This window comes from Poecile atricapillus, chromosome 16 (genome assembly GCF_030490865.1).
Source record: "Poecile atricapillus isolate bPoeAtr1 chromosome 16, bPoeAtr1.hap1, whole genome shotgun sequence".
NCBI lineage: Eukaryota > Metazoa > Chordata > Aves > Passeriformes > Paridae > Poecile > Poecile atricapillus.
This window is the reverse complement of record NC_081264.1, coordinates 10,135,856-10,205,347: the sequence shown is the minus strand read 5'-3', so window position 1 is coordinate 10,205,347 and position 69,492 is coordinate 10,135,856. Positions and strand designations below refer to the sequence as shown.

The window sequence follows — 69,492 nt, the reverse complement described above, 5'->3', positions numbered from 1 at the left end:
CAGCCTCAGCAACAGGACAGTCCCAGGATGGAGGAGTCACTCTCTCCCACTGGGACACACTGGGAAGGAACAGACAGGCATTTGAGAATGGTAGAGATTTTGGTCTAAATCCAGAGGGTTTGCTTATTTTTGAAGATATTAGTGATTTTTCCCATGTGGCTCCTGCATGGCAAAGAAGGGTCCCATAAGAAAAGGTGGAGCTGACACTGAGCCAAACCCCTGCCGTAGACAAGCAAAGTTTTTTGTCATCAAAAACCCCCAGATTTTGGAGGGTCTGGTAGTTCACCTCGGGCATGGACTAAACTTGGGTTTGGTAAACCCAGGACCAGGTCTAAACCTGGCAAATCAAACCTGGATGGATCTAATCCATGATCCTGTCTCATCTGAGAGCAAGAAGCTCTGTCTTGAGCAATTTCTGCCATGCACAGCTCAGGAAATCAGGGACATTCCCCATGGAGAAATGGGTTGTCCCTGTGGGACCAAAAAGCCCACATCACATCACAAGAGCCTCAGTTTCCCCAACAACATCTTGAAACCAGGATGCATCTTTCAGGTTTGCCCCAGTGCCATCAGAAACCAGCTCTGGGGACTCAGGTGGATGCTGTTTCTGTGGTGTTCCTCCCAAATCTGCCTCCAGCAGGATGGAGCCCCTTGCAGCTTGCTGGAGGGAGTTGAAATGCCGAGCACGCCTTCCCAACGTTCACCCTGATTTTCAGAAATTGCATTAAATCACTATTGCTGCAAATTGCCCTCTTTTTTTGGCTCCAGCTTGATGTAAAAAGGAAAACAAATGGAGTTTTAAAATGCAGCTAATCAAGGAGTTAAAGAGAGGTTAATCCTAATGGATTAATCAACTCGCAGGAGGATGGGAAGGAGGCTCGGGTGAGAAGGAGCAGAGAAGCAGCCAAGCCTGGTTCCTCCTCCCAGGAAAGGTTCAGGGAGAATGTGGACACAGTGATGATATTCCTTCTTCCACCTGGCTGCACCCAACATGGCACCACAGAGGAATAACGTGTCCTGGATTTAGCACATGTCTTCCCCCAGAAAACAGAGCCCTCAGTGCATCTGAGGAAAAGGGTGAGGAGTGTTTGACATCACCTACAGAAACCAAGAGGACAAAACCCAGGATGTGGAGAGGCCCTGACTGGTGTTAACCCCCCTGCAGAGCTTTGGATGGGATTGGGAACGGGGTTTTGAGCAGAGCAGAGCTGTCCCAAGGCTTTCCACCACTGCCTGCACCCACCAGGGCTGCCCTGACCTCCTGCAGGGTCCAGCCCATGGCTCCTGCCACAAAATCCAAACATCCTCCTGCACAAACCATCAGCATCTGCCTCCCAGCACAGCCAGACATCCTCCATGGGACAAAGCCTCTTTCTTGGCAGATAATTGGGTTTATGCATAGGAAGGGCTCGAACATCATTAGTGACAGTGAAAGCAAGGAGGTTTAAAGAAGGTTATTAATGATATACACGCTGTATACAACAGCATAATCGCCAAAAAAATATTAGACCCATTAAGTATCATTATCAAGGCCTGGAGCTAATCATTTAAGCTTAATGAAACCAATACATTTCTCCAGCACTGGCAGCAGTGCTCATCCCTTGGAGGGAGGTGGCAGCCAGGGAAGGCTCGAGCTGTGCTGTCCCTGCAGCCTCACTGCTGCACCAGTGCCCTGCTGGCTCGGGGCTCTGTGTTCCCCAGAGCTGAAACCCCTTTCAGCAGCACTTCACTCTCTCCAGCATCTTTGGCAGCTCCAAGACCTTCTGGTCAATGACCACAGAATGGTTTGGATGGGAAAGGGCCTTGAAGAGCGTCTCATTCCATGGGCAGAACACCTTCCAGCAGGCTTCAGAGCCATCCAGCCCGACCCTGGCAGGGCACTCATCCCACTGCCTCCACCCACAGCTCCCTCCTCTCCCTTGTTTTCAGCAGCTCTTTGGAGACCGAGGAGAAACGATTCGGAGCCAAGGCGGCTGCGATGATCTCACTGCTAATTATGCAGAGAAGTCATTTTGCTGTGGCTGCGGTGATGAAGTGATATGAGAGGAGCAAAACCCCACAGCCACTTTGTGCATCTCAAATGAAACAGAAATAAAACCCCGAGTGAGCAAACCCAACGCCTTGACCTCTGTGAGCTGCTGTGGCTGCTGTGCTACCCCCAAACCCACTGCAATTAGGGACAGGCAGCTCAGGCTGGCACACAATTCAAAATGCCATCAGCTCCTCTTTCCTCTTTGTCCATGTCTGTTTTCCACCCTGGCCCCAGCAGTGGATCATTGCTGCAGCAGGACTCACCATCATTTTAAAGGGGAGCTGGGGATTAGCACCATCCTTATTAAAACCACTCACTCACACCTCATTTTACCTTCCCACTGGAGATGATTTAGCTTGATTTATTCTAATTAGTTGTAATTTATTGTTTTAATGAGCTCTTCTGCAGGCTTTTTGTGCTTCATAACCACCCTCCTTGGCTGCTACAATGCATTTCAAGGAGGTCTTTTAATAAGGAGAGGTTTCCAAGGTTGCCTCGGATAGGGAGGTTTTTGTTGGAGTATGAAAGAATCAAAATTAGGCAGAAATTTTCCTTTCCTCCAGGATGGGTTTGCTGGGAAGCATCTGGCTGGGAGCAGGAGGCTGCACTTCAGCACTTCACCCAAACGGCAGGAGAGCCCTTAATTATCAACAGCGTTTGCAACTGGGTTTAAAGACTGACAAAAGAAAACAAATAGGAGAAAACTCTCCTTCATCCAGCTGCAGCTTTTGAGCAGGGAATTTGGGCCTGGAAGGTGCTGCTGCCCAGGGACAGCTGCAGTTCCACGGATAGGTCAGGGATGCTGCACACCAGGGTCACCCACACTGCCCACCCAGGAGGGTTTGTGCTGCTGTGGGGGGATCACAGGGCCTCAGAGCCCACCCAGTCCCCTCCTGGTGGGGGACACAAGCAGAAGCACCCAGAACACGATGCCATCATCTGCTTTACCCACAGAGATCTCCTCCCCACCCTCTGCTGGGATGGCTGAAGCTGCAGGAACTTCTTGGTCTGCTCCCAGGGGTGGCTGGGTCATTTCATGGCTTTCCAGTCTTTAATTTGGAAGGGAGAGGAAAGCCCTCTGGCCAGCCAGGTGGGTTATTTCTGTGACATTGGGTTCTTCCATTAGAAAAAGAGGGAAGCTTTTGCTTCTCTGTCCCCACGGCCATCAGGTGGGAAAGTGTTCCCTTTGGAGACATCAAAATAAAGCAGATGATATTCACTTTGCAAGAAGAGACAAAGACTTAATGAAAGCAAAACCTCCAAAGGAAGAGAAACTCCCAAAGAGAAACGTGAAAACCCCCAAATGGCTTCAGCTACAGCAGAGAAACACCTGGGTGGTTACAGGATATTTTCTGAGGGAAAAGGGACTGGCTTGTACTGAAGCAGCTGAGATTTGTGTGAGAAATAGTGAGAAACCCCTGGGGAGCCAGGGATGCTCTGGAGGGCTCTGGGAAGGAAAACCACCTAGAAATGTTACACCAAATCCCCTGTGCAAACCCAGCTGGAGTCACTGCAGGAACGGGAACAGCTGCCAAGAGAGAGCCTGGAGAGCTGCACGTTTCCTGGGGGGGGCAGGGGAGCTCTGCAGCCCCAGGGACTGAGGAGGAGGATGCTGGAGGAAGTCAGGCTGAGCTCCTGCACGTGCAGGAGGCTCTCAGGGAAAGCACAAACAACCCCATGAAACAACAAAGGGGCCTCTGTGGGCACCTCAGGCATGATCCAATAGTGGGATCCAACAGGGAGCAACCAGAGACATCAAGGGCATCCCTGCAGGGTGAGAAAGGGTGTCCCAGTCCATGAGTGGTGCTCCCCAGAGCAGGGATGGACACAGCTCTGGGAGCTGCTGCCAGCCACCACCTGCTCTGCCACAGGGGCTGGGCACTTGGAAAATGAGAAGAACCTCGTTCTTCTAGGAGAAGAGACCGGGTCCCTGGAGGTGCCTGGTGGATCTGGACAGCTCTGGAGCTTCTTGTGGATTATTTACCCAGCTCCACATGCTGCCAACCAAAATAAATCAATTCAGCTTTTGCTTCCATTTTAGGAAAATAAATCCTCTGGGACAGGCTGGGAGCTGGTGCCCTGCTGGGATCTGCATGCTCCCCATCCCAGCCCCGGTGGGATGTGAACGGGACTCGGAACCCCTTGGTCCCACTCCCCCATGTCCCTGCCTTGCAGGGAGCAGGAGGTGCTCCACAGCTTCCTGGGCAGCTTGGGACAGACAGCAGGACACAGCCAGGAGCTTTACTGAGCCTCCTGCCACTGAGCTGCCTGGAGAGCTGTCCCACAGCTTGGGTGACCTTATCCTTATCTCCCCACGTCCTTCAGCCCCTCACAGCAGCCAGCTGGAGCAGCAGGTCCTCCAAGGCCAGTTTCCCATGATGCAGCCCCTTATCTCATCCTGCCCATCAGCCCATTCCTGCTCTGTGTTGGCTGCACAGGGAATCATCCTCTTGTGCTGCAGGAGGGATCACCAGTTGTTTTTTTCCCAAAACAAAAATGCTGCATGGATCACCCACACTTCTCTCCAGCTGCCCAGGAGAGCTTTGCTGGGACTCAGAGGTGAGCTTGCAATTTCATGGTCCTGAGATGCATCAGGAACTGCTGGATTTCCACCTTAGCCCCAGAATCCCTCTCCTGGAACAGGCACACTCCCTTCTCTTGCTCCATCAGTGCCAATTACAAATTGACCAGCATCCAGCTACTTAATCCCACCAGCTCTCTCAGATGTGGTTGTGTATTTGATCAGAACTGGCTTCTTAGAGAGAGAGAGGAAAAAACTCTTCCAAGCACCTGAGTCCTCCCCATTCAGGATGTTGTGTTGGCAGCATCAGTGTTGCTGCAAGAGCAGCATGTGAAAGGCCAGATTAGGATGGTTCCTCTGCCTCTTTCAGCAGTGAAAATCATTTGGTCTTGCATGATGTGGATATTGGCAAGTCTAATGCTGCTCCAGGAGAAGAAAAGGGAGCACAGTCCTCCTGGAATGATCGGGACAGGGCTGGCAGAGGGGTGCTGCAGTGGCTGGGGTGCCCTGTGCAGTGTGAATTGCTGATAAAACACAATCCTGCCCTTTTTCCCTTGTGTGACAGAGGTCCCAAAATGCACAGCCAGGATCTCAGTCCCTCCTGGGCTCCCTCAGGCAGCCCCAGGGTCAGACCCACAGGGTGCCCACTGCTCCCCACCAGAGGATGCTGCCCTCAGTCCCAGCCTGCAGCAGCTCTGTCCCTTAGAGCTGGTATTAACCATAACATGTTCTGACAGCACCTGGCTGTGACTGCTCCAAACCCTGTGCTGTTACTGCAGGGTGCCCACTGCTCTGTGTTCTGGGGCTGGAGGCTCCAAAGCACCACCTCACACACGAGGGAGGGTGAGCAAACTGCTCCCAGTCCCCACCAGCCCCAGCTCTGCTCACCCTGCAACCCCAGAAATGCACAGACCCCAGCCCCTCTCCTCACACATGGGGGGAGACGCTGGTGCAGAAGTGCCCCAGTGTTTCCAAACTGATTTTTGTGCTTGCAGAAACACCAGTTGGGATTACTTGTTTAAAACCTCCTTTGCAGGGATAATCAGATCATACTTGAAAAGAGCCTCCGGATCTCCAGTTACAATTATTTCATTAGGATGTGATACTCCAGACCATCCAAGAGCTTGGGAAGCTGCTGTCTGCACAGGTCCAAGCACGCTGCCCATGGAAGAGGTCCTTAGTGCTAATTGCCAATGCCAACCCCAGCCATTAGAAAATTATTGCTAATGCACCTTACAACAGCTTTTATAAGACACTATTAAGGAATTCATCAGAAAGCAGAACCAAATAAAGCAAAAAGCTATTAAAGAAAAACAAAACTCACCCCAAACTGCAGGATCAGCAGGAACAAGAGCTGCAGCTGCTGTGCCAGCACAGCAGCCCCACAGCTCAGCCTGGAGCTCCCTTTGTCCCAGCCCTGGTGTTGCACCAGCCTGGGGCCCTCCCCAAATACCCTGGGATGGGAGAGTGGCTCAGCAGTGGCTCATTCCCCCCTGGCATCTCCCTTTGGAGTCACAGCTGGTCCCCTGCACCTGCAGCCCTGCTTGGGGAACCATCCTGTGCCAGACGTGGGTGCAAGGCCAGGGGTCCACTGGGGGACATCCAGCCGGGGTGCTGGCCTGAGTGTGTCCCCAGGAGCCCCTGGGCTCCTCCTGCAAAAGGGGAAAAAATTGAGGTTGGGCCTGGGGATATTTTTTCCAAAAGTCTGATCAAAATAACTCTGAAGGGGTGAGGAAGAGGAAGGACAATTTGTGCTGGAGAGGTGTCACCCACAGGGCCTGACGGCTCCAAGTGGCACAAGGACACAGGGCTGGAGCTGTGACTCATGACTTTTTGGCGTTCCACGCCGGTGCCGGTATCACATTTCGAGGATTATATTTTATTCATAAAAATCGCTGTGCTCACAGCCGTGCCTGGCAGAGCCAGAGTGGCTGAGCTTGGGGCTGCACCATCGGGGGGGTCCCAGCTCTGGGACAACTGCTGGAAGTTAAATATGATCCACAAAACTGGGTGAGGGTGCCCAGGTTCCCCTCCATGACCTGGAATGTGGGTGCCTTCGTGGCAGGCGGGTGCTGGGCCAGGGTTTACAGCACGTGGTGGGTGTTGTTGGTAACCACATCCCAAATGAGCCAGAGTGGGACACGTGGAGCTGTATTTTTAACTCTGAGGTGCTGGTGACATGGAAAACTGGGTGCCTGGCCCAGGTGCTGCACAGATCGATGGAAAATTTCCTACCAGCCCATGGAGAGCTCGGCTTTACTAACCCCAGGCACTGCAGTGGGATACAAACAGTGCTTTGCCCCTGGGAATGCCTTTAAGGCTGTGCCCAGAACCCAGCCAAAACCTTTTGCCATTCCACTGGGAAGTGCTTCCCTGTGGAGCTGGCATCAGGAGATGGAAATGGGAATGGGACAAACCAAACTTTCCCAGCTCACAGCCTGGTTTAGCATCCCCAAGCAGGAATTCCAAGCCCCTGAGGGGCTAAGGATGGGATGAGCCCACAGTCCTTGCCAGGCTCGATGCCTCCCCAGCACAGTGGCAGCTGGGACTTGGAATTCCCCCATCGGTGCAGGCATCCCCACACATCCCTCTTGTCCTTCCTTCATGGGGATGACCTGTGCCAAGCTGGGAGGTGACACACGGTGACATTCCCCTCCTCCCCACCACCCTCCCGCAGCCTTCCGCCCACCCCACCGGCTGAGCCGAGACAAGCGGAGGCTAAGAACATCAACTGGGTTTTATTCCTCAGGTCTGACAAGTAAAAGCACAAATTCTCTTTGGAAATAAGGAAAAAAAAAACAACAAACAAAAAAGAACACCAAAACCCCAAACCAACGTTCAAAGCACGCAGACCATTTCTCAGGATGGAGGCCACGCCATCAAGCTCCGCCGCCGGACGTGTGTCCTTCGCAGAGATGTAGTTTAAAAAAAAAAACCAAAAACAACTCATGGAGGAGGAAAAGACACAGATCTACGGGTTTCCGTGTCAATTTTCAAGAAACAAAACAGGCCCCTTTTTGCTACTGTTATAAATATCCCATCCGAGCGACTCGGAACAAACAATAACCATAAGGAGGAACATCCTTTCTGCTTGGCCCCGTGGGCACAAAATCTCTACGGGCAGCTCAGGCCGCTGGGAGCCCTCAGGACGGTGGCCTGGCACCCGGTGAGTGCCCCGGCTCCCGCTGGGGTGGCGGGTGCTGCCATCCCTGCGAGCGGCACCCGTCACCCGTGCCGGAGGCTGTCAGGACACCGCGCCGCAGGGACCGGGGAGCGGGGGAAGGGGACAAGGGACGGGGGTGCCGGGGCGCGGGAGGGCCGCGGTGGCTGCTCAGGTGCAGGTGGCCTCCTGGCTCTCCACGGGGATCTCGCTGCTGCCGCCGCTGCCCTCGCCGTACTGCTGGTAGGGGGGGATCTGGGGCGCCTCGATGATCAGCAGCCCCTCCGGGGACAAGGAGGCGAACACCGTGATGGGATCCACCTCGTAGGGCAGCCTGCAGGGGGGCAGGAGAGATGGGTTAGGATGCCGCATCCCCGGTGGATCCTGAGCCTCGGACCCCCAGCACGTGGGGAAGCAGCGCTGCCGATTTAGCAGCCCCGGCAAAGGCTCTGTTATTACTGGAGCGCCTGGGAATGTGCGGGGGATATTTAGAGCGGGCTCCTGGCCGGCCTGGCCCCGTGGGAGCTCTGTTTAATCTCCGGGGCAGATGTGTTTGACGGGATGTCAGCGCCGCTGGTGCGGAGCGCGAGTGAATCCCGGCCGTGCCGCAGCCCAGGGCAGCCGCCAGCCTTGCCCGTAAAAGGAGCCCGAGCGCGGTGCTCGCCCCAGCTTTCCCGTGGGAGTTCGGGATGCACAGGGCTCCTTCGGGGCGGAGAAGCGAAGCTGAGCCGCTGCCAGCCGAGGAAACCCTTCCCATGCCCTGGGCTTTGATGCTTTTCCCTGTTAACCGTGCGAGCCCCGCGGGTGGGATCTGCCCCCCACATCGGTCGGGGCTCGCCGGCCTCTGGGCTCGGCTTTGCGGTTGTTGTTGCCAAAGCGAGGCACGGGTGAGTCAGGGCGATAGCGATCTCACTGACATCACCGAGATGCGGGGACACGCAGGGATGTGCTCCGGGGCCGGTGCCAGCAGTGCCCGGCTGCTCCCCGGGGCCGCCTCCTCCCCGCGCCCCTCCTGCCCCCCGCACCCCCAGACACAGCCCCGGGCGGGCAGGAGACTGACGGAGCACCTCAAAAAAGGCCTCCTCCTCCTTTCCTTCCCTTGAGAAATCACTCTGCGGCCCGGCCCAGCCAGGCACGTGCTGCAGAAGGGCAGAATTTGGGGTGGAAAACAATCCCTGCGTGTGAGAGCTGGGGCACGGGGACTGGCAAAGCTCGGCCGGGCCGACCGGCACCTACTGGATTTTCTTGGTGAAGTTCTTGGAGACGATCCCTCCTTCCACCTGCTGCTCCTCGTGTTTGCCTGCAGGGAAAGCAAACACCCCACATCAGCACTTTACCAGGAGATTATTTTTTCTCCAACAAACAACAACTAAACCCAACAGGAAAGTTTTCCGAGCAGCTGTTTGCCTGCCCCACTGCAAACTCTTCCTCTGGGGTGGGCTCAGGAAGCCTTTCCATGTAGGGAAGGAGATGCTATACACAGCACAGCCACATTTCCAGTGGAAAACTGGGGTCTCACAGGCTGTCAAGAGCTGCGGCTTAAGAAAATAAACAAATAATAAAACCTTTGTAGGTGGCAGCATCTCCCTTGGCCCCACTCCCCAGGATGGGCTCCTTTCCACCACTCTGTGAGGCTGCGGGTCCCTGTACCTGGAGCATCAGCCAGAGGCTGCCTGGAGCTCCGTGACCTGTGGCTTTCCCCCTGTGCTGCAGGGAGCTCCAGATAAACACCCAGAGCTGTGCTGGCTGGAAGCCCAGAGGACCCAGGGAAAAGGGGGAATGTCAGTGCCAGGCTGATGGGACACTGAGGGCAGTCGCGGGCACCCCAAAAGTGCTGGACCCTGTTCCCTCCATTAATTGACTTTTCGGGGACCTGTTTCGAGCCGACTCAGAGCCGGGCTGGGCTGGGGGCTGTGAGCAGCTGCTCCCTTCTTCCCAGCCTCTCCCTCGGCCCCTTTAAAGGGAATCTCCCTCCGTGCCGACCTCACCCTGGCTATAATTAACCGAGCAGAGCTGGGGCCCCTCTTGGCCGCTCGCTGCCGGGTGCCGCCAGCCAGGGCAGAAAGCAGGGAGATTTACCCCAAAGGACACGTGTCCTTTCTCCTTTTGGCAGCAAACCACCGCGGCTTGCGAGCCAGATCCCCCCGCGACACCCGAATTGCCTCTGGAGATGCCCCAAAGTCCTGCTGCAGCCCTCCCTCGCTCCCAAGCACGGGGCTGCTGCCGCCGCTTTAAAATAAAGGCGATTTTGGCATTTTGCAGCAACTCCTTGAGCTGGCAGCGCCGCCTCCGCGGTGCCTTGGCTCTCACCTGACACCTCGACGTAGCCATCCTTGGTTTTGACCGTCAGCTCCTCGGGTTTGAAGCTGTGCACGTTGACACACACCTTCCAGGGTTCGCGGGGGAAGGGCGCGGGGCTGCGGCTCTCGGGGTACCCCCCGAAGTGGGCGCCGTAGGCGGGGGCCATGGGCGGGGTGCGGCCGAGGCCGGCGCGCAGGGGGCCCGGCCAGGTGGTGGTGAGCCGGGGCCGAGCCCAGTCGGGCCAGTCCGCCGTCAGGTCCCCGGGGAAGGGCGACAAGCCGAAGTCATCGTCCAGCAGGCGCGAGGTCAGGCCGGGCTCCCGGAAAGGGTCGCGGAGGCTGCGCCGGCCGGGATAATGGCAGGAGAAGGGCATCTGGCTATCGGCCATGGCTGCCTGCCGAGGGGTCTGAGCGTGTCCCCGGGGCTCTCCGACGGAGCCTCAGCCTCTGTGTGGTTGCTCCTGGCTGCAAACTTCCCCCGGGAGCCTGTCCCGGAGGAGAAGCATCCACCCCGGGTGGGACGTGGGTGCGCGGGGACGGCCCCTCCTTCCCGGCACCAGGTGAAGGACGATGAGAAAATCAATTCTGGCTGAATCACCGGGAGCTGGAGCAGCGCAGGAAGGACGGAGGGAGCTCTCTGGCCGCGAGAAAACGCTTCCTGTCTGGCTGTGATCCCAGGACTGGGGAGAGGAAAATAAAACTTCTTGTCAGGAGAGAGAAAAAAAAATAATAAAACCCAAATATCCTGAGATTAAAAAGCTTCTCTCTCACTTCTCACTCCCCAGCACTTTATGAGCAACTTTCCCTGCTGCTCCTGGGTGAGAGCTGCAATAAATGCCTGAGCCTGGAGCCCAGAAACTTCTCTAACCTTCCAGCCGCTGGGCGAGTACTATTTATATGGATTTCGGAGGAGGGGGGTGTGTGTTTTGCAAGTCCTGCCCTGTCAGCCGAGTATTTTGGAGAGGATGAAACAGCCGTGGAGAATTTGGGCAGTGGCAGCTGACCTCTCCCGCTGGCCCGAGGATCCCGGCTGCCACGTTGCCACGGCGCTTCGGCAGCTGCCCCAGCCCCTGCCGCCCCCTCCTGCTGCTCTGCCCGCCCAAAATAGCCCCCAAGCTCACTCAGGGCTGGCTGCTTTCACCCCGGTGTCACCTGTTAAAAATACCGCGGTGGGGCTGAGCGAGCTGCTCCCATCACTGTAAAGCCACGTGTCCCCTCTCCAGCGGGTCCCACTGTACCGGGAAATGGTCACTGCGGGACCCCCAGCGCACTGGGACCCCGGGGGGGTGTTTGGGGTGGGGGGGCAGGATGAGCCTCTCCGGCACTGCTTCTCTGGCCATCCTCACCAGCTGGGCCCGGAGAAACATCCCCTAACTCTGCAGGAGGGACCCCGGGCAGCCGGCAGGGCGCTCACGGCGCTGCTCAGCACCTGCCTCCTCCTCCTCCTCCTCCTCGCCCCACCGCATGCCCCGGCCCTGCCGCAATCGCGGTGCGGGCAGGGCGAGGCGTTAATCACAGCCGCGGCCGGGCGAGTAATTACAGGGAGCGGGCTGCGCGCTGGGGAAGGGGCGCGGCAGCAGCAGCACTGACCGGAGGGGGAGCTCCCAGCCAGCATCCAGCCGGGACACACGGCCCCCAGCCGGGACACACGGTCCCCAGCGGGGACACACGGCTCACAGCCGGGACACACGGTCCCCAGCCCGGACACACGGTCCCCAGCCCGGACACACGGTCCCCAGCCCGGACACGGGCGGGGGTACGGCTGGCAGCGACCGGGTCCCCGTGGAGGTGATCCAGGCACGGCTCCGGTGGGCTGGAGGATGGGATGTGATCAGTGAGGGTCACGTTGGCTGCGGAACCACTTCCTCATGCCGCATCCTGGCTCTGCATCATGCTCCTTCTCTCCAGCATCTTCAATTTTTCTAATGGACTCTATGGAAGTAATTGCAGCAGGAATGCTTTAATGCAGCACGGGCCGCGCAGGGATGCAGCCGCTGGTCACTCCATGGCATTAATCACCGCAGCATCGCTGGGGGCAGGGAGCTGCCTGCCGTGCATGGAGACGCCTGGGCACCACAGGGCTCTCCCTGGGGTCCCAAGGGATACCTGGAGGTGCCTGGGGAGGTCCCAGGTGCCAGCTGAGTACTCCTGGTGCAGGGAGGCAGCTGCTGGTGGAGGGACTGAGCATCCCCCTCCAGTCCCTTGTCCTGCCCGGCTGCCTCTGCCTGGCTGGGAGCTCCTGGTGCCCGTGGGCGACAGTGCGGGGACAGTCCTGGGGGTCACTGCTACACACAGCCTAGGCTGGGCACACGTCAGCTTGGCTGGGGAGCAGGATCTGCACCCCCCTGGGCAAACACCAGCGCACGGGGTGAGAGGGACAAGCCCCGAGGTGGTTTCAGGCAGTCCCACGATCCTGCCGTGTTTCCAGGAGGCTCATAACATCCCCCATCCCACATTTCCCACATAGCTCCAGGCCATCCTCCCTCCCCGGCCAGGAATTCTTTCTGTCGCCTTCTTCATCCCGATTAGTCACGCGTCCCCTCCTCCCGCCTGCTCTCACCCTCTCTGGGCCATCCCAATTTAGCTCCTGTTGTCATTCCAATCCTCCCGGCTGCCTCCCACCGCCGAGCCACCCCACGACATCAGCTCTGGGAAACAAAAAGTGCCCTTGCAGCCCCCTTTCTCCCCCGAGTGACCTGGGGATGCTGCCCCGTGTCCCCACGATCCATCTGTGCCACGTCCAGACCTTCCCTGGGCTCCCATCTGAGCCCTGTTGAGGAGCTTGGGGACATGGCCCAGTGCTGCTGCTCACCTGGGGGCTGGAGAGTCCCCAGTGCCCCTGGCTCCTGCTGAGGAGGTGACCATGGCAGGGCCCTGTGGCATGGGAGCTCTGTGCAGGGCTTGGAGCAAGGGCAGTGCAGGAAGTGAAGGGCACAGCCCCGAGGGGAGCCCTGGGGAGCCCAGTGTGACCTCCAGGGAGAGATGGATGCATTTCTGGCTTGGACTCCCAGTGTCTGAACGGGGTGGGGGGATCCAAAGGGCCTGGCAAAGGGCAGCAGGAGCCTGGCCCAGCAGGGAATGGAGAACTGCCAGAAATACTAGCCCACAACTTTTTTGCCTCAGTCAGTGCCCTGAGGAGCCAATCCTGGGCAGCTGGGAGTGGAGGCACATGCCCTTCCCTGCAGAGCAGCTGAAACAACCCGAAATATCCCACCGCACGCACTTGTATCCAAAAGGAACATGATGCAAAGGAAATACTGTCCAAACCTTTATTGGAACCTTTTTCTAACCAGGCTAACAACTCAAACACCCAGGAAGACAAAAGGATACAGAACGCATGTGGATGGAGAGCAAGGGGAGCTTTACAATGAACTCAAACGAACAGATGCGCCGGTGTCGTTGGGGGTGGAATCAACCAACAGGCAGAGAACAGAGACACCGTTTCCTCGCGGCTTTTCCTCACATCTTGGCTTTTGTTCTAAATCTTGTCCTCATTGCCCGAGTTTCAAAGGTGGAGAGCTGCCCTGGGCTGCTGAGGGTGTTGTTCTCTAGGCAATAGGCCAAAAGCTGGGGTGCTTGACCATGACACTCTTGCTTTGGAGACCCTCCCAGTCACGTGCAAACTGCCAGATAGCAGCAAAGCCATGAGAATTATGTGTTCTCTGGTGAAGAGGTAATAAAACCCCACTGGACACTAAAGGGTAAAGCCTTCCCTTAGGCACCTGAACCTTCTCCTTTCTCAAAGCAATACCCTGAGAGCCTGAGGCTGAGCACACAGCAGCTCCCGGTGAGCTCTGTGGGAACAGCCCAGCGCTGGGCACTCTCCTGCTGCCGAGCACAAACACCTCCCGCCCGAGGGAGCAGAGCAGCGGCTGCGGCGTTGGTGGAGCGACACTGGGACAGGGTGGGATTTTTAGCACATCTCACGCTCTTCTCAAAGCTGGGGGAGGATGCCTGGTGCAAGCTCTGCTCGTGTTGGAGACAACAGGGGAGGCCTCCCCAGTCCTGCCCTGGCTACTGAGCTCACATCAGGGCAAAGCACAAAGCTTGGGGAAGGGGGCAAAGCAGGACATGGCACGAGGGTCTCAGGATGGGGCAGGGTGGACATCCTTGCTTCCTGGTGGAGACCACGGCCAGTCACTTCCATCCTGTCCCCTTCCTCATCACTGATGCAAAGGGTGACCAGTGTTCCTGTCCCCTAAAGGGAAGAGGAGACCAGCAGTGGGAGATCAGAGAACTCCAGGGATTTTTGGTGATGGCAGCCCTATGTCATGTGGCAGAGGAAGAGGAGCAGGGTTATTCCTCCACCAGAGCTGGCTTGTTACCTCTGAATTCCCCACACCTTTCCAGGGGGGTGTGATTTGTCAACAGAAGCTGGTTCAAGGAGATGGAGAGGTTTCTCCTGCCTTGCCCATCTCCATCACAATGAGGTTTCTCTCCAAGTACTGGTGGTGAGGTCCAAATGAGCCAAATTTGCCTTCTTCTCTCCAACATATCTGGCAACACTTCAAAGGCTCTTGCCTTCATGGACCCAACAGCATGACCCAAATAGCTTTTTTAAAGTAATGCTCAATAAATAGAAGAAATAAATATTAAATAGAGGCCAAGTCCTCTCAGCCTGTTCAATATATGTACAATGCATAGCAAAATAATGATGATTGGCTGTTGCAGAGAAGTTTGGTACAAAATCAGTCCCCAAAACAGCAAAAACATTGAGAAAATTGCAGTCAACATAAAGCAAAGCTCAGCTGAGTGCTGCAACTAATGGAGAAAGAACAGAATAGTGCTTTGAAACATCCCTCATCTCGCTTCCCAGCAAACCTGCAGAAATGGTGTTGGATTTTCTGGAGCTTGGGGTTGGGAGAGGTGGGACAAGTGTCCCTTGAGGGGACAAACCCATAGCCAAGGCAGGCCCAGTGAATGGGGAGAGTCAACGTCTCCAGGGTCTGGGAGACATTGGGAGCTGCCAGGGAAAGGCAGCAGGGATGCTTGTGGGGTGATTCAAAATCATGGGAGGGAAAGAGCCTTTGAGTGAGAGACAGGCCTTCCAAAAAACAGCCAAGATATTATTATTATATTATCCTGATGTTGTGGCCAGCCCTGAACACCCCTTGTGTGTCTGACCACAGCAGAGAGCCACCAACACCAAAATGACCAAGCTGCCTTTCCACCAGGTGAACCTGCTCTTTGCAGAGAGCACCTGCAGCAATCTGAGATGTTGGATGCAGAGCAAAAATTCATAAAAGCAGTGAATAAGAGAAATAACATTAAAAAAATAAATAAAAAAAAGCACTGGCAAAAGGCACAGAGACAGAAAAACCCACAGCTTCACAGAAACCCCGTCTGTACACTAACAGGGAGGGTGTACTAAAGCTTGTACTAAAAATATTAAATAAGTTAAAAAATAAATAACACCGAGGGAAACTCACATGTACATCCACATGTGCACATACACACATACACACACAGACTTGGTCAGGTCCGTCACCAGAGGCTGGATTTTGCAAGGACTTTCCGCAGGGTTCACTCTCTCACAGTCTCATCTCTTTTGTTTTCCCATGGGTGGGTCAGCGCGCAGGGATAAACACGGCAGGGGAGTCCTGGCGACGGCATCCTCCCAGGGAAAGCGGCGGTGGCTGCGGAGAGCCGGGTTTCGGGTTGAGCTCTGGCGGCGGAGCCAAGGCAAACAGCGCGGGGCCAGCTGGCACCGGGCCAGCGCGCAGGCGACACTTCCCCGGTGGCACTGCCAGCACCCCGCGCCTGGCCGGCCAGCAGACCCCCGCCGGCACCTCCTGCACGTCCTAGACCCGTTTCTGTGTCACACCCATCACATTCCTGCGCAAATCTAGTGAGAAACCCGAGATTCCGACACGAAAACACGCAGCTCTGCCCTGCGTTCCTTTGTCCGTGCCGTGCTCTCCGCCCTGCTCCGGAGAGCGCAGAGGGACACGGTGGCAGCAGGAGTGACTGTCACTCCTCCGGCCACCTCACCGTGAGGGGCCAGAGCTGTAAACCTTTACACGAGACCGGCGGCATGGATACATTTGAACAAACAAACAGATCCAAAAATAACTTAATGTTAGGGGACGGGGGGGCGAAATTAGAATAAATAAATACTGGTCCATTCTGACATACAATTAAAAATAAAATAATAATAATAATAATATTAATAATAATTAGTTAAATAAATAAATAATTTAAAGAGATTTACTCCAATGCAAGTCTGCTTGGGAAACCCCAGGAGCGTTCAGCTGCCACAGACTGTGCAGGCAGAGGCAGTCCTTGATGTAGGGATCAGCTGGACGAGTGCAGGAGCTGCCATCAGCCCCACACAACCCTCGGGGTCATCTCCTGACCCACAGGGAGTGGATGCTGCTAACCCTCGTGTGGTGCTTCCATCATCTGTCCCCAGCCACGAGGACTCCAGAGAGTGTTTGGTATTTACATCAGTTGCACAAAGCCCCTCTTCTTTTCTTTCCTGGTTTTGGATCTTCGGGCTCGCTGTTTCCTTGCTACAGCTCCACGTGTGCGTTACGGGGTGCCAAGGGGCAGCAGACTGCTCCTGAAGCACTGGTAGAGCTGGGGAGGTCTGGGTTCCCATCACTGCCTTTGGATCTTCCCAGGGAGCAGAAGGATGGGGCATTTCAGCATCAAACTGGGGAGACTCTTTGGGAAAGAAGCATGAGGTTTTCAGCCCTTTTGAGAGGGAGTTTGCTGCAGAAGGTGGGCAAGGGGCTGCTGTTGGGGCCAGCACAGGAGGGAAGGCAGCTCCATCCTGTCTTTGATCCCTCAACCACAGCCCTGGAGTATCTGCCCAGCCCTACCAGGAGCGCTTCTCTTTGTCCCCTAGAAAGGGCCCTTCCAGAAGATGGACACATCCCCAGTAAGCCACCAACCATACCAGTGCCCAGCTCTCCACTTCAGCTCCCTCATCCTCACACTGCCTGCAGCAAGCAAGGTGGGAGATGAGGGTCTGGGAAAGAGTTTTGGCCATTGAAGGCACAGGACAAGAGGGACCAGCACCAGGAAAGACACAGGGAAAGAGATCCCTGACATAAAACTTCCTCTTGTACCACCCAGATGGAATCCCTGCCTGCGCTGCTGTACCTTTCCAACAGATAACAGATTTATGGGCTTGCTGAGGTGATCATCCACCACAGCAGCTCATGGCCTCCTCCCCTTGCTGCTTTGTCCCTTCTCTGGCTGTCAGGGGCCTGTAGGTAATTCTGTAGATGGGGGGTGGGTTCTATTCCTTTCTACCCCCTCTCCTCCTGCAGATGGTGGCTCCACTCAGCCCTTTGCTGTAACACTTAAACAACACACACCTCCTTGACTCATTAAGCCCAAACTCGTTAATAATCGTGCAGGATGGAAGGGGAGGGGATGGAAAAAGGGAGGGAGGGAAGTCTTAAGCCCAAATTAGCGTCTCTAAGCACCCAGGTGTTGTAAGAGAAATAAACTCCTCAGCACCAGCTCAGCCTGTGCTGGGAGAAGCCTTTGTTACCCGGCAAAACACAGTAATTGCGCAGGCAGCTGGGCTGGCAGGGAGACAAAACCCCAGGGCCCAGGGCAGCCTGTGGCTCCCTGGAAAAACAGGCAATTAGTGGGGGGCCCTTCCTGTCCCCCTGCACTGCTCTGGCCTCCCAGTAACAAACTGGGGCACCAGTGCATCCTGCTGCAGCCTGTGTTGCTGATCCTGCCCTGGGGCAGCCAGCGGGGCTCAAGGAGGAACGATTGCCTGGAATCCTCCCTGAAATTGCTGCGTGTTTTGAGGAAGGGGAATTGGGGTCCCCTGGCTCTTGCAATGCCCTTTTAACCCTGTGTGTTCTGACTGCACCCCACAGCTGCTATCTCTACACCTCCCTCTGGTCCCACCAGCAATGCACTCTGAGGGCAATGGTCCCTGAAGAACTGAAACCCAAACTGTCCGAGGCTTGCCCCGAGAAGGGAAGCCCATGGCCGCTGTCTCCTACACGTGGCCTGGCCCTCGGAGCACAGCACAGCACCACCTCCCCTGTGCCTTGTACCTCACCAGCCCCAGGTCTGCTTCAGACCTCAGCAGGTGGTTTGCAAGCTATTCAGTACTGGGGGGATAAAACACTGCAAAAGGTGCTGCTACCTTGTAGGAAAGGGCAGGAGAAAGAGCAAACAGCCTTTTTTCCCCCCAGCAAGTACATCAGGAGGGATTTCTAGCCTTCTAATTATAGCAGGGACTGGCTGACTGGCAAAAAATAAGTATTTTCTCTGCAGAGTGGGCAGCAGCTCTGGAGGAGAGACCCAAAGGATGTGATATTTGCCTTGGTGGGGACAGCCATCCCCCCCATCACCGAAGCAAACTCCTCCCCAGCTGGGTCTGTCTCTCCAACAGAAGTTAATTCATTGCTTCCTGGTTTGTCAGAAGAGCAAGGAGCAGAATTCTTTCCTTTGGACCCGCTGGTAGTGCTTTGGAGAGCAGTAGCAATGGGGAGATGGGAGCATCGGGGAGGATGGAGCAGGTCTGTCGTGACAGACCCTCTGTAAAGCACCGACCCTTCTTCAGCCTGGCCTGGGGAGCTGGGACTGATCCAGGACTCTTACTCCGAACCGGGGAAGGGGGACCCGGCAATGCCACCACGTCAGTATCGGGGATGATTGCTATCGATGGCCAGGTAGGTGGGAAGGAAGCGGAGAATGCCAGGAATGTGGCGGTGACGCCGGCACCCGCTGTCAGCCAGCAGTGGCACTCCCTAACGACGCAGGCTGTCGGAGCTGGCTCCTGAGTCATAGCTCCTGCTCCTGCTGCGGCTGCTCCTGGGGCCCGAGCTCCGGCTGCTGCTCCAGCTTCGGCTCCGGCTCGTCCGGTAGCTGGAGTAGCTCCGGCTGCGGCTCGGGGAGCGGCTGAAGCTGCTGGACCAGGAGGAATAGCTGCCGGCGCTGCTGGAGGAGGAGGGGCTGGGACGGTAGTAGGGGATGGGGCGTTTGCGGGCACTGTGGGGACAGAGAGATGTGGGTTACCAGCAACGCAAGGACAGACTGGCTGACAAAATGTCCAAAAAGCACTGTTTACTCTGCACAACACTCCCAAAAATGTGTTTGCGTTTGTTTAAAAGGAAAAAGAGATCAGGTAGAGCCTTGGGATTCAAACCACCCGCCCCCACAGCCCTGGGGAATGTCTCAGCTGTTCAGTCTGCTGGGCACTACTTGATGTTGTCCCCAAGAGCCCTCTGCATGTAGATTAGAGTCAATAGTTGACTCTCTTCAGTGTGGGACATCTACCACAGGGCAGGGTGAAATAAAAAGCCTGTGAGGGAATCCACCTGAGTCCCTGCTCTGACTTCATCTTCTTTTTTCCTTCAGCTATTGTAAATTGAGACCCTCTCCATCCTCCCTCTGCCTCCAGCTGGAAATCCCCAAGCTCTAGGGGAGGGGTGGAAGGGCCTGCTGATCAGGCTCAGGGAAACCGGTCTCCCAGAGAAACCTCCTCTGGCAAGGGCTGGGACCCAAGGTCAGCCCTCATCCCCCCGGGAAGTGCCAGCTGAGCCTGTCTCCAAAGGATGGGACAGCATCCCCTTGCCTTGTGATGCGCCGAGCTTCCAGGTGGCTGGGAGAGTCTCTCCGGCGTTTCCTCAGGGGGGAATAGGAGCGACGGCGCCGCTGCCGCTCCCGGTGCGACTCCTTCTCGCTGGAGCTGTACTTGTGCTCCCGCTCGCGGTCCCTGCGGGGGCACAGCACGGGCACCGTCACTGCGGGGGCTTTGGGGGTGGCACAGGGATGGGGAGGCACAGGTGAGCAGAGGATGCTCAGCTCCAAAAGGGACACTCTAAGCGCTCTGGTGGCGTCACCCCTGAGCATTCACATATCTGGACAAAGAGACTGGACACCACTACTTGCACCCAGGGCTTCCAGCAGCGTCTTCCAGTGGCTTTGCACCGCCAAGCTAAGATGGCTCCCAGGGACCTGTGCCTGTGGGTGCAGTCTGTATTGAGCTCTTGCTGGCTGTGCTGATGGAGCTGGCAGGAGCAGCCCTGCCAGCAAGGCCCCACGTGAGCCAAGGGCCTGGTAGCCCTGCAGGGCTCCGCAAGCCTCGCCAGAAGGAGTGCCGGTGTTGCTATGGTTTTCTCTTTTGTTAAATTCCCATACACGTCAGCACAGGCCCTTCTGTGCAGCGTGGCTGATTTCATACACCCTGCTCAGTGCCATCTGCAAAGCAACACGTTACAGGTCAAGGACCTGCCTGATCCCTGCATGCAGGAAATGTTCTCCTCACCAGCACAGGGACTGTCAAAGCCTGCAAGAATCGACCCTGAGAATGTAAGATTTTGAGGTTGCAAAATGTTCACAGCAGCGCAGGTGCTATCAGGAAAACCTGCCAAAGGCTTCTCTAGCGTTGAACTGTGAGACTGTTTCCTATGGAGTATGGTGTGAGTAGAGGTGCCTGGACTGCATTTCCCTCTTCACGGCTGTGAGTGCCAGCCTGAGGGTACCTGGCATCTGCCCTCACAACAGGGGCACCTCCCTGGGCCTGACAACTCTTTGTCAGAGCTGTGACTCTAAAAAGTGGAGTGTCTTTCTTTGATGCAATCACGTCCCTCTCTGACAGGGGCTGCTGGCTGTGTGGGCAGGCCCAGCTGGAGCCTCAGGCTCTGCCCACCACTCCCAGCAGCATGACAGGGATGGAGGCATGGGGAGAGCGAGAGGCAGCAGGTTCCACACGTGAGTGGACAGTGAATACACCATGAGTAGACAGCTGTACCTGCTACGGCTGTAGCGGGAGTAACTGGGGCTCCGGCGAGGCCTTGAACTTCTACTCCCAGGACTTTTTTTGCAGGATTTGGAGGAATAGCTGGGGGAACGTGTGGAGGACCTGGAGATAGGAAAAAAACAAAAAAAGAGTTAAAGATGCTGGAGGGTGAGGGTGTACCAGACTACTCCAAATCACGAGGGGGAAGAGATGTCCCGTTCTCCAGGGTCTCAGATCAGCTCTGCGTGGCCAGTTCACCCCAAACCTTGTCGATTTTAGGCATCCCCCAAGCTCTTACACCTCCCCCTGCACGGAGCCTGCCCAGGGTGACAAAGACAGTCGTTCCAGGTGGCCTTACCTCTTTCCCGAGGAGCAGGACCTGCTTCGGGAGTACCTGGGAGAGGCCTTGTGGTGCGAGGAGCGGGAGCGGCTGGAGCCGGGGGAGGACCTGCCCGTGCTGGTGTAGGAGTCGCTGCGGGAGCCAGGCCTGAGCGGGGAGCTGTGGGCTGGTGAGGGGAGGAAGTTTCGCTTCTTCTCCTCTGAGGAACCGAGACATGAGGATAGGCACGCTCTGTGAACATATATTTGGATGCTTTTTGAAGCTGTGGCTCAAGTGGAACTGGTCCCTGGCTGAGGGGAGCACCATGCTCCAGCAAATAAATATTCCCATCCTTCCATTCCCTAACTGGAGGTAAAAAAGACCTCTCAGCTCCCCAGGCTGCTGTGGCAGAAGAGCCCACATGTGTGGACCAGAGTCCAAGAGCTCACCCTCCAGGCTCTGCCAGGGAGAAGAGGTGTGGAAGAGCTCTTGGATGGCACAAGCAGCAGCTCACCTGCCCCGTGCCCAACACACCAGAGGTGTCTGGCTGGCAGAGTGTGGTCAGGCCAGTGAGCAGTGCTAGTCCTGGGCAGGGAGTGAAGGAAAAAGTGCTGGAGCAGGGGAAAGGCAGAGCATGGCAGGGCAAGGGCTGTGCTCCAGCCTGGCTGTGGAGCAGCATGAGTGGGCACTGAGCAGGCATGAACTGTTGCCTTTGGACAGTGCTGTGTGAATTTCTCCTCTTCCAGATATGCTCTGGGAATGAACTGGGGTCAGAGCCCAGCAGCCAGGCAGCCTCCCAGCAGCCAGGGCCAGCTGCAATCCCAACTCCACCCATGTGAAGGCAGAGTTATCCCACTGGAGTCTCCATGTGAAAAGTACAGACAGACCTAAAATTTTACCCTCTGACTGAAAAATGAGGCTTCTTCTTACTAAAAGCCATTACCCTGGCTCCCTCCTGTCACATTCAGTGCTCCAAACCATGTCCTGGCTCTAACTTTCAGCCTTTAGGACCCAAGGGCCTGAGCTGGAAGAGCTCCCTACAACCACTGCCTGAGCACAGCCCTGGGTACCAGCCACCATGCTTCAGCACCCTCATTCCCAACATCCCCTGGCAAACCCAGGAATGGGAGGCAGTGATGGAGGCTGGCAGCTACTCCCCTCTCCTGAAGATGGCTTGTGGCACTGGGTGGTGGTTGGATGCCCTGTGGCCCCAGTGCAGAGCTGCTGCTGTGTCATCCTGCAGCCAGCCAAGTACTTGCCCTTCCTTGTGCTCCCCACTGGCAGGAGATGCTGTCTTGGCATCCTGAGCTGTGCTGGATGAGCTGGGAAGGGGAAGGGGGATGGATTTGGCTCTCTGGACAGGTGAAAGAACAGCCCATAATGATCTTAGTGGAAACAAACCCCACTCCCCTTCCCCACAGTAGGCAGAGAGGGAGAATTAGCATGGCAACCCCCAGATGCTCTTTCAGATTGTGCCCAGAAGGGCCAGAGACTTTTTTGACATGGCCGTGCCCAGGTGAGCAGGGATGTGCTGTGAACAGAGCCTGACCCAGGCCCAAACCCTGCATGAGCCACAGCAATGCCAAAGCACTGACACAAGCAATGTCCAGGGATGTGATGGCTGGGCTTTATTTTCCTCTTCAGGCTACAGTAACTGGTCCTTGCTGGGTTCTGGACTCCAGACTGGCAAGACCGTGGGTCTGGTTGGTACCTGCCTGCCTCCAGAGCACAGAAAGCTCCCTGCCAGCTCACCACGGCAACTGGCCAGCGGGCAGGAGACACAGAGCAACAACGTACCAGGTATTGGGCTGCCTGCAGCAGCTACTGGTAATCACTGACCTTCGGTCTTGTCCCTGGGCATCTGGAGACAGATTTTCCAAAGCTGTTCCCTTGGTCTGGGAAAAGCAACTGGTGAAGGAATTTCCTGAATCAGAGCTGTTATCGCTGTTGGCCAGTTTGGGCTTCCCGGACGAGAAGGCATGGCCAAAGCCATCATGGACTAGACTTCTTTTCTCCTGGCTGTCCTTTGACCTGGATGAGCTCGTTTGAGTGGAGGGAGGGGAGGAAGTATCGTTTCCTGAGTCATATTCATGATACTCTCCATTCTGGCTGGCTAGGTTGCCAGGCGGGCTGTCTGTTTTGGTAAAGAGGTCAGCAGAAGACCCTGACTGAGAGATCTGAAAGCAAAAAAGCCATTTGGCATTGTTTGAATGGTTTTTGGGGGGTTGTTTTCGGTTTTACTTTGCTTTTTTTTTTTTTTTTTCAAATAAACCCAGAAATTTTACCATCATGATGCACTGAAACAAAAGGAAAGGAAAGGAAAGAAACAAAGTAAGAAAGAAAGAAAAAAAGAAGGAGAATAAAACAAAAGCACATATCCCTAAAAGAAATCCACAGTAAGAAGAAACTTATTTTCCCCCTGCTATAATAACGGGAAGATTTAGAGAACATGCAAAGAGTATCAGCATGCGGTTCATGTTAAACAAAAGAGTTCAACAAAGTAAGTGGGCAACCAAAGAATTAAAATAAATAACTAACTAAACAAAAAAAAAAAAATGTAACAGAGGACAAAGCCCTTATTTAACCTTAAAGAGGGAAGGAAAAAAAAAAAGGGGTACATACATATAAAAAACCTAAAAAATCCTTGCAAAGAAAACAAAAATGAAAAAAAAACTTGGATGAGTGAATTTTTTTAAGCTTCCTTAATAAAGTGGCTGAACCAATGTCACTAAAATAAGCAATAAAAACCCAAATCAAATAAAATTAAAGGCTTTTGTACAAAGCAAAAACTGGCAAATAAATAAGCTTATCACTTTGAAATAATAATAATAAAAAAAAAAGAACAAAGGAAAAAAATAAAATTAAAAAAGAGGGTGAGGGGGGAAAAGAAAAATCCCTTTGGAAATAAAAGGTATACAGATACTTCTTTGTGTGCTTTTTACCCCCTGAAGAAGATACAGCTAATGCGCTCAAGTGACCTCTAATAAATTCCCTGGTGTCTTGCGGATAGCATCCACTTACCCATCAAGAACTCCTCCTTTAGTAGGTAAGGTGTAAGAAAAAAGGAAGAGCGGGCAACATAAGTCCATCATTAGAGTCTCAAATTACATGAAAAAAACATAAACCCTCTCTTCAATCCACACTGCCAACTGTTTGCTGCCTCCTCTATGCAAATCTCATGACTGCTTTTTGTCTGCTCGCTTGTCTCCCTTATTATTCATTTTTGTTTCCTTCTGCTTTAAATTAGCCTGTCCAGCCCGTTCCTGGAGGCTGATGGCTTGTGCTGAAAGCTGCAGCTTGCACTGAATCCCCCTGGGTTGGATGGAGATGACAAAGGGAACTCGAGTGAGCTTAGAAGCAAAAGAATAGAGGAGAAATATCCCCAAGCTGTGTATCAGAGACCTGTGGGGAAGGGGACGGCAGCCCTGCTCCTGCCAGCCTCTGCAAGGGGGGCAGCCACATCCTGGCTGGGTTGCTGAACACAACAGGGCAAGCAAGGACCTCAAACTCACATAGACTGACCTGGGCAGGGCTATTCTCTGGGACCCTGAGCACCACCGAGGGGATTTACAGCATTTCAGTATTTTATAGTTCACTTTTAACTGCACTGGCGTTTACCTGAGCCAGCTCAGGAACGTGGCAGCACTGGGAGTGAGGCTGTGTTAGTGCTAACATCTGCCCTTGTGATGGGGTGAGGGCCCAATGCACATATCTGCACCCTCATGTGGCCTCCTCCTCTTTCACTCAGAGCCTCCACTCTCCTCAAACCCACCCATGAGGTTTGGTGCAGGGTTCTTAGGGTGTGGACACACAGGTCTGGCTCCCCCCACTCAGGACAGTCCTCCAGACGTGTTCCCAGCAAGCCATACTCCCTCAAACACGTGCACATGGCCTCACGCCATGCTCTGGGGCACACAATGCCCCCATCTACGCTATGCTCTCCACAATGGGGATCTGGGCCATGCCCTCACCAATCTGGGGCCTTCTGAGACAAAAAAAAACACATTGCAATGTTGGTGCTATCTCAGGCAGCAGAGGAGACCTGGATCAGCTGTCACACAGCAGGCACAGGGCCAGTCCCTTTGGAAAGTTTAGCTCTGGACTGGATGGCTTTTTCATGCTCAGAGGGGCTGCAGACTCAGCCTGTGTCATGTTTCACATGGATCTCCTTCATCCTATCAGATGGTGCCTCCATGTCCACGCTCCTGCCTGTGGCATTCAATCTGTGTCCCCAGGGAGAGCTGCTCCCAACCCAGTTCAAGGTGCTAACTGGGACAGGGACAGCTGACTCGGACACAGGTGCTGAACCAGCAGCAACTGAAACCAGAGCAGAGCTACCAACACCCACAGCAGCTCTCAGCACAGTCTGCAGAGGGATGACCACAATACTCTGGTGCTCTGAAAACACCTGGAGCTGGAGGATCTCCAAGTACTTTCTGTGTTGCCAGGGAGAGAAGCACTAATGCTTCTGGGATAAGGGATTGGTTCATCCCAGAAAATCCATAATGGAGCTCCCATCTCCACCCCATACTAACTTCTAATTGATGCTCAGTCCCAGCTCAGAGGAATCAGAAGCCCCAGGAGCAAACAAGGGAAATGAAGTGATCCTTCTTCATTAGCCAACTTGCACCTTCAATGCAGAAGCTCAGGAGAGAGAAGAAACGTCTCTCAGATGTTCCCAACTAGGAATGAGGGGAGACTCACATTGCAAGTCCTCATTTCAGTGTCTGGAACTGCTCCTTGCTTCTCAGCTCTAGCAATTCTTTACCAGTCCTTGCTTACTCCAGCAGAAACTGGAATTTCCCAGGAGCCTAAAGGAGCCAAATAGCCAGCTCTGCTTTTCACCAGTTCTTTCTCAAACCCTGCTGCCACATCCAGAGCCCCAAGAGATCTGACCTCTGTGCTATGGACCACTGCACTCTCCCTAGCCACATTCCAGAAAATACAGTATTGCACTTTCAAATACGTTACCAGATAATTTTCTTAAAAGATGGGGTTTGGTTTGCATTCAAGCTGAATCCTAACACAGAAACAACCAGCTTTTCACCATGTTTCACTTACAGGCATGAAACCAGCATGTGAGGTACTCCCTGGCTGCAGGGGTTGGATGAGCTTGGAGTGGGCACAGGGCTGCTCCAGGGGACACTGACACCAGCATCACACACAGAAATACCTTCCTTCTGTTCCTTCCCAGTTTAAACAGAAAGGCCGTTATTTCTGCCAAGAAATACAGCAGTTTCTTGGCATTTCTAAACCAGCTTTTCAGACTCACTCTGGGACCTGGCATCCTTGCTTCTGCTCTGCCTTGGCTGACATCTACCTTCAAAGCAGCAACTGTTGTCAGCACATCACAAAGTCTGTCAAATGACCGGGAGGATCAACAAGCTCCTTTGTAGTTCAACATCTGTGGCAGCAACGCTCTGGGAAGAGGCGGTGTGGATATCAATGAAATATGGAGCTGACAGTCTGGGTGAGGGCTGGAGGGTCTGGATGGGGCAAAGGAGGTGCCAGGGGAACACAGCAGCTTCTCAGCCCCACCACCCTGGGGCACCAGGCTGTAGCCAGTGGCTGCCTGCAGGCTCTGGGGGAGGTTGTGCCCGGCAGCAAGAGCCAGGACAAGGCTCAGGGTGATCAGCTTGCCTGTCTGCTCAGACCAATTCCCCATATCCCCCCACTGGATGACCTTGGCTTTGCTTGTGGTCCCATTTTGCTGTTTCTGAAAGTCATGCCAGCCACCCAGAAACAGAGTACCACATCTAAAAACACTGCACAGAGCTCAATTGAATCACACCATTCTGTGTGATTCTGAATTCTAATGGCTTTTTACTTTTCTAGGGTGGCTTAAAAGAGCCTGCTCTTTCACAAATCTAATTCTCTCTATGTGAACATTTGGATTTCCCCCCACACACAACCCCTAATAAGTAATTAAATAATCTCACTGAACTTTGCTTCATCCAGCTTTCAGCAGGGAACATACTGCTGCCCTCAAGGGAACCCAGGATATGTATTTATTGGATTTTTTGTTTCAAATCATTATTTAATCAAGACGAGGGGGGAGCAGAAATGGGGCCCTCACTCATATTCCAGACTCTAATTCCAAGTGCAATCCCAGGCCAAGAGGCAGTGCAGTCTAATAGGTTACAAAAATACAATCACTGCTCATCTTCCAATTAAACTGAACAGTTCCCTTTACTGTGCCACCAACAGCCCTGGGGCCAGAGATGACAATGCCTTGTCTCAGCCATACGGGGCCAGCAGCGTGGCACAGCCTCACTCAGAGCTGCAGGATTTCTTCCCTGGGTCTTTTTTCTCTTGTTTTGCAACTCACTTCAAAGCGGAGTTAATTTCTCTTTCAGAGGGGCATAACGTCTGCCTTTCTCTCTCTTTTTAGGCACTGTGCTAATGAAAGGAGTGAAACACTTGTGTTGGTGACCCTGGTGAGCCCCGCTCTCGGCGAGGGCCTGGCCAACATCTGCCAGAGCTGCCGGCACAGGGACAGCACCTGCTGGGGCTCCTCCACCTGCCAGAGCCCGGGGGAAATGGCCTCACCTCTGCTGAGAGCCCACCCCAGCTGAAAAGGCAACTTCTGATTGAGTACAAAAAACAGAAGTTTTGTAGCAATTCAGTAGAAGCCCTTTTTGCAGAGTTAAGAGTCCCTGACTGGAGGAACACTGAGTGGGAAAATCCCCCTTTTTTTGGCTGGGTGGGGAGTTCAGGGTGAGGCTTTCTGTACCACAAGGGCTGAGTCATAGAGCAGGGAGGCAATGTCACAGCTGTCCCTGCAAGCCCTGAGCTTGGTTTATTTGGGGCTGGATGGTGACACTGCTGAGCAGCCTGGCTCACCAATACACTGTGGGGTAAACTCCAGAGAATGACAATCCTTCTTTTCAAGGATCTTTTTAGCCTGCTGCAGCGTGGGCATTGTATCCCCACCTCAGCTTGAGCCAGGCTGGCACTGCTTTGGAGCAAGGGCTTGTCTTCCACCACCTCTTTTCGGTAGCTGGTGCACAGCCCAGCCCTTCAGTGGATACAGACACCCATCCTTTCCCCACAGCTGCTGCTCCCAGCACTGAGCTGTGGATTTGTTAGACAATAACCAGGGGTAACCTCAGTCCCCCGGCTTGGAGGGGAAAATGAGAAAAGAAAAAAAGAGAACTTCCATATTTATAGAAGGTTTTGCCTTTCTGCTCTTGAAGGGCCCTGTTTGCTGTCAAAAAAATGCTGCCTAACACTCAGAAGAATAGTTTTTCCTATGTAAGCCAAAACCCAGGCTAGAAAACAGCAGCAGCAAGCCAATATGCAGGTCTGCCATAAGGTTTCCTCAGCCTTCCAGCACACTTTGTCTGAGTCCCTGCACAGCATTTTCCCATTCTACCTTCCTGCAGACACAAGCACAAAGACAAACAGCATCATTTGGACCAGCTGTACCCCACTGAGCTTCACTGGAAATCTGGCTCAAGCCTGTGATAATTTGTGGCATCACAAATGAGTTACAGTGAAAGCAAAGGAGCTGGCAAGGATGCACAGTATGCACGGTGCAGTTATCTTCATCAGCAACAACAAAGGCAATTAGATCTGTGCCCTGCAGGTATTTATATTGCACTGCTAAAGGAAAGCACAGTGGCAAAGTCATCCATCTGTGTCGGTGTGGGATAAAGTGCCTGCAGCTGGGCAGGGGTATTCTGTACACAAATAAGTGCTGCACATTGCCCACAGCTTCTCTGTGCCTGCTGAGGCACAGACCCACATCCTGCTCTCCATAGGTGCCATTGAGGCTGCACGGGATTAAAGGAGAGGGAGAAGCTTGGAAATTCACTGCCAAAAAGAAAAGCAGCAGGGAACTTTGAGGTGTTTCTGCATGTGTACATGCATGTGTGGGTGCATCAGCTTTTGCATAAAGAGGGAAGGAAGCAGCAAGGTAGATGCATAGGCATGGCATTGTTTTGTGTGCTTTATCCCCCAGCAGTTCCAGGCAGACCTAGTTAGAAATTGTGGCTGTTTCATTACAAAGGAATGAAGATAAATAGGGTGGAGAGGATAGCAGAATTTACCACAAAACACTTCAAAAATTTTCAGAAGCAGAACAATGTAGGAAAAAAAAACATCTTGAAAAGAAAAACCTTTGTTTTGGAAATGCTATAGATTACCTTGTATTCTCCTGTATCTCTGTGGGTTTTTTTCCCTGATCCTCCTTGGACCATCCCTTTCCTTTAGAAATATGACAGTGCCTCTCCCCAGGTAAGGATGGTTTGGTTTGGAAGCCCAGGCCAGATGGAAGGATAAGGAGTGTAACATACCAACACTCACATGGGACTGAAACATTGCATTTTTGAATTCTAATTCTGAACTTTTTCACAAAATCTTTTATTTTTTTTTTATTTTTTTTTTAATATGTGATCAACATAGTCTGCAAGAGGACATTTTCATTTCAGGCTGCTCTCAAAGTCTGACAGAATGAAGCTTATTCATAGAGCAACCATTTAACTCATGAAAAGGAAAGGCATCAAAGGGTTGTGTATAGTCATTAATAAATGAGACTAAAGGTTCCCATTCCATTTTTCCCTTGCCAGTTTGGAGTACATGATATTTAATGACCTTATTCAGCAAAATTTCAGGGGCAGCTCTTAACCAGGGGCTTAAATTTGAACAAGTGCTTAAATGTGCTCTTGAATGGTGTCCCAAGAGAATGCACTTCTTTTGGGGACAGGATAGTAGTGGCTTTCATCAGTCATTATGCTTTTTAGTCATTAAAATATTTGCCTAAGTTATTAACCCTTACTAGAAAGAACACAGGAGTATCCTGATGACTTTTACTTTGCATCCACCCCCTGCATCCGGAACTATCAAGCTCTTGTCCTTCCCTTCCCTTCCCTGCAGATTTTCCATTTGCTTCACTCATTTACCTCAAGTGAAGCAAATGGAAAAGTGAGTACAGGATGCTTGAGTTTAGCTCATTTTAAAGCTTTTAAAATTTTAAATTAGAGTTTACTCTTTCTCAGGAAACAGAACAGCTGGCAGTCGGCCTCAAAGGACTTAGTGAGCCTGGCTTCCGAGAGAGGAAACCTAGCACTAATTAAAAACTAGGCTTAGGCTCAAAAGCATTTATGAAAAATACGCCGCTTGAACTAAACAACACCCTGGTGAAATGATGGAGTCTTTGGCTGGTTGGGTTTTTTTGGGGGGGGTGGGGAGGAGCTCTGAACTCAGCAACACCCCCAGTTCATGACAATGAGCTGCATACCTTGTTTTTCTTCCTTTGCGTGTGCGTGCACACATCAGCGCGTGGTGTGAGGTTCTGCTCTCCACGCTGCCTTATAAGGCTGTACAAGCACTGACTCACATGGCCCCACACGCTCTATAAGGAGAGCAAATATGCATATCTATAATGTTGAGAGACAGCTTGTGCCTGTCTGTACCCACGTACAATCCCTGGGTATTTTGATCAGCACGCTGTCTGTGTGGGTGAGTGGGTAGAGTCTCTCCTCTTGCTGGCACCATCACTCTCCTATCTGATGTAGCTCCTGCGTGTGCCTGAGCTATTTCCAACTGATGACTGGGCCCAAAGGAGAAAACAACTTCGGGGCTTGGAGGACTCTGTACTCAAAACACCTCCAGCATTACACATCCACATGTGGACTATCAGATCCTGCACTACCTCCAGTCCTACGTAGCAAGTTCTCTCTCCAGAGTGCCTATCTGATCCCAACACCACAGTCAGGGCATCACACCTCTGCTTTACTGCTGCCAGGACCAAAGGGGAAACACACCTCAGAAAAGGAAGACTGATATCAATCTCTGTCTAATATTTCTCTCCATCTCCTGCTCCCTCAATTCATGTATTATATCATCTCTTTCTGTGTATATGGAAAAACATCCCAAGGCACTGAGCCTGATTTTACCCTCAGATGCACAGGCAGTTCCCATTAGCATCAATGAGGGCTGCTCATAAATTCCAAATTTGGCCCCTGGGCTTGTCAGTCCAGAGGAACAGTGATCCTAGAAGGATCCTGATAGTCAGAAAACATCCCATGCCAATAGTTACCAGCTCATGAAATGTAAATGTTCCTATTGTATATGTTTTATACCCTTTTTCAGCCTGAAGGACTAAACTTTTGGATGTTAAGACCAGTGAATGAAGTTCATATCCAGCTGAGCAAAGACTGCATAACAAACTCTTCCCTCTAAAATATCATTTCTGGAGGCCACTGTTTTTTCTTTTTTTTTTTGTTAAACGTCCTCAATTCATTATTCATAGGCTAAAGACTTTGCAAGTTTTCCCCCTCTCCAGCCCCACCCTTGGTGTGAAAGTGCTGAAGGAAGGAATGACTTTACATACATTGGAAAACAGCACCATGAATTAATAATACGGTTTAACCAGGTTTGTCTAACATCACTATAATTGAGTTATAAAAATTTCATATCAGAGTTCTTGCCCAGATTCCTCTGGCTAGTTCAAGCAAAGAAGTACAGTGTGTAATACTTACTACTTCCTTAGAAGACAGGAAGCTGTAGAGTGGGAGGGTTTGGCTGGCTTTTTGACTGGCTTGAACCTCAGCAGAGGAGCTTCTCTTTGCCGTGATCTTTGAATGGTGCCAGGAGTGTCTGCGCCGTGTTTTGTGCCCTTCCTCCCGAGACCTGGCTCTGTGCCTCCAGGAGACAGGAACAGCCAAAATGTTATTCCTTAGGATTGCAGTAGTGCCCATTCCCAGCTCCTCACCAGCCCCTGGCAGGTCTGTGCTAGCACTCTGAGTATGGGAGAATGTTCTTCCACATGACTGCTCTGTGGAGTCATGAAGGGAGTGAAAAGGGATGTTTTGCTTTTGTACTTTAAAAGGAGAAACAATAATTTTGCATGCAGGTTTTGGACCTTAACCTCAAATTTCAGCTCCAGTGCATGATTCTATGGTGGTTCAAGGCAAACCGTGACCTTCGCGCACCCTAGAACGTTCCTATGGTGATACACCTCCAAAAGAAAACAACTCTGCTCTTGCATGAGCACCCCTCCAGTTATTGATTGCATTCCTCCCCCCACTGATCCTCAGCTTTTCATAAGAAAATTCTCAGTACTTAGGAGGAGTGAGGTAGGAGAGTGGGAGTGGGCTGTTCAAGTGCTTTCAGAGAACACGAAACACGAACTCATTATGTGTATAAATCACTTGCTGTTGTAGCAATGCTGGGTCTAGCACCAGCATCCACTTAGCTGGCCCTAGGATGCATCAGTCATCCAGAGGAGAGATTTTAATCAGGTCAAAGACAATGACTATAGATTGCCACAGGCAAATATATTTCCTTTTTTTAAGGGTTTCCTTGGACATCAGCAGTGCAGAGCCCTTGGGGTGGGGAAGGGACACTAGACTGGAATCAGCTGTCACGGGCTGATCATCAGCCATGGGGATCAGAAGTAACTGCCAGACTGAAAAGCTGCAGCCACTGCTTCTTGAGGCAAAACCCTTCTGTGGCTGAGACAACAAACAGCTCAGCCCCCAGTGTGTGACATTGCTGCTACCAGAATGGGAAGTGGCTGTGCACAGAGAGCCTGTGGGTCACACAGGCAGTAGCAGCCTCATCCTTGAGCCCAGCAGGAAGTGCTGAGGATGCTGAGCTTGGCAGCAATGCCGTTACCTGCTCCGGCAGCTGGGGGAGTGGGAGTCGGAGCTCTCTGAGCGAGAGTGGCAGCGGCGATGCCGATGGGATTTCCGGGTGCGCCCACGAGAGCTTTAAGAAGCAGAAAGGAAAACCAGCATTAGGTTAGCAAATTGGGGGGGTGCAAGAGCCAGCAACTGAAGGCTGAGGTGGATAATGTTCAAATCAGAAGGGAGGTATGCCTTTTAAACTGAAGAGACTGGTGTATGAAATGCGGCACAGTGTATCAAGGCATGAGAAATTCTCCATCCCTTCATCGCTGTAGTGACATCTTCCTGAGATCTCTGCTAGCATTTTACACACAAGCTATTAGGTTGGCTCTGTAGCATGCTGGGGGAAGATTAGTGGACAAGCACGTGGGGGTGCAGTAGCCAGCACCAATCCTTTCAAGACTTTAAAGAGCCATGTGCTTGCCTTTCATCCTGCAGCCTGCCCTGTAACAACAGCCAGGCAACTGCCCAAGACCTTCCTCTTGGGAAACCTTGGGAGAAGCATCATCTCTCTGGGCAACCCATCACAAACCTCCAGCCCTCTCCCTAGTGTTGGCTCCTCGAAGAGCAGGTACTGAAGAAGAAGCTCCAAGTGAGAGTACAGTCAGTAGCAGCCAGCCCTCCCCAGCCTCTCCAGGTGGGAGCATTTAGCCAGCCCTGTGGGCAGCTCTCCTGGCTGCTGCACAAAACACAGCTTTCCTGCCTCGTGCACAGCTCCTGTTTGAGAGGCAGGAGCATTTCCCTGACTTCTGACAGGTGCCCAGCCACTGGTGCTGCCTTTTCTGACAGGGCCTGAGGAGAGTCCTCAGCAAACTGTGTGTAGGGGACAGAGGGCCAATGCCCTGCTGCAGCTCCCTTTGCAGCACCAGGCTGTTTCTCATGGATTACCTGGCCCTGTTACTGAAGGACTATAGCTGTCCATGCCAACAGCTGAAGTCGTGGGTGCAGACAGCAGGGTGACATGGGTGGCAGGCTAGCTGCCACCTTCTGTGCCCCATCCCTTCCATCTTTGCTCACCACAGCAGTTATTTTAGATCTGGAAGCATTTCCATCTGCTCAGGCTGGCACGGCCGTGCCAGCAGGCAAAGCTAACTGGGTGAGCTGGTGGGAACAGCCTGGCTTCATGGCCACACTACACAGGCACTGACAGCACAAATACAGCCTGCTTGGACAGCATTTAGCAACTTGCTGGTATAAAAACTCAGCAAATAATTGCTTGAAAACAGCATCTCCTTTAGGACAAAAGGGCAACCTCCAGGGCAATTCCTTCAACTCTGCTTGGCTGTTTTCTTTGATGCTTTTCACACCCAAAGATTATATATTTTTTAAAACTGTGCATTTTGGGATCCTCCTTTCTTATTTCCATACAGCTGAAATCAGCAACGCTGAACATCTTTCACTCATATGGTGGATTTGTGTGAAAATCCCCATGTTTGCACTTCACCCCCTGCATCAGCCCCTCCAATTTATTTTCCCTTCCTGCAGAAGGGAAAACTGGTCCTGTGTGATTTAGATAACCAGTTGCTTGATGCAAAGATAAGTTAAAGCAGTGTGATTATACAAAAATCCTCAAGGGATCCATCTGATCCACGCCTGGGAGCAAAAGGTTTGCAGAAACTGGGAGTGGCTGAGCTCTGATTTGCCAGCAGAAAGATGAAGCTGAAACGCCTTGGCTGTTTTATCCCCAAGGAGCAATTCCAGCAGCTCCAGCTCCCCTGAGGTCAGAGCACACCAGCAGGACACAGATCTTAGGTTTAACTGCACTGTTAGGGTACTGCTGTGTTAGACTGGGGAGATGCCTCCTTTTACAGGTTACCTAGGAAGCCTCTCTTTTCCCATTGAGGTTTCTAGGTGCAGGGCAGCCCAGTTTGAGGGGAAACCAAGCTGAAACTGCCACTTAATGCACAGAAATTGTAGTGAAAAGGAGACTGGCTTTCTGCATGCGATGGAGATGGCCTGTGCAGGCAGTATCCCAAGCCCCAGCAAAGCTGACCAGGGGGTGCCCAAGGTTCAGCTCCAGGACTGTTTTTCCTTGTTCTCAAAGCAGGTGAGAAGCCACAGGTTGCACTTCCCAGAAGACAGAGAACAGAGGGAAAAACAGAGGCAGCTTCCAGTCCTTCCTTCCAGTCCTGAGGAATCCCATTTTATACCACACCCCTTGATTACGTGCCCCACAGGACAAGGACTGTGCTCTGCTAACACTCCAGGGCTAGACCTGAACACCAGATTTTTGCAAATTCCATCTCCTCCAAACAATCCCCTGACTTCCCCAGGCCCCATTCCAATTCTTGGCTGTGCTGTATCTCATGAGTAGGTCCTAATACAACCTCCAAGAGCAGCAAACCAGGAGTTGCTGAGGCCTTTCTCAATAAGGGTGTGCCAGCCTACCCTTCTGGCAGGACAGAGCTCAGCCTCTAATGCCACTCCCACCAGAAAAGCTGGAGCCTTCTCTCTGGACTGGGTGGACAAGACTTTGCACATCCATGCAAGAGACACAAAGTACAGAAAGAAATGTCACAAGAGAAAGGCAGAGGAAAGATCTCCAGCCTCTACATATCCTTTTCCATTCCAGCAAAACCAGAATTGCTGGTTTAAGCTTCAAAATAATCCTGAGAAATGCTTAGAGCTGTGCAGCAGATGTTAGCTCCAGGGGCCCCACCACATCAAGCACTTCTAGCCCCACACTGTGCAGGCAGGGCAGAGAGCTCCATGAACCACTACTTACTGTTTTTTGTGTTTTCTTTCTTCCTTTCTCTTACTTTTGGGGCTTGAAGAACTAAATAAGAAATGGCTAATTAATTCGGAGATTTCTGTTCTGATAAAAAGCTGCACAATCACACGTCAATGTTACAGCTCAGTTGCCCAAGAGCATGCAGTAAAATGAAAGGGATTCATGATTGTCACAGCACAGGGGGTCTGAGTGCCTGCTGACAAATCTGCTTCGTGGGCTTGGCCAAAGCCCTCAAAGGAATCAGCCAATTTGGTGATTTTGCCTTTTTCCATAGAGAAAATGAGTATCTCTTGATAATGTATACACACATATTGGAATCAAAAGAGTTCTTCCAGTCCACACCTGGGGAGTCACTGACCCCAGACCCACATGGAATGGGGGAGACTCAAGGGGATTCCACAAAGAAACACAGAAAAAATGCCTTCTGCCCCCACTCAGTGAACATCAACCTTGAAGAGACCATTAAACTCTTATTTCCAAGGGACCACCCATACTTGCACAACTCTTACCTGTGCCTTCTCTTCTTTGATGATAACCTGCAAGACACAAATATGTACATTGAATACAGGGTCTCACAAAATTGGAAATTTGAGTCCAAAACAATGTGTTTAGGCTCAGACCAAGCACTGAGAAGACCTCATGCAGCACCTGGGCAGAATGGCCCCTCCTCTCCTTTGACCAGCTGGTGAGTGAGCAGCTGAGAAATGCTGGTGTGGCAGAGGGGACCGGTACACTCTACAAGTAATTGAGAATATGGTCCTCAGGAGGACAAATCTTTGGAGAGATCAGATACATCCCCTATCTCTGGTGGGTCAATTTTCTCTGCTACTACCTACAGTTTTGCACTGCAAGTAGAGGTGGGTCCATTCCCTGGTTTTCTGTATGAAGGACCAAATAGTAGTCAAGGGAAAAATCCTCTGTGTAACTCCAGAGCAGTCTCACAGCCAAAACAGCCTTGTAGCCCTGTCTTGCCTCCTGGAGTACCCCTGGGATGACATCTCTCTCATACAGAACACCCTGGTGGCATGGAGGACATGTCCCTGCAGCAAGGCCTGGCCCCAGTGCCCTGCACACCCCACCCCACTGTCTCTCCTCTCAGCTTGGAGCACAGCATCCTGCAGAAGACACAGCCTGAAGCCCTGCCTGGAGGGGCTGTGAGATTGCCTCTGGCAAAGTCACTTGGGGTCTGTAGCTGAAATGTTCCCAGGTGTCTGCAACAACCTCCACTGGTCACTAATACTGAATGGTTCATATCCTGCTGCCTTATGGGACCAGCTCCAGCTTATCCTTGGCTAGCAGGGGCATAAATGGCTACCAAAGGTTCAAAGCCAAAGAGTCTCTGACCCAGGACTTCCATCAGGACATGGCATCAACAAAAGAGCATAAGAATCCCTCCTTGGGAAGAAACTGTTTTAAAGGAGTTTCTATATCATTGTCTCTCCTACTTCCTTGCTCTTCTTTGGAGATTCAAGCTCAACTTTTCACCCTATTATCCACTTTTGGTAGCTTCTCTCTCTGGTTCAATATATTATAAATACATGAACCTTCTTAGGGAGATGGAATCCACTGTTCTCTTCAAATATTGGTTTAACAGCTGAGAGAAAACAGTGAAATATTTGCAATTTAAAAATTTAATCATGCTCTTTGAATTAAAAACGGACTTCAGAAGGGGAAGGTAGAAACAGTCACTGGGGTTGGGAGAGGAGACTGGGATGTGGGCGTGGGAAGCTGGTCTGAGCCTTTTCCTGGTCCTGACACTCTGCAGGCTGGGGAGGAAGGGATGAGGACAGTGCAAGCAAGCCCTGAGCACTGATCCCACTGGCATTGCAGAGGATGGAGATGTGACTATGCCAGCAAGGACAGCAGGCTGAGGCCCCACAGACCTCACGGCTTGTCCATCTCTGTGTCCCCACACCCCAACAGCTCATGTTTCTCTGTTTGAGCGGGGTGGACACCCCATTCCATGCCCTCCTAGCCCAGAGGGCCTCTGGCTATGCCTCCTCAGTGCTCACAGAGCCTCATTCCTCTGTGCCCACTGGGACTAACAGCTGCCCGAGGTAGCAGTGCCTTCCACCCCTTCTCCAAGCCCCCAACACCCATTGCCAGCAGGGAATTACATTTTCAATGGAAAAATACCTGTTTCTTTTTCGCTTCTTGGAGCTTTTCTTCTTCTTCTTCTTCACAGGTGAAGGGCTGTAGGAGGGAGACCTGAGGGGGCAGACAGGCATTAGAGACCACAGGGCTGCTCGCAGCTGTCCTGGCCACCCCAGCTCTCACCAGCGGCATCTCCAGGGCAGAGAGTGGCTGGGGGCTCCTGGTAGGAGCAGGATGAGCCCAGGGATGAGCCCAGGGAGGAGCCTTAACCCAGCTCTGCTGCCCTGAGGGGAGGGCGAGAAGATGGCGGCACCTCCCTGGGCTGTGGAACTCCCAGGCCCTCACAGCTCCATCTTACACCGACCCTTTTCCCTCATGCCCTGCTGAGGGCTGCCATCCCCTCCTGCCCCACACAGCGCCATGGCCACCCTCACATCCCTCACTGACCCTTTTCCCTCACAGCCAGCCAAGGGCTGCCCTGCCCATCCCCTCACACTGCCATGGCTCCCTCATGTTCCTCTTCCCTCACACCCAGCTGAGGGCTGCCCTGCCTGTCCCCTCACTCCGCCATGGCTCCCTCTTGTTCCTCTTCCCTCACACCCAGCTGAGGGCTGCCCTGCCCGTCCCCTCACACCGCCATGGCTCCCTCTTGTTCCTCTTCCCTCACACCCAGCCAAGGGCTGCCCTGCCCATCCCCTCATATCGCCATGGCTCCCTCACCTCCTTCGCTTCTTGCGGCCGGATTTCTTTTTCTTCTTCTTCCCCCGAGCCGGCAGCGGCCGCTCCCCATCACACGAATGGCTGAGGATGGGGGACAAGACCCAATAAACATTAAAAATAATAAAAATAAACCCTGAATAGGCTCACATGGCATCCCCACCTCCAGGACATGGGGCAGCAAGGTCAGTGTTAATGGTGGACCAAGGGTGTGGGTGTTGCCTCATTACCCTCTAACTAATTATTTAGTTACAGTTTAAATGAAGTGTCTAATAGAGATATCACAAGACAGCCCCACCACAGCAATGCTGACTATTTAAAACATGTTTGCTGAGGGTAACGACTCCGAAACAGATTTATAGGTTTTGTTGCTCTTTGTAAATATGCTTTAAATAATTAATTGACATTTAATTTGCATACGGTAATTATTGCAACCAGATGCATCTAACTATAATAAAGACTTGACATGTGTTAAGTAGCAATTGATTAGAAATATATATATATATTTATTGAGACACTATGGTAATTGAAGGAGATATGCATCTCTTATACAGTTGTTAAACCTTAAAAATAAACCCTGCTGCAAATTAATTTCTTCTTTAAACATATGATGCTGGATTGTGTTATGTTTCAATGAAAAGCAGATACCGTGGTTAATTAATTCAGAGCATTGGGCTGAAAAAAATGACAGATACTCTGTGGCTACTCATTAACAAAAGCAAATGCTTGTAAAGACAGAGGCAGCTGGTGGCAGCCTGGTGGCATCTCTAAATCAGCCATGTGGATCTCCAAACAGATCCACAGGTCCCTCTGAATCCCCAGATGGATCCATGACCAAGGTTTGTAGGGGCACAGTGAGTTCCCCAGGGCCTCTGAAAAAAACACTGAGGGTGCTGGGTTTGTGCCTTGGTCTCCTCATTTCTTATCCTGCCCCTGGGAATAGCCAGGAGCAAGGAACAGGTGGAAGCAGCCCCATGGATGGAGAATGCTGTCAGGTCTTCACTACAGAAACAGGCCAAAAATTGAGCAATTTTCTGCAGCAAGAACAAACATTATTGCTAATGAAAGTCCTAATGCAGAGCAAATGACACTTTGGGAGGGACACTCAGACTCCACCACCCCTCGACACTTGATCATCCAGGGCTTGAATTAGCACTGAAATTATGCTATCATAAAAACTCAATTGCTTAGTGCTTTTAATACACTTTGGGGAAAAAAATATAAAAGCTCTGCAAAATAAAACTGCAAGCTAATAATTCAGTTGTGAGCTGTGAATAATGAGTGCTTCTGGTCCAGTAAATCTAGTGTGCAACCACAGCATGGCCCCATGGAGCACCCACACACTCCTCCTCGCTGTCTCCTCCCAAGGATTTCACGGACCAGCAGCAGCAGCATGAGAGGATATTGCACACCTTGGGCTCAGTTGGGCCTTCTACCTCAATGCAGACAGAAATCGTGCATTTTCCAGGATGTCTCCTTGTCACTAAGCTCAGACACCTGCCCAAAGACACCCAGGGGCACAGCTGGGCACTGCCACAGCCACGGGAGAGCAGGGAGGAACATCTGACCATGCAGCCATAGGCAGTTTCTGCAGAGCCCTTCTCCCTCTCCCCAGATAAAGTCTTTTGTCTTTGATGTAGCAGCTTTCTCCCATGTGCTGATCTGACTTCAATTGTTCCTCTGCGATTATAATCAAAGTCTAATTAAAAGTGTGCTTTAGATTATTGTTCTGGTTGGCCTGAAATCTGAAGATATGAAATGTGCTTTCTTGCTCTTTCTTTCCAGCATCTTTAACTGAACAGAGAGGCTTTAATCCCAGAGACAGTTGAGCAGGCAGGGCTCAGAAACCCCAGCTGCTTCATTTACAACGTTCCATTCATTTTTCCCCTCTCAAGTGGTCAGGGACTAACGACAAGTAGATAACGAGGCTGTGTCCTAATGAAGGCAGTGCTGCTGAGCTGATCTAGGCATGGGGAGAGGGGAATTGCTGAGGGCGATTCCCAGCAGACCTGGTAGTGCAGAGGAGTGCTGGCAGGTCTTGGAAGACTCGGAAGGAGGCTGTAAGAGCAAGCCCTGGAGTAGAAATGAACTGCAGGTTTGTCCCTGCAAACTCGCACAGGGATTTCATGCAATTGCACACATTTTCTGCGCACACACCGAGCCATTTCAGTCACCCCAGCGGTCAGAGACCCCAGAGGGGCTGAGCAAACAGCCAGGGACACCTCCCCTGCCACCCCCGTGCCCCAGGGTGGCCCCTTTGGCGGCTCCTACCTGCGTGACCTGCGGTGGGCACGGTCTCGTCTGTCCCTCCCCTTGGCACAGCCATTGGCGCTGGCAGGCTCCCTGACCACACAGCTGCTCAGCTTCTCGGGCCGTCTGTCCTCCGCAGGGTACGGCAGGCAGCTGAGCGTCCCACTGCTGGGGCAAGAGGAGACAACAGAGCCATCAGGAGCTGTCCCTTCAGCTGGGGTCATTCCCCACCAGCTGGGGAATCTCCTTTCCCTTTCGCAGCTAGGAGCTGTGCTGTGAAGGAGAGCTGCAGGATGCTCTAAGGGCTCAGCTCTGCAGTGGGATGTGCTCCCACAGGGCTCTGGGATGCCCCGTTTCCAAGCCAAGCTGCACCCCAGCCCAGGCATGCTGTGCTCTTTGTGCAGGCAGAGATGCCACGAGCGTCATGCAGCCAAAGAGCAGCTGGACAGCACAGAGCCAGATCCAATCCAATAGGAAGGGAAAACAGGAGCCAGTCAGGACATCATCTCCTGCATTGTGAGGTTTAGATCACCAGCTCTGCAGAGACAGCACAGATTTTGCACTCTTGAAAGAAAAAAACCCAAACCAACCCTTTACCATTTCAAATGTAGTTTTCCAAACCTGCTAATGCCTCGATAGCACCTTGCCAGACATCCTCACCCCTGACTGGCAGCTAACTTCTCCGCTCCTACAAATCAGGTGCTGGGCTAGTGAACATACCCCATGGGTTTGCTGTGCATTTGACATTCCCTGGTCCTGCTGACAGCTCAACCTTGAGAAGCTGGGACAGCCTAGCAGAGTTAAGGGGAACCACCGGGGCCAGGTCAGTGCCTGCAAGAGCCCTGGGAGCTGGCAAGGAGCAGAGCAAAGGCAGGGAAAGCCGGGAGGGAGTGGTTTCTAAGAAACATTGGAGCTTGTGCAAGCTGCAATGGAGAAGAGAAGCCGAATGGAGAAAACAAACCCAAACAAGTCTGCGTGCAGACACTCAGGAGGAAAGTAAATAGGTTTCCAGACCCTGCAGATGTTTATTTCAAAGAATGAAAAGATTAATGAAAAGCCATAAACCCTACCCGGCAGGGTGCTGTAAACGCTGGGGTTTGGTGTCATCCAGAGCATTATGGAATAGATAAAGCAAACATGGGCATGTCCAGGCCCAGCCTAGCTCTGGGGTGATACCCGGGGTAGGCTGGGCTCAGCTGGCACTAAAAGTGTCCCCATTATCATGTCTTCCCATTATCATTTTAAAGTCAATCCCAGGACTGGGCTGTGGGTGCCACTTTAGGATCAGCTCTGCAAAGTCCCATGGTTGTGTCTGCCACCAGACCTACCTCCTCTCCTTGGAAAGCAACACCCTGGAGCCCTCAGACCATGTGGATCCCACCAGAGCAGGGGGAGGCTGGGATGTCCTGCAGCCACCCTGCTGCCAGCCCTGCAGCCACAGTTAAAGATGCTTTGGCTGCAGAGCCCACCACAGCCATCACACATGGACTGTGGAGATAGGAACAAGGGCCAGGTGTGTGCTGCACATCTGGGGGTTAACTGGGGGCAAGAGGGTGGTTAAACAGCGATGGCACATTAAAAAAGCCCGTTAGGCATGGCCAGAGTCTTGCATGCCCCAGAAAACATCCTGCTGCCTGCTTCAGCCAGGAATAACACTCCTTGGGGTTGGAGTTGGCACAGAAGCACCTGCAGAAGGGTCACCCCTCTCTTCCCACCTGTGTTTTCTCTCTCAACAAACATCCACTCTCTCTAATAGCCAGCTCTTCCTTGGAGCCCATTTTGTTATGCCTTAACAAAAGCCAAATAAAAGGGACAGGGATCAGTGGGAGGAAGCTGGGTGAAATATTTCTGGCCCAGAACATACAGGAGGTGAATAGTCCCTCTTGCTTTAAAAAGTCTTTTTGTAATAAATCCCCCAGCTTCCCAACATCTCCATTATTTTTAACCATCCAGGAAGCTACATGGTTAATAGTTTTCTGTGTGCCAGCTAATTGGCTTGTGGCCTTTCCCAAACCCCTTTTAAGAACAGCCTTCTGAGGCTCAATCATTAGGATCCATTAAAAACGTCCCCAAATTAATGACCTGTGCAAAGTCTGAGCTGGATGCACTCCAGCAGCAGAGGCAGGAGGGATCCTCCCCAGGCTGGCAGCAGGCTGGAACACCACTGCCAGGACCTGGGCACAGCAGGCAACATCCTTGTCACCCAGCCTCTAATGGGATTTCCAGGGCCTGGGGTTAAAACATATTGGCCTCGAGGCAATCAAGGACTCCTGTCCTGCAACGTGCCAGGAACCATTTCTTCTGGGCTTGGAAGTAATTATTGATGGAAATAATTATTCTCCAATTGCATCAAAGGCTGGCTTCCATTCAACCAAATGTTCTCCTCTGATGGATGCTGAGAGTCACTAATGCTTTAAACTGGCTGGTAATCCCCTGGCGTGGAGCTCCATAGACATTGATTGAATATATATATATTTATTTTTATATCTATATATATATAAACATTTTCTTTTCTTATTGTCTTTTGTGTCTTTCATGACTGATATAAAAGTGATGCAGTTTGGTGTGAACGTTTTCTGTGGCCTCAAAGGAGGAATTATCACACCTTCCCTGCTGCTTGTGCCTGCAGCAGAAAAGAAAAAGCCTCTGTGGGTGTTTTTGCTGGAGCTGGCCCAGAGAGAGCAGCAGGGATGCTCAGCAGGATGCTGCTGGAAGCACGGGACTCACTTGGCCCAGGGGATGTGCCACAGGAGGCAGGAAGAAGAGGAGGAAGTTGCACGTTTGTCCCTAAGGATGCGCTCGCTCCTGGCCACAGGCAGTGGGACCAGGACAAGGCACCTGCCCACCCATCCCACCTGCCCTCCAAGCTTCTCCATTTGCACTTGACAATTCAATCACTTGCACTTGGTTTTTTTCCCTTTCTTTCTCCTGTGCAGAAATCCAGCCTATCCATCAGACCTGTCCAGAAGCAGCACAGCTACTCCTGATGGGAGACTCCCCACAGTGGGGCACCTGTGGGCTGCCTGCCACCCACTCAGGGCAGAACATGCTCTGTGGAACGACCCACCACAGCTGGCTCATCCTGTCCCTTCCCATCACAGCAGTCTCTGGTCCAGGAGGGGTTTTTTGGGCTCATGGCAAATTTTTTCCAGTGCTGCAGTGGCTGGAAAAGCAGCAGCAGGCACACAGGGCCCTCCACCAGCACAAGCCTCTCAGAGCCCAGCTTGTTCACCTCCCCACTGTGGTGTCAGATGTGGGCTCTTACAAGTACTCCCTCTCTAACAGAATGTGCTGGCAGCAGAGGGAAATGATCTATTGCCTACCCAAATACAAATGATGCTGGGAAGGTCACTGGTGGGAAGGAACCCAAATATTCCTTATTTGAAGGTGGATGAAACCACCACAAACCACTGTGGCCACATGGAGGAGAAGGGATGGGTGGCTCTTTGCAGCTGGCAGTGTCCTGTAGAGTCCCTGAGGCCAACCCCCTCTGCCTCCCTTGCCTGGGGAAGGGATGTCACCCCCCGTTTGTGGGGATTCCATGCAGACCAGTTAAGCACTGCCCTTGCCCAGACAGATCCTGGCGCTGTCCACAGAGGACAGGACAAAGACACACAGCGTTGGCTGCCTCAGGGAGCAAACTCCCAAACCATGCCCATCCCTCCATCCTGAGCTGCATGCCATGGCCAAATGCCATCTCATCAGGCCATGAAATGTGGCACTTGGTGACGCACACTGCTCAGGGAGCTGGGCCCAGTGACACCCGTCCCCCCAGGGCTCACAGTGACAGCAGTCAGGGTGGGTTTGCTGTGCATTTGACATTCCCTGGGTGCTGCCATCCCGGGGCTGCCAGGCACAGCCCTCTCCTGCCCACAGGCTCCCGTGTCCCAGCCCAGCTGCCCTGGCCCCACAGCAGTCTCCTGCCACAAGCCTTCCATCAATCAGCTTTTTCCTCCCAGTAACTCATCTCAAGAGGAGACAAAAGCAGGAAAATTGTCTCCCTAGTGACCTTTCAGCTGCTGCACCGTGGCACCAGACCATCTCCTGGCTCAGCTGCATTGTCCTTTTCCTCCACAGGATGGACCCCAGCAGTTCCAGCCATCAGTGGCCTTGTGCAGCCTCTGTGCCCCTCCCAGCTGCCCTGCCAGCAGCAGTGTAAGCAAACTGGGTCTGGATCGTGCTAACCAAGCAGTTTCAGGGTTATTTTATTCTTTATTTTCCTTTGCACACACAGCTGGGTTGGGTGCTGGATGCACAAGCACTTCAGAGGCACTGGGCACTGAGTGCACTTGGCAGACCTGCACTGGCAGCACTTCCAAGGTCAGAGGATTTAGGATAGCCAACACAGAAACTTTACTATGTTCCCTGCTTCAGTCCTGGCTGGCTTCACGTTCCCATTGTCTCTACACCCCTAGTGAAAAGGCAGAAGCAGCTCCAGCCAACCAAAAACCCCAAACAAAAAAGGTTAAAACATCTCCGATGAGCCTAAAAGCTGTGAATGTTTCACTGGCATTAAATGATGAAGGATGGATCCCTTGCCTGGAACTGGGAACACCAGAACACAGGCATCCTGAGGGGAGGCTGGAGAAACTCCTGTGCCTGCAGCTGCTTGCACCAGGGATGTTCTCTTTGCCACTTCTCCTGAGTGACACGCAAAACTTGCATGGACAGGTGACGGAATATCCCATCTTTCCTCTCCTTTCCTCACCTGGAGGTTTTGGCTGTGCAGGAGAGGGCAGTGGTGGGTCAGGATCCCTGCTCTCCCACATTTCTGCACTCTCTGCCATGGCCACATCACGTGTGCTTCTGCCCTGGGCTCTAGTGAGGGTGATTTGAGCTGCTGAAAGTGTTTCTAAAATCCATCCTTTGGGCTGAGAAGCCTTTTGGCACTGGCAAAATGAGCCTGTGACTTTCTCTCTCGCTCTCTGGCTTTGCTTATCTGATTGAAAATGGTCAGACCATTCCCTTGTCCCCTGAGAAGGAGGGCACGGAAAAGAGTGTTGTAAAGACATTTCCCAGCAAAAACTCCAGCAGATGTGTTTATGTAAAGCTCTTTGAAATACACACTAAAAATACCTCTTTAAAATTAGAAGATGGGGAATATTGTGAGTGCTTCCCACAAGCACACACATACACACACAAACACCCATGGCAGGTTCTTTGCCCACCTCATTCAACCCGTTATTATTAGTGCAGCAGGAGCCCTGCAGTTTGTTATTGAAAATTATAATAGCAAATCACCGAGATATTTTCCTTGATTACACAGACTCCAAGCCAGTTCAATTTTAATCTTCTCCCTGCTATTTTTTTCTGTGCATCAGCAGAGGCACCAGCTGCAGAAAGGCACGTGGGTTTCTTGAGGCAGTTCAAATGCAGAAGAGAAATACAATTCTGTACTATACATTTTTCATAACATTTTTGCCAGTCGTGACTCTCCTCCCCCTCCCTCTCCCGGGAACCCTGTGTCCTGGCACAAGCCGGGATGCGGCTCCTTTTCCTTCTTGCGCTCCAGAAAGGTTTAACGACTGCTCTCAGCACATCCCGGGCCAAAAAAGCAGCTTGGCTCTTTCTTTTCCAGCAGTTGATTTATTACGCATGGTTGGGTCAGAACAGAGGAGCTTCCCTGCTGGAAGAGGCCCCGGTGGCGTTGCAGGATCAGTGCCAGATGCTCCGGGGGATGCGGTGAGGTGGCAGCCCACGGGGAGGGCTCTGTCCCGGGCACCAGCTGGCAGCTGGGGATGGACAATCCCCGCACAGGGAAAACTCCACGGGGGAAAGCGATGCCTCCGTGAATCCCCTTCTTAGGCAGGGTCAGGCACGAGGGTGAGCACAGCCTCCCCCATGACTCGGTCTCGTCCTCCCCGGGGGCACCAGGAGCCCCATCCCCTGTCCCCCTTCCTTCCTGAGCACCTTGCAGGGCTCGGTGTCCCTTTCCCTCGCTGCCAGCGACCCGGGATGGCTCTGCTGACTGCCCGCCAGCGACAACAGCGAGGATCCTGAGGAATATGGCACACGATCGCATTGTTTCTAAAGAAAACCTGGACTGCTGCCCCATCTCGAAGGGTTTCTACGGCATCTTGTGCCTCCCACGCTGCGGGCTCGGAGGTCCCTGCGGAGCTTCCTGCCCGTCAGCACCTGCACACTGCCGGGCCAGGCTGGCTCCCAGGGGGACAATCCTGAGCCTTTCCTGTCCTCAAATCCTCCTCCTTAGACAAACACCCTGCGGGCTCCCATGTCTGTACAGGAGCCAGTTTTCTCCTCCATCAGGAAATATGATGAGAGGAGCTTTGGCTGTTTCAGGTGCCTGCAAACACAGACGGATGTGCTGATGTGGCCATGCCGCCCCATGGCACAGCGATCTGGCACATCCCTGATCCATGTTTTGGGGGACTCTGGGCTCCTGGGTGACCCTGAGGCCTGGGGCTGACAGCTTATGCTAAACCCCACCACAGCCCCACAGCCACTGGCCTCGAACAGAACTCCCGGATCCCTCCCTTGCCATCGCCCCTGGGCAGCCTAGAGCAGCCACAAAGGGTGTGAGCTGACAGCCAGGCGTGGGGACAACCTGAAACAACCCTTGCAGAGCTTGTGATTAGGGAAAGTCTGGATCTGAGCTCACATTTCCCATTAAATACTTGCCCACAAGCAGCACAGGGCAAAACCAAGCTGGGAAAGGTCAGGACCAAGGGGCTGGGACGGAGCCCAGTGGCTGTGGTTGGGCACTTCCCAACACAGCACGGGGAGCCAGAAGCTGAGGAGCACCAGTGGATGATGCTTAATGCTTTAGGAAGGGTTTAACCAAAAAACAAAATGAACTCATGGATGAACTTCCTAGAAAAGAAGTGCTTTGGCACTACCTGCAATATGGTCAGGCTGGAGAGCACCTTCAGACCCCAGGGGCTGCACAGTGCCAGCCTCAGCTCCCAAGACCACCAGATGTGCCCATTCCCCCCATTGTCCAAACCCTGTGCTATCTGGCATGGCAAACAGCAGTGAAATGGTCTATTTGCCAATAACAACTCGTTAAATTTTAATCAAATAGGGACTTGTAAGCACACAGTTACCCAGAGCTCCTGGGAGCACTGAGAGATCACTTTAAAAATGAATTAGTAATTAGGCGCTTTGGAAGCAGTGAGGAGAGGGCAGCTGAAGAAGATCCACTTGGAGCAGCAATACTTTCTTTGCCACTCACATAAAGTTTTTCCTCCTCTCCCTTCATTTTCTTCCTTTGAATTGTCACTGGAAAAGAGGAGAACACACTGGAGGTCCCAATGCTCAGGTAACTCCAAAACCACTACCTGTTCATGCAGCTGCCACCTGTCTGCAGAGCTGCCCTGGAAATGCCTCTGGTTGAGTCTTTCTGGAAAGACTCTGGTTGAGTCTTTCTGCTGCCCCATCCATCCATCCATCCATCCATCCATCCATCCTGGGGACAGGGCCACGCAGATCACCAGATGATGATCACAAACCAGCCCCTGAGCTGCTCCATGTGCCAGAACACAGGTTTGGTGCTCAGCAGCCTCTGGCTACAGAATGCAATCCCAAGGGCTCAGCTTGAAATGACTCCAACATTAAAAAATGCTCAACCCCCACCCCAGGACAGGGGGGTGCAGCCAAATGGATGTCCCCAACTTGGGTGCCAAATGACTGTCCCCAGGCAGGGCATTACCTGGGCAGGGTCTGGTGAGGAGGGGTTCCCTGGACATCCTTCTCTTTGGGACTTGTCTCCTGAACATCCAGCCCCCTGTGATGCACAGGGCTGCACTGCCAGGGCCACCTGGGGCTGGGAGGGCTCTGTGACACCGTGAGGAGCAGATGTCCCCACACAGGGAAGCATGGGCAGAAATTAGCTCCCATGGAAAGGAATTAACCAATGGATTTCTGCTGCTGCTGAGCAATGGACCTGCACTGTTCCCAGCCCAGCAAGGAATATGAAAAGTGGGCCTTAAACTCCCACCCTCACTTGCTGACAGGGACTTTTTATGGCCAGAAGGGCCCTTTGCCTCCCTGTGTGTGCAGCGACAGCTGAGCTGGGAAGCTCCTGAATTGCAGCTTCATGGGTGGGAGTGTATGGTTTGACTCCAATCCCCTTCCCCTGTAACACCCCCTGCTCCTGTGGGGAGCCTCAGTGGTCAGGCTGACTGCTCAGGGAGGACTGGTGAGGAAGTTTTGAGTAAAGGAGAGTTTCTGGAAGGAAAGACAAGGCCTTTTCTCCTCCCACTGTGCTCCAAGGAGGAAAAGGCTGGTATAGCTGTGCCATCCCTGCCACACAGAGGGCAGTGGAGTGCTCAGTGCTGTGTGGGAGTCAGGGCCAGAAAGAAACCTCCTGTCTGCTCTCATGTCTTGTCCCCACCCATCCACATCCTCTGTAACTCTGGACATTGTTTTAAATCATCCCAAAAAAGAAAAGGGTGGATATTTTTTGTCTTGCTGCTTCCTAGGGGAAAGATTTGGAAGAGGCAGGTGAGTCCCTGTGGCAGGTGAGACCCTGCCAGGAGGGGATTCAGAGAATCATTTCAGCTTCCATCCCATCCATCTTTAATTGGGTGTAATAATAATTTTATTGCTTGCTGGGATTTGTGAGGCTGAACTAATATTTGTAAAATGCTTTGCTATCCTCAGCTGAAAGGCAATCTAGAGTAGCAAAGCCCTGGTGTTATTCACATTTGAATAATCCAGAATTATTCATAAACAAAATCAAGATTATGCAAATATATTCATTAGTTCTCAGAATACCTCCAGGAGAATAGAGGAATTAGTTTTGTTAACAATTATGTATTATGTAAGTGTGTGTCTAAGCACGCACAGCCCCGGTGCTGGGGCACATTCACCTGGGACTCATCCCGGGATCCCAGAGTGCTGGAGAACAAAGGTTTGGCCTCTACAAAGCGACCAGCTCCATTCTGGGATATCCTGATGGCCCACAGCAAATGACAGCACACAGCACAGCACAGCACAAGGTGCCCCTGGCTGTTCTGCTGACACCCCCAGTGTCCCCTCGGTACCCTCACAGCCAGCCCATGTGTGAGCACCACCACCTTACCCCCCAAACCAGCCCTTCATACCCACAGGAGAGGTTTTACAGTACATGCAGGGCCAAGAGGCTCTGCATTTGGGATCTGGGAGCATCCCCCTCACCCAGGGCCTGCCCTTTGTGCCCAGCACAAGCCCTCACATGATGCCAGCTTGTGCCCAGCCTGGCTTTCTGCTGTCTATTTGGGATGTGCTGGGAAATGGGAGATAAAGGTGCAGTGAAAATACTGCATGGTTTAATTAATGCCACATGCCTTTCACTCTATAGGTTGTGTGGATGGTTAATTATTTTTATAAAGAAAATAATTAGTCCCAATCAAGGCAGAAGCTCTCCAGAATTACAGCTCATTAACCGCTCTCACATTTTTCTGTTCTATAAAAAGTCATGTGGTGCTGATGAAGATTATAGACCCTTGGAATCAGCATTAAATACAAATTCAGACAGTGTTACCATCCTATTACCATCAACTGCATCGACTTAGCTTCAGTAATTGCAGCTGGAGATGAAGGGCAGGGATTTCTGCTCCACACAATCTCTGGAAACAAGCACCCTGCCCATCAGTTTGCCGCAAACAACGTGACACCAAGCCCTGACTTGGCTGAGTGCAGCTCTGAGGAGATGGCAGCCACCAAGGAGAAAGGGAAAAGCTTTCCTGGGCATGTGAAGATGAGGAGTGCTCAGGACCAGTTCAGTTCCTGTTTGTGTGCTCCTGCACACAGCAGGAAACACCCTGAATCTGCCCTCTGGCAAAGCCTCCAGTCCAATGGATGCAAAGGGCTAGGAAGTGCAGGGGGGACAAGGAGCAACCTTTAAGCAGTGGGATTATCCTCATGGGACATGGGGAAAATAGGGCACCGAGGGATGCTCTTGTTGGGGATGGGGGAACATCTGCAAGCATCTCCCTCTGGGCTGTGCTAGTCCAGGAACTGGTCCAGTTCTATTGAACGTCGCAGAGACCTCGCTCAAAGCCTAATTGAAAGAAATCACAGCACATTAAAGGGAGTTCAGGTCAAATCAATACCAACATGGTGGGGAGGATGAGCGGGGGGAGCAGAGCACTGGCTGAGCCCCAGTGCCAGCTCTGCAGGCCGGGCACAGGCTGTGTCCATGGGCTCCACTGCCTGCTTTTCCACCACGGGAAGGCGAGGTGAGACCTGCTGTCCTCTGCTCCATGCAGGACAAACCTGGCAGCAAAGCAGGCTGAGGGCTGGCTGTGGCAGCAGTGGTGGGGAGAGGGCAGGGGAGCCACGGGTCCTTAGGACCTGCTTTTCAGTTTCCATTAATCAGGGATGGATGTGCCCTGGGTGGCATTCACAGCCCAGAGAGCCAGCAGCCAGCACTTGGGACCACAAGCCTTCACTGCAAAATTAACCCACCCATTCCTGTGGCACAGCTCCCATGCCCAGAGCCCTTGAGCAACTGAGCCCTCTTGGGGGAAACTGGGGCTGTGGGTGGAAAAAAGCACTTGTGGTGAACTCCTGAGGTGAGCTCCTGCAGCACACAGCAGGAGCTAAACCTTCCATTGTTGTGGCTTTGGCTCTGCCCCTGCAGGTGCAGGGATGCTCCAGACTCACTGTCCTCACTGTCCAGTGAAGGCAGGGATAGGGATAGAGACAGGGGCCCTGGAAGCCTGGACTCACCAGAACATCCAAAACCCCTCCAAAAGATATGAAGAACATTCTTCACCTTCACTGGCTCCTGTCCCACATGTGGGAAGTGTTTGGGAGAGCACAAGGACTGGTCCAAAATCATGCCAACAGCTTCTTCAGCCACCAGCCAGAACTGAATCACTGCATTTGGGGATGTCCAGGGATCCGAGGGGAGATGCAGCCAACATATCCTGTGCCCTGCAGGGCTCAGCCCCACACAGGGACTCCCAGGGGCCAGAGGAGGTCACCAGGAGACCAAGCTCATCCTCGATTAGGACACACAGGGCACAGCCAGGCTGACAGCCCGTGGGTTCCACTGCTCCCCAGCAGGTCAGGCTGCAAACCTCCTCGTTTCAGGGGTTACACCACAGCTCCCTTTGTTCCTCCTCCACTGGCGGTGCCCACCCAGACCCCCTGCACCTCATCTCCGTGGCATTATCCTCCTGCCCCTCCTCTCCATTGGCCCTGAACCTCACCCTGTAACCCGGCCAAGGTGGGGCTGATGGGCACACAGAGGCAGGGATGGGGTGGGCAGGGAGGGATAACCACGGGGGCTGTCCCACACACAGGGAAGGGCAGGTGACACACGACAAGTCTTGTTTGTTTGCGGATTTATTTTCTGTAAGTTGCCAGTCTTGAATTTTCTGGAGGATAAAAGCCCCATCCCTTCAAAGTGCTGAAGCCAGTTGTCTTGCTTGTCCCCATCACAACAATCCTGGCCAGGCTCCAATCGGAGCAGGGAGATTTGAAGAGGGCAAATGCTTTATAGGCAGTAAGTTCTCTGAACCAAAGCTCCATCCTCAGGGGTAGATCTGCCCAAATCCCAAACTGCACCCTCTGGGCCACAGCCACGTCCATGCCCTGGCCGAGCAGGGCTGCTCCACTGGCTGCAGCTGATGGAGCTGTGGAGAATAAGTTCTGTCATATTTACATGCTCTTACAGATTGGTGTTACACTTGCACAGCTTTGGTGGGCAGGGGATTGTACAGCAGCTCCAGCTGACCCACAGATTAATGCAGCAGGAGCTCTTTAACTGTGAAATCTCTCTTAATGCAAAAATATTTCTCTTGTTGGGCAGTAGCTAATTCTTCATCCTGACAGTAATGTAGCTCAAATCCCAGCCTCCTGCCCCACTCTGTTCCAGTCACCCTCCAACACACGTGGGCAGAGATAAATTCAATACAACCAGCCCATTGCCAAAGTGCCATCAAGTTCCTGCGGGATGATGAGCTGCTGGAATTTGATGTCAGTGGTGGTGAAAACCCATTTTCTCACCATTGCCTGTGGGTCTCAGAGCATTTCATCCACCCTGTGGGCTGTGAGATGGGCACCTGACCCCAGCCCTGCAACCCTGGAACCCTGGAACCCAGCAGCAGAAGCCCTCACAGCCCATACCAGCAAGTCACAGCCTCCCCTGCCCCAGGGAGGAGAGAGAAGAGCAGCCCCACAGGCAGCAGGACCCTGCCCACAGTGTCCCCTCTGCCCACCCAGGCGCCCACTCGGGGGTGAACGAGGAGATGCCCCCGGCTCAGCAGCTGCTTCTTCTTCCATTAACGATGAGACATAAATTAACCATGGCGAGTTAAACGGGTCATTGGTGATGCCTTGCTGCCTCCAGACCAGGGGCTCATTTCAGCCCACCTCAAACACCAGTACAGTTTTTAACAGAGTTTTTTTTTTTGCCACTTGCATTATTTTTTGTAAGCCCTTCCTGCAGTCCCTGCTGCGCTGGCAGGGAAAGCGTTCCCGCCGCGTGCGAAAGAAACGGCTATTTTTAAACTCCCCGTGTTTGTCAGCACTTTCAGCTCGAGTGGCTGATGGAGGAGCCAGTTTTGCAGCACCCGGTGTCCCGCAGAGGGTCTCAAAGTGTGGCCTTTGCCAGGAGATGGTGGCACAGACGTGGGCGCTGTGCCTGGCACGCTGCCGGGGGTGATGGTCCAGCCCGCTCGTGCCAGATCCACGCCCTGCTCCGGATGCTGTGCTGCTGCTGGGACCCACCACTCCCGCCAGACTTCGGGCACCACAACCTCTGTGCCTTTGCAGACACCTATGAAATCATCAAGCAAGGCTGCAAACACAAGCTGGCTCCCGGGATTTGGCCTTTCTCCCTGCGAAGGGCTCCGATCCAGGCATCAAACCCAGCCCTGTTTTCCAGCTGATGGCACTGCCAGGGATTTGGGGCCAGAGCAGGACCCAAGGGCGTGGGAGCTGTGTGTGGGTCACAGGGAAGATCTGTGGGTCACAGCAAACCCAGTCTCAGAACAGCAAAGAGCCCCTGGGGGCTCATGCCAGTGCAGCAGAAGCCCTGGCACCCTCTGCAGCTGAAACACCGGTGGGATTTTCTGGCCTGGGTCAGGCTTTGCAATGATGAAAAAGTTTCAGTACCCACAGGGAGAAAATGGGAAAAAAAAAAGGATAGAAAAGGAAAGGGTGGTCATGCATGAAATGATTTCATTTCACTGATGTGGGGGTTGCACTTGGTAAATCCAGCTTATAGAGAAATGGAGGTATAGAAGGGCACAGCCACCAGCCACGGAGATGTTGGAAAGGGTAGGAATGGGACTAAGCAAAGAAGGCCAGGGAAATCTCCCAAGCCCAGGGAGCCTGGAGAAGGAGGGGACCCCTGTACACAGTGAGAGCGGGATCTGCAGAGGCCCTTTCTGGGGTCAAGCTGCAGCAGGACAGGCTGTCCCAAACAATGAGAGCAGGATGGTGACAGCAAGGAGACACGAGCAGCCACAGGACCTGGTGCTGGGCAGAAGCTCCTTAGCAATCCCTGTCATCAAGGTCATCACTGCTATTTATTATTTAGGACCTCACAGCCCTAAATATTCATTAGCAGGACTTTGTGGGAGGGGTGTGAACACGTGTGTGAGGTTCAAGTGTCCTGCTCTCCTGCCTCTCCAGCGATGGGATAAAAGCAGGGATGGGGACTGGCTGGAGCTGGTGCTGCTACCTGAGCCAGGCAAGGATGAACCCCAGCCCTGCACGACCCTAAACTGTTGTATTTTGCCCTGGCCTGGTTCTCCACACTCCATGAGACGGCCTCACACAAAGTGCTGGGATGCTGCTGAGCCAGGGAGGGGATCCCATGGTCAGCACAGCCCCCCGAGGTGCCAGAGCCCACCAGTGCTACCCTCACAAACCTGGCACCCCCAGCTTCTGCAGGCGTGGTGCCCTGGCAGCCAGGGCAGTGTTTTCAGTGGGTTTGTTCAAGGGTGAAATCAAATATTTCTACAAAACCATCCTCCAGCCAGCCAGTGGAATTGTCCTCCCTTTTGCTTCCTTCCACCTGATTTCATCCCTCATCCGAAGAGATGGGATACGGTGCTTCCCCCGGCAGAGGTGGACACTACAGCTCCCCCTTGGCCAGGGCTGGGGCAGCAGCAAATCCCGGATTTAGGGAGACCCTCATCCCTTGTTTCCTCAGCAGCTGCTGTGACCCTTCACTCTCAGCAGCCAGGCCAGGCTGTGCCCGTGTTCTCGGTGGCGAGTGTGGGAGCTGCACCCACAAATTTTTGCTTATTGCTTGCTTGCTGTAATTAATAAAATTCTCTTTGATTGAATTATATCACTCTCTTGAGTGCATTCATAACAATTTGGGCCGCAGGCACAGCTCAGCAAAGCTCACAAGGGGACTTTGACAGGTCAGAAATGCCCAGTCCCCAAAATCCCAGCGTTTCCCAGCAGGGTCACGGTGCCCAGCACCAGTCCGGAGCAGAGGCAGATGGACAGGGCCGGCGGAAAGGAGGAGGATGAGGATGATGAAGGCTCTGCGAGCAGCAGGGAGCAGGTCCTGCGGGCATTCCCAGCTCTTCCCCTCACTCAGCTGCCCCCAGCCTCCCGGCAGTTCCCGAGCTGCCTAATTAGCTCTCCCTGCTCCCAGCGCCGTCCAGCTGGAGCCGGAGGGCAGGGGCAGACAAAAGCCTCGCTATTGACAGCCCCTCCGAGGAAGGGGCTTTTCTTCTCCCTCCTCGCTATTCTTTTCAAGCCCCTCTCCCCCCGTCTTGGGCCGGGGCCACGGGCTCATTAGCACTTGGGCTCGCAGGGATGGAGGCAGCAGATGGCAGCCAGGCGGCTGGCGCTCCCCGCCGCCTCTTCCCGAGGAACAGATGCCCGGCCAACAAGGGGGAGGATTACCGGGAGTGGGGGGCTATCCGCACTGCAGGGCTGCCAGCGGGGCTTCCTCCCCGGCAGCACACCCCACCGAGGGGCTGCCAGCCCGCCGGGGACTCGCGGCCACCAAAGGGTGTCTGGGGAAGCCAGAGCTTGGGATGGCCCAAAGTCACGGCAAAGGCCACGGGAGAAGCGCAGCTGCTTTCTGCTCTCCGAGACTCCAAAGGCAGCGCCATGGCTGCTCCTGCCTTGTCCCAGTGCAGCGGGGAGGACGCGTCACCCTTGTCCCAGCACGTCTGCAGCAGCACCCAGACTCCTCTCCAAGATCACCGCAAAGGCAAACTATGGCTTAATCCCACTTCAGCAGCACATCCCTCCCCCTCCGCGCACGGTGCATCCCGGGGGATTAAGGGTTAAAGCACAAATCCCCAGCGCTGCCCTGATGTGACCCACTTAGACCATCTGGCAGGGAGGGATGCAGGAGCCTCCTTTCCCCCAGCGCTCACTCGGCATCACCGGCTGCCCCAGGAGCTGACACCAGCACCCACAGGCCACAGCCCCGGAGTGCCCAAAAGTGGATTCTGGCCGAGTTTTTGGGGACGGAGCAGCTGTGCCAACAGCAGTGCGGCAGCAGAGAATTAAACCACCGCCAGAATCATCCAGCGAGGCCCCAGACTCCCACCAGATCCAGTTCCCGGGGATATCCTGGAGCATCTCCCGCCGGGATATCCACAGGTCCAGGCACTGGTGCTGGCGAAATTCTTCTGCTGGGAGGAATCAGGGTTCCGAGTGGGATGGGGCTCCCAGCCCTGCACTGTGGCCGAGGTCACGGCCAGGAAAGAGATGCAGACAAAAGAGACCCAGCCCAGAAGGAGGAGAGCGGATCCTGCTCTGGGGCTGGGGGCCAGAGCGTGGTGCTCATACCCATCCTCAAAAGCTGGGCAGAGGCTGGTGGCTCCTTAGCACAGCCGATTTTAAAAGCAGTTTCAGTTCACCAGAGCCAAAACCCCATCCTTGTGGCCCAGCAAGAGAGCCTGAGGGCACCCTGGTTTGGCAGAGGGGCTCAGGGCAGGGTAGGTGCTCCCTGTCCCTGACCCCCATCCCTCCCCATCACACTGGGTGCAAAACCCCCTCAAATCCCACACTGGGATTTTACATATGCTGGAGCAATTCCTCTGCAAAGGCAAGCTCTGGGTCAGCCCCAGCCTTTCCCAGCCTCCCCTCACCACCCAGTCCCTCACCCTCAGCTGCACAGCAAAGCCCTGCCAGGCCCTGTGTGGGAAAAGGTTAATTGGAAAAGCCCCTTTCCCCATCACCTCGGTTTTGCCTTTCACAGTGCAAACTGGTCAATAATCCATTTACTTTGGCAGAGCTCTGCTCTGGGCACAAAGCTGTCCGGGGGGCTGGATTTCATGCCCCCCCAGCCCCAGCAGGAGCAGGAGGGAAGGCATTAATGTAGTCTTTTGTTCCAGATGAACCGTGGGTTTAGCAGAGCTTTAACCCTCCAAACCTCCAAGACAGCTTGATGAGAATTTAGCTGGAAGAGGCTTTACCTGCAGAAGGAGCAGGAAGGTAGTAGTGAGGGATGGGGCAAGGGGAAAACAGATCACTTTCTGTCCAGGGAACCCCATCGCTGCCCCACAAGGGTGCAGGACTGAGCCCTGAGCCATTCTCAGGGCACCCTGCAGAGATGGCTTTGGGCTACAGACACTGGAGGGGGTTCCTGGCAGGACCCCCCATGCCAGAGCTGAGCCCCTTGACTCTCCACAAGGGCACAGGCTCAGCCAGGAAAACTGATGGGGAGGTAGGCAGCACTGGCCTAGAAACCATGGCAGCATCTCTGCTGCTGTGGGAAGCATGGGGCCGGATCCAGGGCAGGGTGTTTGCAGGGGAACAGCTGTCAAGTGTGGGAGAAAACAGGAATCCAGATGGTCATCTTAATATTTCATTTGGCTAACTGGTCTCCCCATCTCCTCTCTGGCACCACAGTCATTTGCTCTTAAATTAGCCGGGGGTATCGTCGGGAAGAGAGGCTGATCCAAACAGTGTCGCAGCAAAACCTTCCGGAAACAAACCCAGAGCGGAGCCAGGCACGGAAACCAGGACGAGAGGAGCTGCTGCGAGCCTTGGTTCTGTTCTCTCCACGGATGGGGAGCGAGAGCCCGGCTCTGGCTATTGCTGGACTACGAGCCAAGTGCCAGCTTGGGGACATCCCTGTGCAGCCCAGTGGGGACCCGCTGCAAAGCCCCTGAGGCTGTGAGATCTGGCATCTCCGAGGTGTGATCCTGCCCAGACGGCAGCCTCGGGCTCCTGGCAGAGCCCTGCGGGATGCGAGCCGAGCCGGCAACACCGATGCGAAGAGCTGGAAACCGCAGCACCTCTGTCCCCGCAGCCTTTGGTGGCGGCCCCTGGAGCGGCAGAGCCGGGCCTGGGACAGGGTGAGCCCCGCAGACCCCGGGGTGAGGCTCGCAGGGCTGGCCCCGCTCTGTGCAGCCGGTCACACTGCAGGGAACAGCCCCGGGACCGGCTGGGGGTCACACCGCAGGGAACACCCCCGGGCCCGGCTGGGGGTCACACCGCAGGGACAGAAGGAGCCAGGCTGGGGGTCACACCGCAGGGAACACCCCCGGGCCCGGCTGGGGATCACACCGCAGGGACAGAAGGAGCCAGGCTGGGGGTCACACCGCAGGGAACAGCCCCGGGCCCGGCTGGGGGTCACACCGCAGGGACAGAAGGAGCCCGGCTGGGGGTCACACCGCAGGGAACAGCCCCGGGCCCGGCTGGGGGGTCACACCGCAGGGACAGAAGGAGCCAGGCTCCACTGACCCGGCAGCGGCACGGCCGGAGCACAGCCCGGCGTGGGCACCTGGATCTGCTGTGCCGAGGTGCAAACCGCAGCAAAGCCGAGCTGGCGGGGCCGTTTCGCTGTGTGCTGGGAGCTCCTGGATTGTTTCACTCCCACCAGAGCTGTCACTACCAACAGCGCGGAGAGGTGCACGCATTTGGGAACTTTTTAATGGATCTGCAAACAACCCGAGCCACGGTGCTCAGCCCCACCAGGATGTCTGCGCAATCCAAACTGCTGGCTAGATTGAGCCAGGCATCATTCCTGGCACCCAGGCTGGCTGTGTTTCCCCAAAACCCGGATTTGTTGTCTTATTCCACCTCCAACTGCAAGATATTTAAGCAGCACGGCACTCAGGCACCTTCAGGCAGGAGCGTGTGTGTAAGGCAGCCCTCAGCCCTTCAGGTGCCGACCGTACCCGATACAGGGATGGAGAGAAACACGGTGGCTCCTCTCCACCACAAAGCCCTGCAAACGCTGCCTGTGGAAACAAGAGTTGCTCTTCTCCATTGGAGGCCGAAGCCATGCCTTTCCCATTTTCCTACCCAGATTAATGGAAATTGGAGAGATTAGAAAAATTCACGCTCAGCAGCTGCAGGGGCAGAAGGGACCCCCATCCCCACTGCTGCTGCGGCTCACAGCCTCCACTGGCACGAGAAGCATCCGAAATGGCTCATTCTCCCCTCCCTGGTACAGGCTGAACCCCTGACATCCAGGCTCCTGCAGAGCGAGCCCCTCTCTCTGCCCTCTCCGTCCCCTTACAGCAGCACCTCCACAGAACTTTGGCTGGTTCCCCACACCAGCTGGGCAGAAGCCGGCAGAGGAAAACCAGAGCAAAGAGAGAGGAGAAGCAGCAAGAACATTCTTTCTTTACAAAAGCAGCACAAACAGGATATTATTAACAAATACTGAGACCGTCAGCAAAATGAAGCTGGTCTAAATTAGAATGTGCGTGGCTGTGAGAAAGCCACACGGACCTTTGCCTGTGAGACAGCCTGGCAGAGAGGCTCAAGGGGTTCCTGCAGCTTCCTCACCTCTTTTCATAGGTTTCTCTGTTGCTCAGCCTCTGACAAAACATGGGGGCAGCGACTTTCCTGGAGCAGGAGGACAGGACAGGTACTGGGTGAGCAAAGCCAAGGCTGCTTGGCTGTGGGACGTGGGGGCCACCATGCCCAGAGCTGTCCCGGTCCATGGCACTGACCTGGCTCCGTGTCCCTGGGGGGCACCAGCCTCCCCTCGGTGACAAGGCAGGGTCCAGCCCTACGGGGCTGCTTCCCTCCCCAGGCTTCCCCTTCCCAAAGGTCCCAGGTGAAGGGTTGACACGGGACAAGGCCACCGGCGGGACACACACCCCAGGGCTCTGCACAGCGGGGATGGAGCTGGTCACACTTCCCAGCTGATGCTCCCCACCACTGCCCCCTCTCCGGAGCCCAGCTAGAGCTCTGCAGACCCTCACCCTGCTCCCCGTGGGGCTCAGCCAGCTCCCAGGCTCCAAGCACCACCGAGGCAAAGTTTCCCAAACCTGCTCTGCTCTGGAGCACAGCACCTGCCCAGGGAGGGGGCTCAGCCAGCCGGCATCTCCCAGCCTCAGGCATGGGGAGGGAGCCCGGGGTGCTCCAGCCACGAGCTGCTGGCGGCGGGGGGACCCTCTCAGGACTCTCTTTAAGGTGGGAAGGGGACTAGAGGTGGAGAAGGACGCGGGGCCTCCCAGAGCCCCCCTCCCGTGTCCCGGTAGCCCTTACCTGGGCAGCGGCTTGCGGGCGGTGATGCTGGCCACGATGATGCTCTCGGGTCGCGGCGTGGCCACGGCTTTGAAGGTGCCTCTCCAGAACTTCTCGAAGAGCTGCTTCTCGCCCTGCTGCACGCCGGCCATGGCCCCCGGCCCCACGGGCAGCCCCGGGCCGGCCCCGCCGCTGTCCGCGGTGCTGAGCGCTACATCCCCCGCGCCGCTCGGCCCGGCCCGCAGCCCGGCCCGCTGCGGGGAGTGCGGCCCCGGCCGCCCCCGCCTCCCGTTTTGTGCCGGCGGGGCGGGCAGAGGGGCCGGCCCCGCCGCCGTCCCCTCCCCGGCACCGCCCCCGCCGCAGCTGCGCCCGGAGCGGCGGAGCCCAGCCCGGGGAGGGGGCGGCTCCGGGGGAACCGCGACCCCGCTCGGGCCGTGTCCGCTCCCCCCCCGCCCGGTGGCTCCTGCGGGGCTTCCACCCCCTCGCAGCCCCGGGACCCTCCGTGAGCCATCCCCATCACCTCCTTCCCCAGCCCAGAGGCCACTTCCAGCTCGCTGCTGGCTCGGGGGCACAGAGCCACCAGGGCACAGCGAGTCCCCGTCCCCCCACAGGGGCTGCCAGTAGCCTTCGTGTGTGCCCAGTCCCAACCAGAAACCAGAGAAGAGAGCCTGCAGCCACAGCTGAGGGAGAAAGCAGCAGGAGGCCGTAGAGACCGCTCTGTAACTCGTCCACACCGAGAGCCATATGGGACAGAGAATTTGAAATACAACCCTGTTTTCTCCCTCCTCTCCGCCTCCTTTCCTATTTAACTGAGAAGGGGCAAGGATGGAGCAATGCAGTTCCTTGGCTCCGGTGCAGTGGCAGGCTGGGAATCCCACAGCGGGGTCCCAGCCAGCACGGAAAACAATTCCTCACCTTCCAGGGCAGGATTTGACCCGCCAGGACCGGACGCGTGGGTAGGGAAGAAGAGCTGGGGCGGTGCAAGTGCAGCGCTGCGATTTCCCTCAGCCTCTGCGCTGAGTACAATAAAAACGTCTTTAGGAGAAAACGCTTCTTCTACCACATGCTTTGAAGCGCAAGTAAAAGCTGGTGACCTTGGATGAATGAGACTGTCTCTATTGTGCCTCAGAAACCCGCATGATACGTTTATGTAAGCGGCGGGGGGATAATGGAGCCAGGAACAATAGGCGGTGGGAGCCGGAGAAGAAGGAAAATCATGGGGAAACTTAATCGCTTCTTTGCGACAAATACAACATTAACAGAAGGCTGGTTCTGGCGGCGTTGTTTGCCGGCTCCTCCTTCCCTGCCCCCTCGGTGCCGCTGCTAGCCGGGGTCAGGAGCGCTGTCCCCGCTCCCGGAGCCGCAGCACGGCTGGCACCCGCGGGCCGGGCTTTGTGCCGCGGGCGGCTGGAGATGGATGCTGGAGGAGAGGCAGCAGGGAGAGCGGGCACGGATCCAGCAGGGCTTATAGAAACACCGTCAGCTCTACCAGACAATGCCGAAAAAGCCGACAGGGAAGGACAGCGTCCATGCACAGCGCAGAGATGCTCGCTGGGAGGCTGCTCCCCCCGGGAAACCGCCCAAGGGCGATGCCTGGGAAAGGCCGGCTCGGAGCTGCGGCTCTGCTCTAGCCCAGGGCACGCTGCACATGCCGCGGGCAGCAGATGTCAGAGCGGGGATCCTCCAGGGACAGTCACAGCCGGGAAAGGGCAGGAGGAGCAGGAGAAAAGGCTTGAGAGGTGTAGAGGTGCCGCGCTGTGAAAGCACGGCTGGGAGGGCACACACAGCAGCCCCAGGACAGTCACCGCTGGCCCAGCGCTCTTCTCCTGCAGTTGGGCAGGGACAGGGACTCCCCACCCAAGCAAATCCAAACTCTGGCCCTTCCAGTCATTTCCACAGAACACAGGCTGATCATCAGGAACCTGTTCCCCCTTCAGAGCGCATTGAACTCGGTAAATAGCGAGCAGCTCTAAGTACACACACACACACACACACACACACACACCAGTCTCGCTCTGATTTGTTGGTGAATGCCCCAAACGTGGGGTGAGGGTCAGGCAGGAGCCCCACGGGCACTGTCAACCCCAACCCTCGGCTGGTGCCTCATTAACCACACACCCTGCAAGGCATCACCATCCCCTGGGCTTTGCAGGATGAGCCCAACCACCCCCAGCTTCAACCAGTGGCACTCCAGGGCATTTCACCCCCTTCCACCAGCGATCCCGGAGTGGCTCTAATCGCCCTAGGTCCCAAATAAAAGGAATAATAAATGTTTGCACTATTAAATTAACAGCACGGGTGGTGTGTGGGCAGGAGGAAGGCTGCGATCATTACAAGAGCCCTCTCTCCTGGCGTACCTTGTGGAGACATCAGTGAGCCAATTAAGCAATTGGCTCGGTTAACTGAGGCTCCCAGGAATAGACTCCCCTGCTATAGAATAACTGCGCAGTAATAAATTGTCTCATAAATAAACAGCCTGAGAAATCATTACAAGATACCCAGAAAAAGCCCTAGATCATAAGCAGAAAGGATGCTGTGCGCTTCTGGTGTGTCTATTACCCCGTGTGACATTGCCAACACTTGTCTGAACTGGGGCTGGGGTCCTTATGGGGGCTGTGGGGTTGGTCCCGTGGGGGTGGACAAGGCCACGGCATCCCTGGAGCCCCCGCAGGTGCTGCCTGCCCTGTGGGACCAATGTTTGCCAGCAGCACAGAGCCCACAGTCACTCACCCATGGGAGTGCCATAAATGCCAGCCCGGGTTATTTACAGCTCCAGCAGTAACGTGGGGCTCTGCCAGGTTCAAATGTTTGCAATAAACTGTAGCACAGCGAGGGAGTCCTGGGATGGGAACAGGGAAACTGGGATTTAAAGGATAATTGCATTTTTCTTCTTAATCAGAAGATATTAATAAATGAAAATATAATACCATAAAATAAAGATAAAATATAAAAACTATCTTCCTTAAAGAGCTCTTCTTTCATTATTTGGGGTTTTTTGAGTGACACAAAGGGCTTCCCCCCTGTGCATGGGGAGCTGCAGACTGGGCTCTCCCTGAGGCTGCTGGCCCCCAGCCCTGCTTGTCACACCTGGCTCTGCAGCCCTACAACCCCCTGTACCCCACAATCAAACATCCAGAACCCTCCTGACCTCCAAAACCTCCCCCCAGCATCCAAACCCCCTGGGAAATGAGAGAGGGACCCATCTGGCTCAGGGACAGAGGAACTCCAGCCGTGCCTTCTCCTGCTTTTCCCTCTCTCACACTTAAAGGGCCCTGTGCCCTCATCCCCTCCCACACACAGGCTTTGATTTTGAGGGTCTGGAGAAAAGAGAGGGGTCCCTGCTCTGGTGAACACCCTCTGTGGGTGTTGGGCTGCTGTTGAGGAGGACAAACCCAGAGCCAAGGGAAGCAGGAATCAGCAGGAAGAAACTGTGTGTGTGCAGGAGGTACCCCGAGGGAGGGAAAGGAGAAAATGTGTTTAGCTAGGATTAAGTTTTAATCTGTTCCCCTTAGTAGAGAGAAGAAAGCTGGGCTTGTCCTGGAGCTCTGGAGCTGCACAAATATTTTTCTATAAGTGTTGAGTGTTGTTTATTTTTTGTTTTTTCTTGTTTAAGTTGTACCCGGTGGGAAGAGCCAGAGCCTGGTTTTGCTCAATCCACCCCATTCTCACCTCCACGTGCTTTTGGTGTGGTACCACTCACCCATTCCCCAGCCAACCAGGTTTACTGCAAGGGCAGAAAGTCAGTAATTAACACTGGAAGTATTCATTATCATCAAGAGTCAATAAACAAAGGCTGTGAGTGCCCTCTGCTCCTGGCACTCCAGAAGCACTGACCAATTATTCCCTCAGCCCTGCCTGGCAGCAGGGGGGTCCTGCAAGACACTGCCTGCTTTGGACAGCCAGGAGGAGGAAAAAAAGGATGAGGAGGAGGAAAAAGAGGACAAAAAGGAGAAGAAGGAGAGGTGATTCTCTGCTTTGGAAGCTGTGGGAGATGTGGATGGACGCTGAACTGGTTGGGCCATGGACCTGTCCAGAGGATGCTCCGTGGGGCTGGATCCAAACTGGATTTCCCAAGAAAGGAGTGAGTGGGGAGTGGCCTGCAGGGTGAAGAAGCAGCAACAGCCACAGGACAATGTAAACTGCGTGCCAAGCTGGGAAAAGCCCTCACATGATGGTGGGACGCTGCTGCTGGAGCATCTTTAGCCTGGTAAAGATTCTGCATTTTGCAGAATCAAGCTGTGGCAAGAGGGAATTCACCACCTTTCTAGGGGCAAATACCTGTCTTAGGGCATTTTTTTCTCTGCAAGGCTCCTGGCTGACCCCTCAGCCCTGGGCAGAGCTCAGCACCTGAGTGTCCTGCTCTTCCTGTCTCCATATCCAGGTGCATCCAAGCTCAAGACACTCACCAAAGGAGTCCTTTTTTGTGTTGGTTTGTTTTTTTGTTTGGTTTGTTTTTTTTCCTTCCTTTCTCCACCCACGGGAAACCCACGGCCCTGGGGCAGCTGCAAGGCTGTGCTGGCCCCTTGGGCACAGGATGGTGGCAGTGACCAGCCTGTCCCCTCCCTCCATCACCCTGCCCACGTTTCTCCAGGCAGTCAATAAGGGCAGTGGGAGGTGGAGCCGCAGCCTTCCCTGGAGAGCACCAAGCAGGCACTGGGGAGCACCCACCATCCACAAGGGTCATCCATCAGTGCCCAGCTCAGGGGCTTCAGGATGCTGGGCCTGGTGTGAGGGGGCTGCTGGGGCTGATATTGGGGGGGAGGGCCTGTGCTCCCCTTGTTTGGGTCGATAAAGGATGAGGATGCCATGTCCCCTCCATCAGCGCCGGCTCCGCTGTGCCTGTGCAGGGAAGAAGGAAACCTGGGGGGGTTGAGTGTGAAAAACCAGGATGGGAGCGGCACCAGCGCAGGGTGGGACACCCCCAGCCAGCCCCTGGATCTCAGGATGCCTCTCCATCATCTCCAGGTGGATCTGCCAAGCCCCCGTGTCCCTCTCCCCAGGACGAGGTGTGTCCCACCCTGGCTTTCTGTGCTGGCCACGGTGGAATCCGGCTTCTCTGCTGGCAGGAGGGGGCTCTGCAGCTCACCTGCCCACGCATCTGCTCCAACAAAAGCCTTTTTCCCTCCCTGCTCACCCACAGAAGCCGCCTGGCCCGATGTTCAGGCAGTAGAAGAAAAAAAGGCGCAGGGATGGGCACTGTGAGCGTTCCCAGGCAAAGCCATTCGCAGCCGCCGGGAAGAGCAGAATGAAAGAACGGGAGCAGAGGGAGGCAGGGAAGCCAGGCCACGTCCTTTCCTTCCCTTTGGCTCTAAAAACGCTCCAGACTGGAAAGGCGGATGGAGGGTTGGAGCTGAGAATATTATTTTTTTCCCCTGTGAGTGGCAGTGGCCGTGGAGGCGAGCCGGCCCCGGGGGACCACGAGGCGAAGCTGAGCAGCCGCCGCTGCTCTCCGAGTGCCACCGCAGAAAGGTCAGCCACGGCTGGCAGAGGGGGACAGAGGGGACAGAGGGGACACAGCCCCGCAGCCACGTGTGGCCGAGCAGAAGAGACACGGCCCGGCTTTCCAGAGCGGGAGCAAAGCTCCTCGCTGGGATGCGGGGGGCACAGGCAGAAGGTCCCGGGGGCCCCAGGATGTGGCCCGGAGCTGGGGGGAGCAGGGCTGCTCTCTCTCCTCTCACTGGCAATTAGCAGCCTCCAATCACACGCACAGCCCCGCTGCCTGCTGCAGTGATCACTGGCAGCTCGGCTGGATCCCAGCCTCCAGCCCGGGTCTGGCTGGAGGAGAGATTTTGGGGATGCTCAGGACAAGTTTGGGCTGCAGAAGGGAAAGGCATCGGGCTTTCGCCTCCAGTTTGGGGAATGCGGAAGGGGTCAGTCTCAGGGTGTGCATCCTCCTCCAAGCCGGCTCTGAGATGTTTCTATTCCCAGCTCACCCCAGTTCCCAGTGACAGCCCAGCTCCTGCTTCCCTTCCTCCAGCGCCTCCCTGCACTGATCCCATGAGCCAGGTCAGGGGCAGGATTGGGTCTGGATTCCCCAATTCTCCAGCTCACCCTTCCTTGGGCACCCCTTGCACAGAAGCCCATCTCCCCAGAGAAGCCGAGATCCGGGTAAGGTGGGACAGGGACAAGGGACAATCCCCACCCTTTCACTTTGGGTTCAGATCTTAAAACTCATTTCACTGTGTGAGCCCCCAGGAAGACGCTGCCCAAGACCAAAGGAATTTAATCAAATCTGCTTGGGAACGCTGATGGGACAAGTTTGACCCCAAGCAATCACCTCTCGATGAGTTTTTTCCTCCTGGATTTTTCCCCCCTCTGGGTTATTGTGCTGGGGCAGTGGGAGAGGTGGACAGAGGAGCCTCCTCAGCCCCTGCCATGCAGGGCTGCCCACACCACAGGGGGATGGAGCAGGAAGGAGCAAAGTGCTGCATTTTGGCTTTTATAGACTATTACTGATAATGGAGAAGAACAAAAATGCTTTAAAATAAAGCACTCGAGGGCGTCAGCCTAAGCGTTAAATAGGCTTCTACTAAAATGCTGCTTCCACTGAAAAAGCTTCCTGATTTGGATTGGAGGCATTACCCTGCTTGGGAGAAAGCTGGAGCCGGGGGGACAGGCAGCACCATCCCGGGAAAGGGCTCTGGTGCTTCTCCTGCGGTGTGGGATCGCTCCCACCTGGGATCCAGGGCTCTCCTCGCTCCCACCCATGCACAGGTGCCTCAGTAGAGCACCCACTCCCCGAAATTTTCGGCTTCCCAGCGGTGTGGGGAAGCGGCGCTGCCCCTGCAAAGCACACAGAGCATTTTGCAGTGCTAATGGGCAGCACAAGTGCTAATGTGTAAACTTTTACTGCTCTGGAGAGTAAACAGAGAGTTTGGGGAGCAGACACTTCCCATTAAGATGCACTAATGAAACGTGAAAATGTTTTAGTGTGCTGTAATTTTATATATTTTTGAGCGCAGCTGCAGTGCTGTTCCATTTGGGGCTAATTTAAGCACAATTAAACCAGGCTAAATTACGCTGCAGGAACTGATGTGACAAGGGACGTGTCCAGGGGCCCCAAATCTCGCTGACCTTGCTGTCACTGTTCGGGCTGGTTTGCGAGCTGGGTCAGGAACTGACAGATCCTGGAGTTTGCCCAAAGGTCGCAGCAGATCCCTGAGGATCTTCCAGCCAGGGTGGGGCAAGGACCCCGCACCTCCCATGGGCCCCAGAGCTGTTTGGGGTATCTGGGTGTGCCTGGCTCTTGGGAGGGTTCTCTGCCCTGTTGTTGGGAGCTTGGATGAGCCCAGGGCTGTGGCAAACCCTTCCTGCTTGGCCAGAGACCCCCATTCCCCTTGCAGCAGCCCTGATGTCCTTCCTGGGACATTTCCTCAGCCTCCAATTACCTGGAGAATGCTGGGGCTGCATCCTACACCTCACCCCAGCTGCCTCCTGGGGAGGCTGATTCATCTCAGAAAAAAACAAAACTAATTTTTTCTGGAGAATGAAGGAGCTGGTGGGATTTTGTTCTTCCTTTTGGGGAAAGGGAGGAATAGAATACCTAGAGGCTGTGTCGTGCCTACTGTCATCACCTCCTTGGCATCCTGAGCTGGCTTGGTCCTGGCTCCCCTCAGCAGAGATCCTGGGGCCTGCATGGTTTAGGGTGCAGAGCCTGTTCTCAGCAGTTTGGGGGTGGCTTTTAGTGCTCTGGTGAGCTGAAGATAACTCTGTTCCAGTGAGGATTGCTCCGAGGGTTTCAAAAGCACCAGCAGCCAGCTCAGTGCTCCTGCAGCCCCTGGCACAGGGAGCTTCAGCTCTCCCAAGGGTTTTTCCAGTTGATTTAGGCAATTGCTGTAAATCCCCCGTGGCCACTGGTTTCCAGCTGAGCCAGGTTAGACCCAATTCAGCTCAGGGACAGCAGGGCTGGCATCCTCCCACAGCCTTTAGGGATGCTCCTGGTGCCAAGGGGCACCACATCCCTGCAGATCTGTCTCCCACCTCTCCCCCAGGCAGACGGGCACCGGGCTTGGCCCAGGAGCAGCAGGAATGGAATGGGAATGGATTGTCTGGAATGGCCTGGCACGGCCAGGATTGTCCTACTCAGCCTTGCTGCAGGACTCGCATTCCTTTTCCATCTCCCTCTCCCCAAAACCTGGGGCAGAGTCAGCACCACCCACGGCCCCTCAGAGAGCCAGGGGTGATGGGCAAAGGTGCCTCCGTGCCCCACCTGCCTTAACACCCGCCCGGCTCCTCCTCGGGGTCCCCTGGGCCGACAGCAGAGCCCACCCACAGCCCCCTCTGCCCCTGCTGCCTCTTACAAGCCCCGTTAACCAGGCCGCGCCTCATCAACCCCAATTAGCGGGCAGGGTCATTTCGCTGAGCCATCAGCCAGCTCCATCAGCGCTGCCTCGGCATCCCCCAGCGCCCGGCAGGCACGGATCATCCCACGGATCCCACAGATCCCATGGATCCCACGGACCCCACAGATCCCACCACTGGAGGAAGCTGCAGCCAGGGCCAAACCCCCCCAGTGCGGCCGCCAGCTCCGCTCTAATTAATCCAATTACAACACTGCCTTGGCGGCGCAGCCGGTGGATTAATTGCGGTTCGTTCCAGGTAGATGGAGGCGGAAACGCTCGAACAGGGCTTCTTGTTTGCTGTTAACTGTGCAAAGCCCAGCCTCAAAGCAGCTGGGGAGGAAGAATCCTGCCACCAGCACCATCCTGGGTGGGACAGCGAGGAGCTGGGTGCCTGCAGAGCCCTCGCATCGCTCCCAGAAACTGATCCTTGCCTGAGACTAAAAAAACAAAGATTAGGGGAATGATGCTGGGAGCTGGAGTACGAAGTAAAAGGCTGCTTGCTCTCAGACATATATATATATATATATATATTAAATAGAATAAAAAGGAGATTATTGGAAAAAACTGGTTGCTCAGCCTGTCAAAGAGATGAAAGTGTCAGGAGTAAACAGATGCCGGTCACGATTCAGCGCTCATTAAGGCAGGAGAAGGTTTCATTTCATATGCATGATTAACTCCTGGCCACTGATGATTTACACAGCAGATGATCAAAGGAGAATTAATTATTGCACAAATCGGGCCGCTGCCAGCCCGGCCCCGGTCCCTGATGGCACAGCCCGCGGTCCCCAAAACCGGGCTCGCCCTGGCCACCGCTGTTTGCCCGCACTGCCCTCAGCGCCCCCGCCCCATTTCACTGCCCAGCACCCCGAGGATCCTGGGCTGCGCCCCCAGGCACCGTCAGCATCACTGGGAATGCCAGAGGGTTTCCAGCTCAGCAACCCGGCCCAGCCACCCCCTCCCCGTTCGCAGTAATTAACCAGGGAAGGTGTCTCTCCACTTGACACCTTTTCTTTCCTTTGTGGTTGAGTCTCTCTCCGTTACAAATCCACGCCGTAATTAAAGGAAGGAACTCCACTCCCTTCACCTGATTTATTTTTTAATACCGTCCCTTTTTGATCTCGTTTCTCTCTTAATTAAATTACCAGCCGTGAATCAACACCGCTACCAAAGCTGCTCTGCCTCACTCCCTTCCCTCCTCCGGGAAGAATCGCCAAGAGTGACAGCAGCAGCTCTGCTCACGCTGGGATTTCAGGAGGAGCACAGGGGCTGCATCCTGCTGGGCTCATGGAAACACGAACCCCCCAGGCC

At 54.0% G+C, this 69,492-nt stretch overlaps 2 protein-coding genes across 3 annotated transcripts; both read right to left on the bottom strand.

The window, feature by feature from the left end:
- Nucleotides 1-7,272: 7,272 nt before the first annotated feature.
- On the bottom strand, nt 7,273-10,892 carry HSPB8 (heat shock protein family B (small) member 8). Of its 2 annotated transcripts, XM_058851754.1 has the most exons (4): nt 10,785-10,892; nt 10,024-10,693; nt 8,950-9,013; nt 7,273-8,047 (listed from the first exon to the last, which is right to left on the bottom strand). In XM_058851754.1, the coding sequence occupies exons 2-4, from the start codon at nt 10,400-10,402 to the stop codon at nt 7,885-7,887; spliced, it is 606 nt and encodes a 201-aa protein (XP_058707737.1). In that variant the 5' UTR covers nt 10,403-10,693; nt 10,785-10,892; the 3' UTR covers nt 7,273-7,884. The 2 variants fall into 2 exon arrangements, with proteins under 2 accessions (XP_058707737.1, XP_058707736.1); XM_058851753.1 differs by having other exon boundaries at nt 10,024-10,875.
- A 7,847-nt stretch (nt 10,893-18,739) lies between these two features.
- On the bottom strand, nt 18,740-59,994 carry SRRM4 (serine/arginine repetitive matrix 4). The gene is made up of 13 exons (XM_058851755.1): nt 59,864-59,994; nt 40,499-40,642; nt 38,231-38,311; nt 37,553-37,624; nt 35,926-35,952; nt 35,411-35,461; nt 32,675-32,767; nt 31,537-31,699; nt 22,892-23,229; nt 21,092-21,304; nt 20,746-20,856; nt 19,567-19,707; nt 18,740-18,980 (listed from the first exon to the last, which is right to left on the bottom strand). Exons 1-13 carry the CDS (start codon nt 59,992-59,994, stop codon nt 18,740-18,742), a joined length of 1,806 nt encoding a protein of 601 aa, XP_058707738.1.
- Nucleotides 59,995-69,492: the final 9,498 nt, after the last annotated feature.

What these genes read in the sequence shown, in the direction of transcription:
- HSPB8 (XM_058851754.1), bottom strand. Translation starts at nt 10,402, where the DNA reads ATGGCCGATAGCCAGATGCCCTTCTCCTGCCATTATCCCGGCCGGCGC. An exon ending in TGGCTACGTCGAGGTGTCAG is followed by an intron (nt 9,014 to 10,023) that starts GTGAGAGCCAAG and finishes CTTTCCCTGCAG; the next exon opens with GCAAACACGAGGAGCAGCAG. An exon ending in AACTTCACCAAGAAAATCCA is followed by an intron (nt 8,048 to 8,949) that starts GTAGGTGCCGGT and finishes GCCCCCCTGCAG; the next exon opens with GCTGCCCTACGAGGTGGATC.
- SRRM4 (XM_058851755.1), bottom strand. Translation starts at nt 59,994, where the DNA reads ATGGCCGGCGTGCAGCAGGGCGAGAAGCAGCTCTTCGAGAAGTTCTGG. An exon ending in AAGAAGCGAAAAAGAAACAG is followed by an intron (nt 35,953 to 37,552) that starts GTATTTTTCCAT and finishes TGTGTCTTGCAG; the next exon opens with GTTATCATCAAAGAAGAGAA. An exon ending in GAAGCTCGGCGCATCACAAG is followed by an intron (nt 18,981 to 19,566) that starts GCAAGGGGATGC and finishes CTGTCCCCACAG; the next exon opens with TGCCCGCAAACGCCCCATCC.